The following is a 72,089-nucleotide window of genomic DNA, read 5'->3' on the forward strand; positions in this document are numbered from 1 at the left end:
TCTTGGCACACTTGATAATTCAGGTTATTCCTTTAAGTCTGAAGCAGGGGTCCTTAAAGTTACTAAAGGTTCACTCACTATTATGAAATGGGTAATTAAAAATGGCCTTTACACTCTAATTGGAAAAACCACTGTAGGGGAAGCATCCTCTATGCAGAATGCCATTGAAAATAAATATGTGCTTTGGCACAGGAGGTTAGGGCATGTTAGTCAAAGAGGACTTTCAGAATTACACAAACAAGGATTGTTGACTGATGCTGGTCTGGAAAATTTACCTTTCTGTGAAGACTGTGTTTTTGGAAAGGCTAAAAGAATTAGTTTTAAAAGGGCAACTCATATGACTACTCAGACCCTTGATTATGTACACTCTGACCTTTGGGGACCTTCTAGAGTAGTTTCTCATGGTGGAGGGAATTATTTCCTCTCCATCATTGATGACTACTCTAGGAAGGTATGGATTTACATTCTCAAACACAAGAGTGACACTTTTAAAACTTTCAAGGACTGGAAATCTTTAGTTGAGAATCAGGTTGACAGGAAACTTAAAGTCCTAAGAACTGATAATGGGCTAGAGTTTCTGTCAACTGAGTTTAATGTTTTCTGTCAAAAGGAGGGGATTTTAAGGCACAAAACTGTGAGGGAAACTCCCCAACAGAATGGTCTTGCAGAAAGAATGAATAGGACTATTCTAGAGAGAGTGAGATGCATGTTATCTAATGCTGGGTTACCTAAAACTTTCTGGGCAGAAGCTGCTGCCACTGCAGTACACTTAATTAATAAGTGTCCTTCCTCTGCCATAAATTTCAAAACACCTCAAGAAATGTGGACTGATAAACCACCTAGTTATGATTATCTTAGAATTTTTGGTTGTACAGCTTATGCACACTCAAAAACAGATAAGTTAGACCCTAGGGCTCTCAAGTGTATCTTTGTGGGATATCCTGAGGGTGTGAAGGGGTATAAATTGTGGCTTGATGAACCTGGTAGACATAAGTGCATCATCAGCAGAGATGTGGTTTTTAATGAATCCCAAATGGCTAGGATACCTAAGTCAGAGGTAGATCAAAGGCCTAGTATCACTAGGGAAAAGGTACAATTTGAGGTGGAGAGGGCAAACACCTCAATAGATCCTAAGACTGGGCAAAACAGTAACTCTGAGGACTCAAACTTAGAGGAATTAGATAAACCAGGTTCTGATTCTTACAATTTAGTAAGAGACAAAAGGAAAAGGATTATAAAACCACCTCTAAGGTATGGTCAAGCTGAACTTACAGCTTTTGCTTTGACTGTTGCATATGAGGTTGTTTATCAAGAACCAAGAACCTATAAAGAGGCTATATCCAGCAAGGATGCCACTAAGTGGATACTTGCTATGCATGATGAAATGGAGTTTTTAAATAAAAACAAAACTTGGGAACTAGTTACCAAACCTAATGGGGTTAGACTAGTGGGATCCAAGTGGATCTTTAAAAGAAAGGAAGGCATACCAGGGGTAGAAGGTACTAGGTTCAAGGCAAGGCTAGTGGCTAAAGGTTTCACTCAAAGAGAGGGAATATATTTTAATGAGATATTCTCTCCTGTGGTTAAGCATAGTTCCATTAGATTACTTTTGTCTTACATTGCATATCATGATTTGCACTTAGAACAGCTGGATGTAAAAACTGCTTTTTTACATGGAGAATTAGAAGAGGTTATTTACATGCAACCCCCTGAGGGGTTCATAAAAGACATTAACTCAAATCAAGTTTGTTTACTTAAAAAATCTTTATATGGTCTAAAACAATCTCCTAGACAGTGGTATAAAAGATTTGATAATTACATGCTTGAAAATGATTTTAAAAGAAGCTGTTATGACAGCTGTGCTTACTATAAAGATGTTAATGGAACATTACTATATCTTTTACTGTATGTGGATGATATGTTAGTGGCTTGTAAAGACCCTGCTTTAATCAAACAGGCTAAGTGTATGTTGAAATCTGAATTTGACATGAAGGAACTAGGACCTGCTAGTAGAATTTTAGGAATGGATATTATTAGAGATAGGTCAGAGGGATGTCTGTACCTATCTCAGAAAAATTATTTCTTAAAAATTCTAAAAAGGTTTGGTTTGGACCAAGTTAAACCTACAAGTACACCTCTGGATCAGCATTACAAGTTGTCCTCTAGCCAGGCACCAGAATTAGAATCTGAAATTGAATTCATGCAACAAATTCCCTATGATAGCATGGTGGGAAGTGTGATGTATGCTATGGTATGCACAAGACCTGATCTTACTTATGCTATCAGTGTTGTTAGTAGGTTTATGGGTAATCCTGGTAAGGCTCACTGGCAAGCTATTAAATGGCTCTTAAGGTATATTTCTGGAACTATAAATTTGGGCCTGAAATATGGTTCAAATGTTAAAGAGGGTTGTGAGTTGGAGGGTTTTGTAGATGCTGATTATGCTGGTAATATGGTTACCAGGAAATCCTTAACAGGATATGTTTTTACTGCCTATGGGGGGGCTATTAGTTGGAAGTCAAACTTACAATCTGTTGTGGCCTTGTCTACTACCGAGGCTGAATATATAGCTTTGACAGAAGCTATAAAGGAAGCCATATGGCTAAATGGTATATCACGAGAATTAGGGATTTTCAATGGAAATATTACTGTACATTGTGATAACCAAAGTTCCATATACTTGGCCAAAAATCAAGTATATCATGAAAGGACTAAGCATATAGATATTAGGCTTCATTTTGTAAGAGATGTAATAGAGTCTAAGGAAGTTGGAGTAGAAAAAATTCCAACTGAGGAAAATCCCTCAGACATGATGACTAAGTCCCTTCCGGTAGCTAAGTTCAGACACTGTCTGAACCTTATTAACATGCAGAATGTTAAGGATCCCTAATAGAGGGACATTGCAGGAACAGCCGATATGAGAGTAGGATAGGAGTGATGGTTTTAATATTGTCAAGGTGGAGAATTGTGATTACTGTGTCAACTATTACTCCCATCATTCTGTATATTTGTTACTCTAACACCGTGTGTATGCAGCATTTAAAAGAATGGGACTCTTGGTGATAAGCAGCGGCACTTATTGATATGCAGAGTTGAGGTCATGTGCTTCACACGTGAGCAACCTTTTTTGGCCTCCTGACTTGTGCTCTTCAGCCGCTGGATTAAAGACACGTGCGGCCATCTCTTTAGTGCATATATATATGCCTCTTAGCCGTGTTAGGGTTACGGGATTATTCTCTTGGTGAGCATTTTGTTTTCTGCTGGTTTTCGAAGAGAACAGAGAGAGAGTCTTGTACATATGTGAGGGATTTTAGGGTTTTACTGAGGGAAGAAATAAAGCTGTATTGAGGCTTGTATTTTGGCTCAGTATTAGCTTGATCTGTGTATATACATTGGCTTTTGAAGATTGCGCAATAAAGAATAATCTCTGAGGCTGTTCCTGCCGTGGATGTAGGCCATTAGGGCCGAACCACGTAATATCTGTTTGTATTTCTTATCCTTATACTTTTCTTGTTATTTTACTTGTTCTTGTTAATATTCTTGTTTGTTGATCTCCGATTCTTGAGATTTCTTGTTTGGGTCTTGTTTCGTGGTTACTGAGTACCTTCTCAAGTAAAAGGAACTCTGCTTGTGTTTATCACACCTTTTATGAATTTAGGCCCATCAATTATATCAAGGTTTTTTAATTTGTTAAAATTTTTATATTTCATTTATTAATTCAATTCTTGGGTTACTTTTTTCGGAAATGCTTTTGAGTTTTGAATTTGGGACTTAAAATGTGTCCTGAATTTTTTATTTTATTTTCTTTTTACCGAATGATTAAAAAAATATTTTTTAATGATGTTGTGATTTTTTTATTTTTTTAAAAAATATTTATGATGATAAAAAAAATACATAAAAAAAACTATTCGGGACATATTATGAATCCCAAATTCGAGACCCATAACAGTTATCTTGTTTTGTAGGTGTTATATTAATAATTTAATAGTATTTTGTTTTTTTATTTTTAAATTGAATAATTTAATGGTTTTTTTCTCACTTGTACGGTTTGTAGTTGGAAGCTTCTTCCTCTGTGAGACGTTCGTTGATCTTCTAAAATCTTCGAACTACTTCGTTGATTTTACGCCAAAAAGAATAGCAAAACGATATTGTTGTTTTTATTTTATTTTATAGTTTTGTTTGTACTAAACGTCTTCCCATGCGTTTAGAATATTTGATTGGTGTTCTAAAAGTGAGACATCCACATCCACTGGTTGATTGTAAATTCGTATTTATTATTATTTTATCTTTGAATTGTCACCAACTCAACCAGACCTGCACCTACACGGAGGCTTCGAGTTTTCTGGTTGTTCCTGACGAAAACCAGCTCCTCGTAGCTTTTGATTCTATTTACAGGTCCATATGAATAATATATTATTAAAGTACTTACTCAGTATAATTTTATTTAAAATAAAAAATTTATAATTTAAATCTTATAAATCAAATATTATAATTATATAATAATATATATATATATATATATGTTCTTCGTACCAATTTGATTTGGATTCAGAGATGAGTTGAGATGGTTTGTAAATAGTAAAATAAAAATTAAATTATTTATTATATTTTGTGTAGAAATTTAAAAAATTTGTTTTAAAATTTGAAAAAGTTGAATTGTTTATTATATTTTATGTGAGAATTTAGAAAAGTTGTTTTAAATTTTGAAAAAGTTAAATTATTTATTATATTTTGTGTGAGAATTTGAAAAAATTATAATGATGAAATGAGATAAGTTGAAGTGAATTGATACGAGCTACGAATACAAACGAGGCCTAATATGTTCCCTCAATTTGTTTTCTCTCTGTTTCCCTGCCAATAACCCCATTAGCAGTACATGTCTCCCTTCCACCCCCATATCATTTTCTAATGCTGAGAAGAAAACAAAATGAAAACTGAAAAGTAGGTACTCCTTGAGATTTTGCCTAAACATCTCATGCACCATGGCATGCCTCTCTAGATTTTATGTTGTCTGTAGTTCACCGTGTTGCTTACTTTTTCCTATGAAAATTATTAAAACAACAAACAAGGTTCTTGCGCTTTTAACACAATTTGATTTCTAGTTTTAAGGCATTGTGAAAGTTTTCCTAAGCCTTGAGATGATACGAGCTTACACTAAACTTGATATTCTTTTCTTTTTTTCCTTCACCATCACAGCAATCAAACAAGATTCCAGAGAGAGAGAGCTACAGATCAAAACAAACAATATACATAATACTGTGATCTTAACAAACAGCAATCATATTACACCGACAGCAAGAGACATGAGAGGGAGCAAACCTAAGAAACCTGGAACCATCTAGGGATGATATATCTTTGTCTCTACTACATTGTCTTTCCAATACAATCTTTCAATATTAAGAACCATAAGTAAAAGGGAAAGGGTGGGGCCTAATTTCAAGACCCGTTCATGGCTTTCTGCATCTCGATAGAAACCTCTTCCACATCATATGCTTAACTGGAACATAGTATGCATACTGCAGTAGTGTTGCACTAGTTGCGGTTTTTACACTTCTCCATTGCCCTTGGTGCTGCAAAAAGCAGAGGTTAGAACCATTAGTTCGTGAAGTCGGGTCCAAGGTCCAGTTGTATCTGTTAATGACTTTATCTAGTATAAACAAAAGCAAATGCTAGCTCGTCAAGTCGGATCCAAGGTCCAGTTGTAGCTGTTAATGATCTAGTATAAACAAAAGCAAATGCATAATGTGGATTGCTGGATACAGAAAAAGAGAAATCTGGATATCCTGAAACACAGGATACAAGAATTTGTTATCTCAGAACTCAGCAAAATGTACAATATGAAGCAGCACATACCTAGCCCAATAGCCTCGGAACTCTTCATGATCCTCATCCTCTTACAAGAGTCAGTGAACATCCTGAAAATATGGTAAAGTAATTGGCGTGAATATTCTTTCACCTGCCATATCTGGGTTAATTTAATGATGGAAATAAATCTTCACTGCAAAACAATAAAAATTTCTATATCCAGGTTAAGTTTATGATGGTATGGATTGAGGAGACTCGTCCCTTTACCAAGTAAGATCTATAAAGACCTTTTTGTAATTCTTTGATCTGTAATATTCTATTCTCTAAGAGGTAAGCGAAGATTCAAATTTTGGTTCACTATCGAGTTCATCAGATATGGACGTCCCTCTGGCAGTTTGATCAGATAATTTCACAAGATTTTTTGAGTCAAAGAATAATACTTACTCCCAGGGAACATCACCAACTAACATCCAATCAGAATCCTTGTCTTCATAGGTGAGTACATATTCAGAACCATGGAGGAGGTCCATTAACCGACTCTCGCTCAATCCGTCTCTGCTGGGAACTCCATGTGAGCCACACTGACCTGAACCAGAAATCCATAAACAAATTTTAACTCGCTTCAAAGAGAAAGTGCATGTGCACCTGCATGTCATCCTGATTTTGGTAACATATAATTTCAAGTGTGCAGCCACATGTATGTTTATTTACAATATCACTCTATTAGCACTGGTATAAAAAATCCCATTGCTACCTGATGCAACAGCCACTTCAATGAACTGATTTCTTAGAATGCATTTCTACTTCTGAGATATGCAAACAAACTAGACTGATTAATTATCCGCAACTAGGAAAAAGCTATTTGAATGATGTCATCAGTAGATTACAATAGATCATTTCAACATACAGGAAAGTTGGTTTGTTCTATTATGTTCCAAACACAATATTTAACAATTGTGAATCGTGATTTAGGTGGCTTCAACTAAGATCACCTCATTATTTCAAAAATCGCCTCATTAGTTATTTTGATAAGGGAAAAATCACTTCTTATTAAACTAGCTGAATTTACTATATTGCACCACTGGCTAGTTTGTTCAAATTCTTTCCAAGATGCAGTTCCCTCATTTGGATGACATTATAAGATACCCCGCTGCTTCTCACTCACTGCCCCATCCAAGATTTTCGTTAGCAGAAGTTGCTAGCATATGTTGGTTCTAAGGTAAAAGGTCCTTTACTTTTTTTTTTTTATCACAAAAAATAATAGGGAATGAACGGGGCATATGCTTGTGTAACAAGAAATCAAGAGAGAGTCTATAAAAAAAGGGAAATCAAGACACAGAGAGAGTAGCAAGAAAATAAACTGAAGCAGAAGCACAGGAAACTTTGCACAGAGAAATTACCGATTGTAAAGCAGCTGAACATCTTTTCCAGCGCAGAAGAGAGTTCCCTATAGCTACCGTAAGTTTTGAGATCAACTTTTCTTAGGTACGGAGCACCATCCATGCTGACCTTGACATAAAGACATCCAGATCCCAGCTTGCCCTCTGTGTCATCATCATTCTTTGGAGGATGAGATGCCATTGAATTCTTCCGGTAAGAACGAATTGGTGGCCATCCAACAACTTGTGCCCTGTTACAAGCAATACACACACCAACAGACAACAAAAGGCATTTATTCTGAAGTTCATACAAGTAGCCATAATTAATTTATTGGAGGAACGCAATAGAGATTTTATGATGAGCAGAGAGATTCAATTTCCATCACGAAGAGCCAGAGAGTAGAAATTCTAAAGCAATGAGATTTGGCTAGTAGATCAGAGACAGGTCTCCCCATAATCCAAAATTCTATGCACGGAAACTCTAAATCCATATATATCTATGAGAAACTGCGAAACACAAGTATGTCAGATAAGGGTCTTGAGCTTGAACTTATGCAACGCGCAAAAGCATCCCAAAAAACTGAACTGTCTAATAAACTCTAGGAATAACATCATGCATACAAAATTATCAAATTTCAGAGTAAATAAAAAATAAAAAGAGTTCCTCTCGTTTTCGCCAACTCCAAGTACAAACCCTCTGGGAATTTATCTTTTTCTTTCGTTTCCTTCCTTTTTTTTCAAGAGTAACTGAAAAACAAGCAATAGAACTTGATTACCACTTGCTTCCTAATATTTTTGTAGGAAGGAAATGGACAGCTACCGGAAAACCAAATTCTAAACGAAGAAAAACCGCGAAGAAGTATTCAGGACATAGCAAGTACAATCAATGGAAAATAAAATGAAAAATCAGCTACCGCGACTCCCTCCAAAGAAAAAAAAAGAAAAGTAGAGGGAAAGAAAACTAAGAGAAAGAGACTGACTTTGCCGCAGGAGCAGAGAGCTGGGGCTTCTTCTCCTGCGACGGCTTAGGTGACTGAGGAACAACACCATCTTTCAGAATCGGACCGCCCAAACCCGTATTCTGATTTGCACCCTCGGACCCACCCACAAGACCACCTTTCCCTGCGCCATTAACACCTCTGGGAGAGAACAAGTTGCCACCTTTACCCGACTCAGCCTCAGATCCGCCACTCCCAGAGAAAACCCACTTCCCAGAGCCTCCATCAATGGCGTCAGAGAAGCCCCTCTTGGCACCAGACACCACTAACAAGCTCTTCAGCACCCCAAGCGGGTACCCGGCCTTGTCCTCTGCCACCATGCCCTTATCTCTTTCGGGTGAGTCGGAGCCCGGCAGGCCAAGTCTTAACTCAGTCGCCTTGAGGTTCAAGCCACCACTGGTCCTCTCAGAGGGCCTCTCAGAGCCTTCCATTGAAGGAGGAGCCTCCGATAAGCCTATGTAATCATGCTCCAAAGGCACAGACATCAAAGCTTCACCAGAGCTTAAGTTTTCAGTTATAAACACTTACAAAAGCGCAAAATGCCTAAGAAGAGGAAGAAGAAGAAGCTGTTTAGAACAGAGTCTCAGGGATACAGAGTGTAAAAGTATATGGGGTTGGTGATGATCATGAAGACGAAGAAAAGTGAAGCTTCTTTGGGCTTTTGCCACCCTATCTCTCTCTCTCTCTCTCTCTGAACTGTAACTAAGAAATGGATATAAAAACGAATACATTTGCGAATGAGATTGTGTATAAAGAGAAAAAATGGAACTGTTTCGCTTTATTTATTTATTTAAATATGTTTGCTTCTTTTCAGGATTTTTTTCTGAGTTTTTAAAATTTTATGAACTTTTTGTGGGCAACCACTCCGACAAGTCACAGAAAGTCACCCAGAAGACTTTCCCAATACTACCCTTTCTTTAATCGGAAAGATGGTGATTATTTTTTCTAATATCTTTCTGGCATATTCTTAGGGAAAATAGTCAAAATACTAACGTGAACAGGAAAAATGCTAACGTGCACCGGAGAAACCGGTAAGACTGGAAACAGAGAGAACCCACGGATTGGGCATTGCACGGTATTGCAGAAAGATCAGGACGGACCGTGTCGCTGTGGAATTGCCAAAACTGTTCGGACTTTCAAGCCGTAAGGGGCAACGATCGCTGCGAAGCCAAAAAAATGGTCTAAGATTCTGTGGCGGATATGGTGTTTGGACGCTCGGAAAAGTTTGCAAGGGGCTGGAAAGCGAGGGAATTTTGAGAAAGCTGACAGGGGAGACAAAAATGCCTTGTAAACCTCGAATCCTAAACGCATCAGAGGGAAAGATATCCAAAACAGAAAACAAAAGGCAACACAAATGGTAGTTTGAGGAACTAAAAAGAGAGCTGTGCATGAAAGAGCTCTGACTGTCTGTGTGAGAACACCGGCTGTGTTGTTTGGGTCTCAGAATTGTTGGGATTTTCCTGGAAGATTTGCCATTTTTTATTGGTTACTTTGGAGACGGCAAAAATATTACCGGATTATATGTGAATTTTTTTTTTTTAGTAACATTGATATATGTCTCTTAATTTATATTATTCATTATGTCAAACGTCAGATCCGAAACACAAGAAAAAAAATTAAAATTTTAGATTTTTTTATCTTTTTATGTTTATACTTTTAATTTTTTTTTAATTTTTTAATAAATTATGTTTTATTGTGTCACAAAATGAGTTTTTTTTTTCTTCTAAATCATATCACATATTTTTATTTAATTATATAGTAATTTTTTTCTATCCATAAAACTGCATATTTATAATGTTTAAAAACCTACTAACTTAGTACAAATATGTCAGAGAAAAAAAAATCAGTACAATTATAGTAACTATAACTTCATGAAAAACTATATACCCATCCAGCCAGGAGAACCATTGAGAAATTGCGTCCTACGTGGCAAATTGAAACGACGTCGTTTTCATCTTTTATAAAATTTTCTCTATTTTATTTTCGTTTTCTCTCTTTCCATTGAAATATCCTTTCCCCTTCGTTTTCCAGAACTCCTTCGAAATCTTTATTTTCTCATTCATCTTCGTCTTCCACCTTCTCACGCAACAATTTCCCTTTCCTCAAAATATCTTAGATCTTTTTTATTTTAGACTTTGCTTTTGAAACCCCACTCCACTTTGACCATAAAATTCACTAAAGAAATGAGTAATCAACAAAAACCTAAGTAACCAGCAATTACCTATATAAGATAACTAAAAAGGAGAGAGATAAATGGAAAATGATTTTTGGTTATGCTAGATTAGAGAAGTGACAGAAGACCCGATGTTTCTCGGATCATTCAAACCACCAAAATATTGGTTACATTCCAATAATGGGAAGGATCTAATAGGCTGATTTGCTCCATTTGGTTCTAGCAAGAATCATTCCAATTTAACCTGTATTTTCTGTTTTTTACTTTCACTTCTTTCATGGCAATTTGATGAGCTTCACTATTACCCACTATTTGCAAGCTTTCAAATGGCGTTGAGCTTTGGAAATGATTGGGTGCGCAAGTTTCTTTGATACCACCATTGATGAAATTTTATTACTGAAAGCGAGAGGCAAACAATGAAGTGATGGTTGGAGAGTGATGGTTGGAGTAGTGGTAGTAGTAGAATCTGAGGAGTCGAAAATGGAATAGCTTGAGAGGAGCTGCATCAATGGAGTTGTACCAAAAAAATTCTGAAACTTTCTAAACTTATCCCATGGTATTATACACGTATCGAAGATAAAAATAGGGAAGTCGTGGTGGGTCTCCTCTCTTTTTGGTGGGTCCCCTCTTTTTCAAGAAATGAAATAAACAACACATGTTGTATTGCGGTTCCGTAGACCTGTTATACCTAACAGAGCTGTTATAATGTAGTGATAATTAGTAAGTCATATCGTAAATTAATATATATATATATTACGCTCTTACACTACTTTTATCTGATATTCTTTTTAATAAAATTATTTGTATGATTCTAAAATATGCAAATTTTGCATAGTTTTTATTTTTTTTCAGAAAAACAGTGGTGCGTATTCACATGAAAAAATTCTTTCTTTTAGCCCCACTTTTATTTAAAAAGACTATGTGAAGCTTTTCGTACTCTAAAATTGCATCAAACATTATTCTTCAATTTATCATTTTAACATAATATATTTTTAAATTATTGAAAAAATAGAATTTCCATCTATTGTTAAAAAAATGATTTTAATTTTGTCACATCACTTATTTTTATGACTTAAAGTAGAATTACGCCTTTTCTCGTGTAAGCATAGTATGTGTGATTGGATAATTTGTATTCAAAATAGATAAAATTAATAAAAAGAAATTCTATTTTTAAGTTGGTGTGAACAAACGTAATAAAGTGATTATATAGCATAATTTAATTTAAAAGAAATATTTTAAAATTTGAATCTTACAAATCAAATCTTATTATTTAAGTAATGAGAAAAACTTATAACCGGTCAGTCAAATAACCCCCAAATAACAGCCTTCCAATATGAGAGTGACACGTAGACATCATAGGATACATTTGGCTACACATCAAGGAATTTGAAATTCTCATTCATCCCCTCGCCTTCCTCTTGCACGAAGATAAGAATTTCCTCCCTTCCTCCAAAGCAAAGCACCCATCTTGTACGACATTCTCCATACCACAAACCCCCCTCTCGCGATGGTCTAAGAAGAATAACTGTGGTGACTCACCCTCTCACATGGCCTGGTATCCTGAGAAAAGCATCTCTCTTGTGACGATAGCACTTCACCCTCCCCTGTGAAATTTCTGGTCAATCGTCACCCTCCCCTGTCTTTCTCAAAGTTGTGATCGAATGTGGTCATTTTGGAGTTGGTAACTGGTAGGCTCCCAACTGATCCTAAGTTTGGAGAGAAAGAATTGGTAAAATGGGTATGTACCCCATTAGACTAGAAATGAGTCGACCATGTAATTGATAGTAATCTCGATTCCAAATACAAGAAAGAGATAGGCAAAGTTCTCGACCAGAAAGGAGTCGACCATGTATAGTTTAAATACCTCACTTGAAATGAAAAATGATTCCAATGAGTTCTAAAATTCTCATGGTCTTGTGTTTGGTTTCATAATAGGAAAAGAACAGATTGCAACTGATGATAAAGAGATGGAAATGGAGATTTCTACATGACCGAAAAATCTAAGACTGTGATCAGTATGGATTATTGTTCCGAGAAACCCATAGATATCTCATAACCTTTTTTTTGTATGGATATTTTAAAACTCTCTTATCATCTCCTACTTGAATATTTTGAATTTGTTCTATCACCTTTGGAACATATGTGAACACATCTCTTACCCGAGAAGTACCCATAGGAAAAAATCCAAATTGGAAATTACCATGTAAGTGGCTGAAGGGATGGCGGCAATGGACAGACGGTGACAAACGACGGTGATAAAGTTGCTGAAGTACACTCTTGCGATGGCTTGAACGATAGATGGTTGTTGAATGATTCATCTTCCATCAGGTGTGGTAAGGGGCTCTCTAATTGATCTGGTGTGATAAGCTTCTTATGGTTTTGATAGACTTGTTGATGTGGCAGATTCTCATTGAAGGCTGTTAAGGCCAAAAAAGCAGTCGTGCCACTCCAAAGTGGTTTTGTTAAGGATGAGTTTGGATGTTGAAGTGAGTTGAGTTGAGTTGAGTTGAGATGACAAAATATTATTAGAATATTATTTTTTAATATTATTATTATTTTGAGATTTGAAAAAGTTGAATTGTTTATTATATTTTATATTAGAATTTAAAAAAATTATAATAATGAATTGAGATGAGTTGAGAGTAGTTGATGATCCAAACGAAACCTAAGTAATAAGGATGGTGTGTTCTATACAATGACTTAAAAGTAAAATAACTTAAAACTAATTATTATATTGAGAATAATAGTCTAGGTAGACAAAATTTATAGATAAAATATATTTTTCATGAAATAAAAATAAGAAAATAAATAAAATAAAAATCAAGTAAAGAATTTGGCTTTAATACTAGAGAGGAAAAAAAAGGCACCTGAGAAATATGTGGAAAGACATTTATTACCCCCCACAATTTTTTTCTATTTATTTTTTATTTTTTTAAAGATACAAACATAATAATAAATAAAGTTTGCACGGTTTTAAAGAAGTCCACGCATAGAGATGGGTTGGTGGGAGACAAAACGGCGTTATGTTGTGAAGTGGACGGCATTACGGAACAACCGGTAACCTATACCCCAAGATGCTTGACTTAAGCATTAAATGTAGATTATTCCTCCATTTCTTTTGTAAAGTTGCCCCCACAAGATTATTATTCTGTGAATTACCCTTATAATTATATATATATATATATCAACTATAAATGATAGAGATAGAAAATACCTGTGGATTTTATAATTCTAAATGTAATTATAATTTTATTTATAAGATTTATTTTATTATTTTTTTAAATTTTATAATTTTTAATATATTTATAAGACTTATTTTATTATTTTTTTAAAATTTTAAAATTTTTAATGTATTTATAAGATTTATTTATTATTTTTTTAAATTTTATAATTTTTAATGTATCATAACTGACAAGTGAAAAGTTAAATTTTTTTATAATTTTTTTTAAATACATTTAGTATTTCTCTTTTATTAATTTATAATTTAGTATTATCCAAAAATTTTATTCAAACAACTATAAATACTATCTCTCTTATTTCGAATGGGTTGGATTTTCAAACTTAATTTTTGGGAGTCCAAATGTTATAAAATATCTGACTGTCAACATGCGTTAACTTTATTTTTGTTAAGATCCAATAATGTTTTTAACTTTCGAGGAAAATGAATTTGTCTGTTGTACATCCCTCTTGGACCGATGCTCTAGTCTATCAATAATTTTATTAAGTCGGATTTGGATAAAAGAAGTGTTTTATCTTATTATTATAATTTTTAAAAATTTTTATATAAAATAAAATAAAATAAATAATTCAAATTTTGTAAATTTTAAAATAATAATAATATTAAAAAATAATATTTTATTTAACTTTCATCTCAATTTACTATCTAAATGGCACTTAAGGCTTTCACATCATATATTATTCACGTTGTATAATTTAATTTGAAAGATAAATTTTAAAATTTAAATATTATAAATAAAATTATACAATGTGAATGATGTGTGGTGTAAAAATTTTAAATTAGTACATCTCTTAGTGTAATGTTCAGATTAATTGACGATAGCAAATCAATATTTGTACGTCGTTTTGCTCCAAAATCCATAGTAAGATTAAAACTTCTTTCTTTCTCTTTTATCATGTTCGCATATGTTATAAGATCATCTTAATTAAGTGACTGTTTTCACATTGTAGGATTTTTTTTGTATAGATGCTAATGATCTTACACAAAGTAATCTTATTTTTAACACTATGGAAGAAATATATTGGAGGTTATGATTTATTTTTAAATTTTAAATTTTTAAATGATTAATACAAGATTTGGATTTTCCTAGAGTTGTCGTTTGAGCTCTATGCCTTAAAATTTAAGATACATCTCACAATATTTATTGAACATTCACTTTATATTTCTATCTCTCTCATACTCTAGCATTGAAGTTTTTTGTTCGGAGAGGCTCCATTAAAAAGCCTACTATTCCACTTACAACCAAAACTTAATTTTGATTTGCTCTTAAAATCTATTGATCAAAACTTGAAAGGAATTGTCTTGAAGAGGTACAAAGATTATCGTAGAGACCTTCATGCAAAAATTTTGCGCGACCCAATAAGGTAGTTCAGCCCCAAGTAAGGGATAATTGTGTTTGAGATTGAGATTTTACTATATATTAGTCTACCTAGAAATGACAAATTTGCAATGAGTTAATCTTATAACCGGCCCATATGTTTTTCTCCAAATAGCAGCCCTCCAATGGATGAGTTCCACGTAGCTCCTCACTTTATCTATCATGCGCTCCCGCTGCATGAGATCACACATGCTGACCCTCTCCATTCTCTCCCACGGAACCCAGATGACAAACTCTTCCCTCTTCGCCATGACCGACGACGGCCCCCCTTTCTGCCACTCTCCCTTCCCTCTTTGCTGATTCTCGCATGGGAACCCCCTTTGTAGAAACCTCATCATTGAAATTTCTACAAAAGGCCATAAATAGAGGAAAAGTCTTCAATTTGGAATTTTTTCAAAGAGAAAAGGATCCAAATGCAATTTGATTGTCGCAGGGAGAGAGAGAGAGAGAGAGAAGTCATGAAAATGACCATTACCGGAGAATTATCAACTTTGATTAAGAAGATAAAAGCCCAAAATCAGAATTATTTTCCCAACTCTGTATGTAATAAAGATGATGCCATGAAATATGTCACACTTCATTCTTTTTCGTGATTCACTCGACTGGCATCTTTTTTCCTTTTTCTTTTACATAATCATATCTCTTCTTAGATCTTCTTTAGCTGTGAGCGATTTCAAGGGTGTTCTAGAAATGTAAGTAGCTAGCTAGTTAGGTCCCTCGTCAATGTCATGAATTATGACCCTCCACAGCTCCACTATTTGCAGTTCTCAGTTACATTACCTTTTAATTGTTACTATTTTTCACAACATATATATTTGAGGCAGTTTCACGTGAAAGCCAGAGATATAGGCGGATGAGATTTTGACAAGGCTTGGAACTGGGTGGGATTAGGCAAGCCAGAAATATATCTAAAATGTATCTGCAAAACAGAAACTGAACACAAAAAAAGAACATCTCAGATGATAAATCCCATGAAAACAAGAAGAAATCAAAGTCTATTTCAAAGTGGAGACCTCTAAACTCGAAACTCTCAATTGTCTCTCTGTAATCTTCAATGAAATGAACTCGATCTTTGCAATCAGCAACGCAAATAAGAACCAAATCCACTTAGAATTCCTTATAAGGAACCCCATCCAAAAGCTCTTCAAATTTTATCTGGTAAAACAAATTAACCTAGCAAATGACGGCAGGAAGGCAACGGAGATGGAGATGGGCAACAACAGGGATGGTGGGCGACAGAAATGGGTGACAATGATAGAAGAAGAGGTGATTCAGAACTTTTCGAACGTGAGGGGTCTAGGGCTTAGTAGTCATGCAGATCAATAATCCGGTGTAATGTACCTCTTTTAGCTTAATATGGAATATGTGATATGTCAAAATGTCATTAGTGTCTATTATTGGCTCAATACCAGACGGATTGCTCCAAATCGATTATGATTTGCAATTCTCTTATAATCAATTAATGTAATAATTCGTTTGATAAAAAAGGGTTAAGTTTTCTTGATTTAAATATCTCGATTTTAAATTATAGGATTCAAATTAGTAAAAGAAGAATAAATAAAAGTTTCATTGATATATTATTATTCGTAGTCTATATTCACCTCGGTTAAAAACATTGCCGGGAGAATTAAGGTCAAAACAAAAGGTTAGGTACTCTTAAAAACAGTAAAATATGTAAAGAAAAATAATTTAGTTACAAATAAATTATATAAAAATAATCTTATAAATTAATATAATTTAATATAATTTGCCAGATTGTAAAGTAACTTTTATATAAAATAAATATAATGGATAGTAAGAAATGCGTCAGTTTGTAAAATTATTTTTATATAATTCCGTTATAGTTGTAACACAGACAAGTAAACTAAAATAAAATTGTAAAAAAATAAAAGTTTTACTGTCACAAATAAATATCATAAAAATAAATCAATTAACATGTGACATTATTTACCATAAAAATAATTTTATAATATATGGTAACAAATTATTTTCCACTTAGAACCCCCTCTCTCCAAATCTTATAGGTAATCTTGTCATGCCAGCTCGCACGTTGGTTCCATCTCTCTGCCTATATAACCTCATGTCACTCGCCATCCCTTTGTCTTGTCACAACCACTCCCATCTCATTGCCACGGGTTTTGATTTCTACTTCAATTCAATTCTCTTCCTCTCTGCCTTCCTTCTCATCTTGACAATATCTAATCCCCTTCATGTTTGATGTTCAAAACCTTGTCGGCACTCCACCACCATCCATGACTCAAATCCTTGCTCTCAAATGACCCTTTGATTGTTTTATTTTTATTTTTTTCAAAAAAATAAAAAGCCAGCTAAAGATATTAAGTTGAGTTTAATATGAAAATATCAAACTCTTAAATCACTAAACTCATATCAACTCAAAATCTCTTTACACGTGAGAGTCATAATCTTTTTCAACTTAACACTTTTTATACGTGACACCCACAACCTTTTTCAACTTCTAATAAATATATTTAAATTTATCTTAACATCCAAACACATCTAAACTCATTTTAGGTGGACTCTACAAAACTCACTCCACCATCTCAACTCACTACTATTCATAAAGAATTCAACTCAACTCAACATCCAAACATAATCTCTTTTACTTTTTGAGACTATTAGCTTTAATATTAATAAATTTTGTAAAAGTTTAATTGGACATCTCTCTAATGATTCCGTCTATTAATGATTCCTTATCATGGTGAGAGCATACCTTATAGATTAATTAAGGTCCTCATAACTAATTATTACAAATCATAGTATAATTAATGGTTATTATTTTGAAATTAAAAACAAAATGCATTTTATAAAGATATCTCACGAACTGTAAAGTTGGTTCATTTTATTATAAAGTTGAATAATTTATAAAATTTATTTATAAGTCCTACTATTTATGTGTTTTTTTTTTTTAAAAAAACTAAATACATGAGTGCAAATTTGTAAGTTGACATATATAGCTAAACCAAACAAACGCTCGAGAATGCAGTAGTTATCAAGCTTTTGCAAGTCTGCAACTACTCCAAGTTCCATAAGTAGCAGGGCTCATCAAAATGATGAACTTGGAGAAAGAGGAATCTCCCAAGGAGAGAGGACCCCACAAGAGAGAAAGTGAGGGCCATAGTACCAAATTCTTGCCTCTTGTTGGTGGGACCCCAAAGGCAGTAGCTTATAGCTAGTACCCATGCAAGCAGCAGTGTTTTATGGATCAGTGCTTCAAAAAAGAGTGTTTTGGTGGCAACCATACTTTCTTCCTCCTTCTTCACTAGTTTCTATACCAATACCAATAAATATATATATATATATATATATATATAAATATATATATATCCTCCTCTGCCTTCCTCAGTCTCTCTTTTAATTTGATGTTTGGCCAAGCTCAACTCATCCTAATCCTATGTTTTGGGTGGTGGCTTTTGGTGGGTCCTTTGTGCTCTGCACTTTTTTTAAAATTTTTTATCACACTCATCCCACGTGGTTAACAGGATAATAAGATAAGCTGAGCTTTTAAACCCCACTAGCATTGTGGATTCTAATCTTTTTTCCCTCTGCACTCAAGCATGGCATCCATTTTCAGGATAGTGGACTGTAACTACTGGTCATAATCACAGGGAATTTTGATTTGACACTGCCATGCCCCCCTCACTTGCGAATATCATGCATAGGTTTGGTTTTCTACCATTTGTTCATTTTTCTGTCAAAAGTTTTCTCATTCTACTTTCAAAGTTTTCGATTTGAAGGATTAATTTTCACGACGACTTGAGAGTAGAATAACTCTTTTTCTTAACGTTAAGCTGAAATCCGAGTTCTGTTTGATTGTAGTCATTTGTGCAAATTGCTAATGTGTATTGGACACTTTATTCAATTATTTCCTGCATGATCATATTTCCATGCATTGCAACCCATGTTGAAACAAACTTCTGTTCCACACCAAACAGACCAGCTGATTTGAATACAGTGTTGGAATAGTATAGCCAGGAATTCTACAACCAAAATACAGATCCCCTAGGTTGGTTTATCTTCTCTACCAAAACCTCTAGTGTTGCAGATGCATAAACCCAAAAATTGCCAAACTCCTAGAATTTTTTTCTGCAGTTTTCGCTAGGAAGGAGGAAAAGAAAATGACATGAAAAAAAGAAAACCACATCCCATGAAAAGGAGCACCAAACAGGACAAAGATATATAAAAGAAAAATGAGAAGTTACTGAAACCAAACGGAGGACTAAACAAGTGTCCAACTCCAAACATGTGAAATGGTTGTCATAATCGGACCAAAGACTTTCAGGTAAGGAGTAGGAGACAGCATGAATCTTGACAACAGCTCGAGCTGACCCCATGAAGGATTTGATTAAACACCAAGAGGAATCATAGCCTTTTTTTTTTGTAATTTTTTTTTTATACTCACAAACTGACCATCATGGCCCTGTATGAATAATACCTCATCTGCACATCAGACACACTTGATCAGGCTGCCATGGACCCCGCCATCCACCACATATTTTCATTTTATTTTTGGCCATACACCACCATTTAGAAATTATATTACTTCTTAAGATCATAGTACTTTGTCACAAATTCATATACACATACGTACCATTTATATTCATTACAAGAAAATTATTTGTATATGGCAAATTATTTCTTGTAAAGATGAATATTTCTTGTTAAAATGAGTTTTCTTTCATTGCAAATATTCATTCTCGTCGTAAATAATCGTCACAAATACTTATTTTTCTTGTAATGATTATGAAAAAAGAAGAAAATCCTTAGTCTCAACACAAATCCAACAAATTTAATTTTGTGTTGTACCCTTCGATAAATCCTTATACCAAGGCGTTCATACATTAACCCTGCACAAAAAGAGTTATAAATAAATCTACTTGTGAATTCGCAAATAAATTATGCTTTTTCTTATAACTAGACAGTCAGAAAGTTATTTATGTATGTTTCATTTATTTTAAATTTTCTATCGAGTTGAGTCAGAAGCCATATTGTTAGTTGAGTAACATCTTGAATCTAAACACTTAATTGAAAGCACACTGGTGGTTACAAATGCAAGGAAGATGCATGGGATATATATAAATCTGTCAAAGCCTTTTAGCAAATCAAACTAAAAGCAACCTACCTAGGTGCATGCATGGATCTAGCTAGCAAAGAGCATCATTTTGCTGAGTACGTCTCACTGTATATGTCATATAGGCTACGTCATACAGATACGTGAAGTGTGAGTTACTACATTATTTAATAATGATTGAAATATTTATAACAATATATGTTCCATGGTTCATATATCTGTCTCTCTCATTTATGTCAGAACTTTGTGAGTTACCGATTATTATTTTAAAATTGTTAGTTGTTATTTTTATTAAAAAAAAAAAACAAAAAAAAAAAGAGATGAAAACACGATAGAATCATCAGAAAGAACTAAAACGAAGAGAGTGGATGATAGAAACATCAGTAAAACACGATAGAAACATAAAAAAGAACACGATAGCAACGGTCTTCTTCCCTATTAGACGACTATTTTTCTCAATTGTCCTTGATTTTCTTTGTCGACTGTCTCAAGTACTCCATCTTTCTTTGGCTCTATTTTACAAATTTGAAATAGGTTTTTAGAGTTAGTGAAGAATCGAAAATGGGAAGAAGATCGGTAAACTGGGTTAAAAATAGGAAAATGAATTTTTCGGGAAAAATGACAAATGAATTTTTCGGGAAAAATGACAAATGAATTTTTTGGGAAAAAATTGAAAATGAGTTTTTAGAGTTAGTGAAGAATGTGAGTTTTGGTGAGTGGATAAAACCGGTGAACAAGCCATGAAGTGTTTGCTCTTTTGTGGTTTATTCGAAATTAAGACTCTAAATCCATGGTTAGTAAAAATTCATGGACTTGAAAACAGAGCTAAAAACAAGATACTAGATTCAGAGGTTTTCGATTTCTGTAGACCTGATGAGGTGGGACAATGAGTATGCATTGTATTTCTTGAGACGTTGGTACATGCAACTTGTGAATTTGCTTAGTTTATGGCTTTGGAAAAAAGATGTTGGGTGGTTTCACTTTTTTGAATATATGCAAAAGAAAATATATATACTTGCAAACATATCTTTCCAGTGTTGATATAGTCAGAGGGAAATGATGGAAGGCTTAAAATTTTCTTGTAATACTCTGTTCCTTTAGGTAGTTGTTATAGATTCTAATGGGCTGAGTTTTAATTATTTCTGTGTTTATTTTTCTATTGTTTATTGTTCTAAAATATTGGTAAATATTATGTAGATGGAGAAAGGGAAAGAACACACATCTCATATCACACCACACATCTCATATCACACCTCATACCATAGACCCATCAACAAATCTATCAAATCATGTGATACCAAGACCATTTTATACATATTTGTCAACACCTCCTAACACAAATCCATCTATCAATCTAACAACCCAGATATTTTGAATATTAATTCGACACGATAGTTATATTAATGTCTATATTTATTATTACAACTTTGTTTAATTGTCATTATTGGTCTATATGCATAAGGGCCATGTACCAATGCCACATGCTTGGTTACGACCATTCTTAGCTCGTCTTGATGCCAACCCATCTTCGTGGACTTGTCAGGTGATGAGTTCGTTTTTTAAGTAGCGTGTGTATTTTTTAAAATGCTTCTATTAATTTAAATATTAGTTGTTATTGTTGTAAACTACATGTAAATCTTATTTCGGGATTTCAGTCATGAGCCTCCTCTCCGATTAGTTTAAACTCTGCAAGCTCAAGCTATGTGGAAGAAATTCAGGAGTCTACACCTGACTCGATCGAGGGAGGTTGAAACTTTGTCTACGCCCTCTGAATCCAAAGATGGCAATGAGTTCAGTACATAAATTACAATGCATACTGAGGGGGTCGATATAATTGAGAAGCCAAAGTTGGAGATGATGTTTAAATATGAAAAATAGTTTGTTTTTTACTATAAAAGATATGGGGAACAATGCAGTTTTGGAATAATGACACAAATGAGTCATAGGTTTGAGGATGGGAGGCTTAGATATGTCATGCTGAGTTGTGCTCCTGGTGGGAAGGCACAGAACTAGACAAAAAATGTCGCGAGGCCACGTCTGACATCAAAGACAGATTGTAATGCAAAGATAAATGCTACGTTCATTGAAGGATTGTTCAAGTTGTTGACTATTTACAATCCTCACAGTCATGAACTAAGTCCACAAAAGTCAAGGTTCTTTTGCTACAATAGAGAAGTGAGTGAATCTGTTAAGAGAATATTAGATACAAATGATCAGCCTAGCATCAGAATGAACAAGAGTTTAGAAATATCCAAATGGAAAACATCACCGAAAAGGACATTTGTACAAATATCTACTGAAGGGGCAACAACATTTGGCGAATACGCCAACCAACCTGCCAACAACATTTTTTTTCCATATATTTTTCTCCCAAATTTTATTACCTGAGAACTCAGAATTAATCAATCAACTTCTACTGAGAGAGAGAGAGAGAGAGAGAGAGAGAGACGAATAGACGTTTGCCTCGACGACAAATTACGGAGAAGAAAACAACGGCTTAGGATTAGGGCTCGGACCAAGAAATGGGAGTTAAACGAAAAAGAGAAGAGAAAGCGTCATGGGAGCTTTTAGGTGGAAGAGAGAATGAGAATCTACGACCTGAGAAGGCATGTGGAGAGAAGAGAATGGAACCGGTAGTGACGGAAGAGAGAAGATAATGGAGGAGTCTTCGGTACAAAGAAGGTATGAAGAGATGTAGATACTTTGTTTCACAAAACGAAGTGTTTGAGCCAATTTTCATTTAATTTGAGATTCCGCCCAAAACTCATCAGAAAGAACTAAAAATAATACGAGCCATTTTATTAAACATGTCAGTAGTCGGTGCACTTTGATGCGCAAACTCGCATGAAACAAGAGTTTTCCATAGTTATATACTGCAAAGCAATTTCAGTAGGTATAAATATAGACCAAGATCATATTGAATAGGAAAGAAATTTCACATGAAGGCAAACTAGTTCCATAAGTTTTGAAGTTCATTTTACCGTGAAAAACTGCATGGACTAAAAGAGGGAATTAAATCTAGCCTCACTTATTGATGAGGTATAATTTATATGAGAATTAAGGAATTTCTTAACTAGTTTTACTGTCATCATGACTTATAAAGCGATCCAACAACATTTTTAGCTGTTCCTTTCTCGGTGTTTTGAGTGCGCGTGCTTTTTCGATCGTTTATTTATACAGATAAAATGAAATGTAATAAAAATAAAATAAAATATTATTAAAATATAATTTTTATTTTAAAATTTAAAAAAATTAAATTATTTATTATATTTTATATAAAAATTTAAAAAAATTATAATGATGAGATGATACGAAATGATTTATATAAACAAATGAGCCCTAGTTATTAATAAGCAGCTTAAATCATGTACTGTGAGACTTTGAAAAACTAAATATTTCAAGACCAAAACCCTTAATTAATTTTAATTAAGGAGTAGAAATTCCCATTCCACGACGTGCATGCATATGCAAGGAAATTTGTTAGTGAAATTACCTCACTGATCAGTGAGCCACTTTGAGCATTTGCATTGCCTTTCTTATAAGAAAATAACAATTTCAGTCAAATTTTAAATTAATTAATGAATAAGAACGTCATCCACATTAATCTCCATAAAATAAAGAACTTTTAACTTTGTTAATTAGTCAATTAAATTTCTTAATTAATTTTGATTTTTTTGTCATCAATTTTGTTATATTTCTATAATTATAAGTTGGTATATTAACGGCCACTACAATCTGTGACCTATTATAATTATAAAAAAAGGACGAAATATAAATAATTTTTTTTTTTAGTGACTGACGTAGCTAGCAGACACGCATTAATGATCTGTTTAGCGTGTCAAATTAGCATATCATTTTATGTTGGTACATAGATTTTTTATTTATTTTATTTTTAAAAATTTATCCACCACTAGTTATATATCCGTGATATAAATCGTACGTGTCATGCTGAATCCATTAATTAATGCTTCTACTACAGCTAGAAGTAGGTCTCAAAAGGTTTGAAGAGGACAAGATTCAAAGATGAAAGATCGATGATCTTCACACAGCTATAAGCTAGTAAATGAGACTCATTAACATATGTGAAAGTGCATGCATGCAGCAGGTTCATTGTACTGCAAACTTGCATCCACCAACTAATGGGTCCATGAAATTAATTATTGATGAAGCTTTCAGTACTACGTACGTACATCATCGTGACATGTACTATATAGCAATCCATCTGTTCACTACTTGATCATAAATATTTTGAAGGCCAATTATATATATATATATATATATGCTTTAATATGGTTTCCAGCATATATATATATATATATATATATATATATTATATGCATGCTACAGCTTGCCATGCATGAGTCCTAGTATTTCCATGATGCATGGAAGTTAAAAATCAGAGTATTCTAGGCATGCATAGTTGAACAGAACTCGTCCTAATTAATTTTCTAACGAATTCTAAACTTATAGTAAGAAGAGAATATAATTATTTTGATTGGCATGTATACGGCCGACAAGAGTGAAATTTCATGGACTAATTTCCACAAATTACTCAAAGAAACCGAGAAAATATTCTTTTGAAATTAAAGAACTGTCTGACCTAGTATTACTGCTGCTGCAAAAGTGGAAATATTAGACCCATATAGTAATTAATAGGAGTAATATTCTTCCCAATTATTGCATGCCCTGCATACATATATATATATATATATAGAAATTAAAGATGAGGGAAAATGCTATATATATATATATATATATATATATATATGAGCTATAAATTAAAGCCATTCACAGTGGTTTCTGATATCTGTCCATATATATGATCTCTAAGGCCATAATGAAAACGTACAAAGTCTTTTTGACAATGGAAGAACCTCTGCTCTCCGCCCCGTGGACATACTGCATGGGTAGTTGGAATCTATTAATTATGGCTTGCAGGAATTTTGAAGAACATGGTAGGCTGGCGTTCCACTTTCAGGAAGATCGCCCAATCAATATTTATTCAGCCTGCTGTCATATTCCAGATCGATTAACAGAAAACAACAATATGAGTTATATTATTTAAGCTAATTTATTATATCCAGCAGCCAAGCTTTTGGATTTCTATTTTGAATTCTACAGCAAAATAGATATTTTTTTTTTATTATCTTATCGAATTGGATGATCCAATTTTATATAAAGATAAATAAATTATTTGAATCATATGAGCACTACTACACGGATGATAGATCAATGAATCTGCATTGTATGATCTATATGATCTCGATCGGTGTTCACTCGTACTTTATTTTTTGGATGGAACACTTCCAAATGCCTAGTCATGAGTCACTTTTCAAAACAGTAGTGGAACTCACAATTAAACTCGATGGCAGTGCTAGTTACTACTGGGAGATCTCTAGGGAATTAGTTGTGTATGAAAGTAGTACTACATGTCATGATTTACAACGAACACCAACAAATTATTAAGGTCATACTATATTCCCAGAAGGTTTAACTTTAGACCGGATTTTGAGGGACTTTTGCAGAGAAATTTCAGGTAATTAATTCAGACTTGAACAAGTCCAGTATTCCTCAAGAGGAAAGCCATTTCCAGAAAACCAGCTAAATTGGGCAATCTATATGTAGTGGAGGCCATATATTTAGTTGGATCCTTCTTGATCAGGTGCAACAAATGTCACGCCGATGTGACACTCATGCAGAGCCTAAAGAAAGAGCTTCGGAAATTTCAATCCTCCCATGATGAAATACACCATAAAGTCTACGCATTTTCGAAGGAGAAATAAGACTTGGAGCAGCTGCTGCTGCTGCTGCTGCTGATGATGATGATCACTATCACGAAGATGACAGCTTTTGCAAAGTGCTTGGCATTGAAAAAAACTTGCGTGGGGTTTGACTTTTTTACACAAAAATATTTACCTAAAACCGGTTGTAAACCTGACTTTGTGCTCGAGAAAACTGACTAAATTTGAGCAGCTTATGACATTAATGGAATCAAATAATTAAAGATTCTTTCCGGTTCTGAAAAGAATATGAAAAGATGCATGCAGGCCTTACATGCCATAGTAATTATAATACATGCAGAGTGAAAGAAAGGCTAAAGATGATGAAATCATGGAAGCAAAAACATTGAATTCAAAACCAAATATTGAAGAGTTGACAATTTGAATGTAAGACACTCGTGCAAACATCAACAACATTGGCAGCCAAGAATGTCAACTAAGATATATATTTTATATATATATATATATATATTTATATATATAGCCCTTGATATTGATATATTAATCTAATTTGTTTGGTTCTTTAACTGCACCAAGCTCAATTGAATTCGGTTCAGATTTAAACTTCTTTTAATATTTAAATACTCAACTCTCAAATCTCTAAACTCATATCAAGTCAACACCTCTTTACACGTGGAATCCATAACATTTTTCAATTTTTCATAAATACATTTAAACTCATCTTAATATCTAAACACATCTAAACTCATTGTAGGTGAGCCCCACAAAACTTATTCAACCATTTCAACTCACTACTATTCATAAATAATTCAACCCAGATCAACTCAGATCAACATCTAAACGTAACCTAAATCTACTGAATTAATTACTTTGACCACCTCCATGAATATGTACGGTACATGAATTGTATTTGAGAAAGTGCACGTAGGTACGTGTAAAGTTGTGAAGCAAGTCCACTACAACAAACATAGTTTTTTGTTGTGATTTTTATTTCTGATGACTATTTTTGGTCGCAACAAGGCAACAATTACAGTTCATGCATATATTTGCTGTCGAGTTATTGCTACACTGCAAATTATTAGTTTTATCAGTGGAATCTAAGCGCCGCAAATAGTATTGTAACAAATAGAGGAGATATATGCGACTAGGGGTGAAAATCGACCCATTCGGCGCGATTTTTGGACAAAACAGACACCGACTGATGCTTCATTTTTGGGGGAGAAAGTTGGCCGAAATCGGTCGATGGGGAGGAGAAACACCGGCCGTCTCGACACCGGCAGTTCTTTGGGGGCTCAAGGTCGGTTCATCGGTGAGTTTTGTCTAAGAGAGTGTTGTAGAGGGGGAGAGAGAGAGAGGATGAGAACTGAGATCGGGGAAAAAGAAGTGAGGAAGAAGACGACCTAATTTCGAAACGATGCCGTTTGGTTTAATACCAAATGACATCGTTTCAATTGTGTTTAAAACAAAACTACATGCTTAAAACGACGCCGTTCCACTGAAACTTAAGTAGAACGACATTTTTTTGAGTACATAATATATAAAAAAATATAATTTCTTTAATTAGCCAGTTTAGCAGTTTGAACTAGGTTTGAACCGACACCAAATCGGTCGATATCGATTTTCTCTATTTTCTACCGCACGCCGACCAGTTCTCCACCAATTTCGACCAGTTTTGAGCTCCGACGACCAATCTTAGTCGGTTTAGGTTGGTTTCTCGGTTTCTTGTACAGCCCTATATGTGACGCTTTGGGAACCGTCACCTAATGACATATTTGGGGCAAAAAATTATTGTCGCAAATATACTTTATTTTTTTAGACGTGCATAAAATCATGGCAAAAAATAGTGGCGGCGAAAATATGTATGGCAAACAAGTCATCTCAAAAGAGGCTTCTATTGCGGCGAGAATATTAATCACCAGGGTTTTATAGGGCTTTTGTGTCGATTTATACTTGAAGCAAAAAATGCCTAGCGGGGAGATCCACGACGAAACAGAATGCTGTTAAATTGCTTATTGCGATGAGATGAAATCGCCGCAATAAGTTTGTATATAACGGAAATAAATCGACGACTCCAATGTACGTGCGTAATTTTTTACCTAATTTTATCCATCGCTTTTGTGATTTTTTTGGTATGAGTTTATGAAATTGGTTCTGCCGCTCTTGCCACCTTGAGCCTGCTACTGTGCCGTGGCCTTCCGGTAAAAATCCTTCAGTCTTTCTCTCCTCCATCTGATCTGATCTTGATCTTCTCTCTCTCTCTCTCTCTCTCGCTCTTTATCTATAACTCTCACTCTGACCCTTTCTCCCCCTAGGCTTCCCCACTGTGATTCGGCAGCCCCACCATGTCGCCATACCAGCCCGTGCTTTCAGAGTGGCACCTCCTGCTAATAGCTCTCCCCTTTTTCATAGTATATAAGCTCTATCCTTCAATGTAAATGGGTATGTACATAGATCTATATACAAACCCATTTCTTCTAGTATTTTTTTCCAATATGTACCCATACGCTTCAAAGAGGCCAATTTCTTTGAAGCAATTTGTTTAGCTATTGACTCACTATTTGAGATAATTTAGACCATGTTGATACTAATTTCTGTTGAGGCATATTGATTGTATCCTAGATCTATACTCTTGCAATGACATCTTATCAATGTGAAGTACCATAGATGAATTGTCATTAAACGCATGTAAAGACTTGTGTTCTGTGAATGCCACCGATGAATTGACAGTTTCCAATGTGATCAAAAGAATTTCATTCACATTGAAATAGAGGAAGGGGTTAACTAACTAATGTGGTCACAAGTTTTTGCATGTGTGTCTTGATGATAGACTGAAATACAACCCAAATATGCAGCTGGCATGTCAGTTTGCCTTTGGGGGCACAAACAACTCAAGTTTTTTAATTATATATGATGAAATAATTAAAGTATTCCTTTTTCTTTGGCTAATAGCTTTTTATACTCTGTTTCCCTACTTTAACAATACATAAACTTGAGTGGTTCGCTAATACGTAGTGTCAACACAGTTTAAATGAACACCCTTCATACATATATTTGTGGATAAATATATATATATATATATATTTATATATATTTGATGACACTTTCAAATCTATTGATTATAATGGCCAACTGTTCTTATTGCATTCCCCAAATACAAAATGTTTGTTTATATGGAATGAATATGATACTAAACTTATTCCATTTAGCTGGAGCGTTGTTGCGTCAAAGACAACCAAATTATCAGTGATGTGTATGTAGTTTTCTTAGGGTGTTTGAAACCATTAATTTCCTTATTATGATATTGGTTAATTAATCGTTTTTAGCAAACTAGCTTAATTATTTCATTGTTTTGCTTAAGGTTTCATTCATTTCCCTTAATACATTGAGGTTCAGATGGACAAGACTTGGATGCACGTGTCAAACATGTTTACCTCACGCAAATACGGTGAAGGGATTAAAGTCTCCTCACAATGGCAAAAGCCCATGCTCCTGGAAGAACTAACTTCAGGTGTCCATGTCGGAGATGCCGTAATAACCTATTCCTACCAATCAATGAAGTCGAAGATCATCTATTCACGATAGGTATTGATCCAAATTATACACATTGGATATTTCATGAGAGGGTGAAAGTTGGAGTGTGAATTCGTTAGACGGTGATGAAGATACATTTAATGAATGTCATAATTTTGTTGATGATGTGGATGAGATGATAGATGACACTCAGGCTGCATCATTCACTTACTATGCATTTGGCGAACATGGGTACTACTTCACAGCCCACCATGAATGATTGGCAATCCAAAACATTTAACCAATTGTTCGAGGATGCGGGACACCCACTTTATCCAAGTTATGAGAAGTTTTCTAAGCTCTCATTTAATGTCAAGCTGCTTCATATCAAAGCAATTGGTGGATGGACTATCAAGTCATTTCACATGATTTTACATTTTTTAAAGACAACTTTTCCATATATTGGGATACCTAACTCATACCACGAGGCCCGACACTTAGAGCATGGTTTGAGTTTTAATTTTTGAAGATAGACGCTTGCCCAAATGACTGCATGCTATTTCGGAAGCATGATGCAGACAAATAAGCTTGTTCTAAATGTGAGGAGCCAAGGTGGGTGTCAACGAGAGGGAAAAAAGGAAAGATTCCCCAAAAAGTATTGCGATACTCTCCTCTAAGGCTAAGGTTATAAAGACTATTTATGTCGAAGAATATAACAAAATCCATGAAATGACATAGAGAACATCAAGTTGATGACCATAATACTTTAAGGCATCCTGTTGATTCTAAGATGTGGAGACAATTTGATAAAGACCACAGTTGGTTTGCCTAAGATGCTCGCAATGTCAAACTGGGACTAGCAAGTGATGGATTCAACCCATTCAATAATATGAGCAAACCTTATAACATATGGCCAGTGATACTCGTGCCATACAACTTGCCCCTTCGGTTATGCATGAAAGAACCGTACTTAATGCTATCCTTGCTCATTCTTGGCCCAAAAGTACCAGGAAATGATATCGATGTTTATTTGCAATCTTTAGTCAATAAACTAAAAGAGTTATGGGAGGACGGTGTAGATATCTATGATGCATCAAAGTCTAAACACTTTCGCTTACATGTTGCACTACTGTGGACTATTAATGATTTTCTTGCATATGTCAATCTTTCTAGGTGAAGCACAAAGGGAAAGATAGTTTGTCTGTTATGCAACAAGGATACCAATTCAATGTGGTTGAAACATGGGAGAAAACACTGTTACATGTGCCATCTTCGCTTCTTGCCATCTGCTCACCCTTGGAGAAAGCAAAAAGGCTCGATTCAATGGAAATGAGGATCATCGGTTGGCTCCTCCAGAGCTCATGGCTTCTTCTGTCCTCCAGCAACTACTGCAGGTAGGTAATGTAGAATTTGGCAAAAGTTCTCGAAAGAAAAAATGCAGACCAAATGAATTGAATTGGACTAAACAAATATATTCTTCAAATTACCTTACTGGTCAACATTGCCACTACGACACAATCTCGATGTCATGCACATTGGAAAAAATTATGCGACAATATATTAGGAACGTTGATGGATATTGAAGGAAAAACTAAAGACACTGTTAATGCAAGTAAGGATTTTGAAGAGATTGGGTTAAGAAAGGAATTACATCTACAACCTTCATCTAGTGGGTACTTGATGTTGCTTGGCACCTACACGTCGGATTTAGATCAGAAGAGACGTTTCTATGAATGGCTTGCAGCTGTAAAATTTTCAGATGGTTTTGCCTTGAACATTTCTGGATGTGTTTCAGTTGGTGATGGAAAGATATCAAGAATGAAAAGTCATGAATGTCACGTGTTCATGCAAAGATTACTTCTAGTTGCAGTTGGTGGGTTTTTCCAACCTGGTATACAGCTTGTATTGATCGAGTTAAGTTAATTCTCCAAGGCTTTGTGCGCATGAACGTTGACGTTGGAAGTATTGAAACAACTACAATACGACATTGTAGTCATCCTCTGCAAGCTTGAGATGATTTTCCCACCTGGCTTCTTTAATATAATGGTACACCTTGCTATTCATTTACCCTGCGAGGCTTCCTTGCGAGGACAGTTCTATATAAGTGAATGTATCATTTTGAGTGATATTTGGAAAAATTCAAGCGTTATGTTAGAAATAAGACTCATCTGGAAGGCTCAATTGCTGAAACCTATGTTCATCTTGAATGCTTGACCTTCTGCTTCTTGTATATCCATGATGTTGAGACTATTTTCTCACTGTCTGATCCAATTGATTGGATCAGACTGTACTTGCAAAGACAATATGGTATGTGCTCAATAATTGTGCAAAGATTAGTCAGTACCTAGAGTAAGTACTTGGATTTTCCCATTACATCTACCTTATAAATATAGTTGAAATTGAGTATGTATGGACCAACCTAATATTTGTTTTTCTAGATTTCCAGTGAGTACTATACGAAGATGAAAGAAATTTTCTCAGATAATGTAGAATGTAGACATCAAAAGGAATTCCCAACTTGGTTTCACACACGAGTAGGTTTCTTTCACTCATTAAGATTCACCTCTAATTTCCAACTTGGTTTTGAAATGGAATTTCTTACCTTTTGCAGACAGATTCAAGAATTGCGTTCAAAAAGTCCTAATGACGTATCTGATGACATATATGCATTTTCTTATGGACCAGACCCATGGGTTGCATCATTTTCTGCTTGCATCATGAATGGCACTAGATTCTGCACACTGTCTCGTGGAGAACATGGCCAAACTCAGAATAGTGGGGTGATTGTTAAACGAGAACACAAATCAAAGCGTATTGATTTCTATGGTGTTTTGATTGATATATTGCAATTATGCTAGATGGGTTGGCATCATGTATATTTGTTTAGATGTGACCGGTTTGATGTCGGTGATATAAAGAGAGGAATACATGTTGGGGATCACATAACTAGTGTCAACACTTCCCGCAAATGGTATAGAGATGAGCCATTCGCCCTTGCCTGTCAAGTATGCCAAGTGTTTTACCTTAAAGACAATAGTAAACGTGGTAATTGGTTCGTCGTGCAAAGGGTGACTAATAGGAACATGTATGATGTTCCAACTATACCATTGGCCAATGATGAGCATAATCTGAACGATGCTACTTTCCAAGATAATGAACCCTCGTATGTAGAAGTAGAACCTGAATATGATTATAATGGCATCAAGAACCCCTTGCATAGGTCCGACGTAAAACCAATCTATGTTTGCTGCTGATACAACATTGGAAGACGCAATATCCCTTCCTGATAATGAAGACTTCATTGATGACGATTTAGATGAAAACGACGATGCCCAGACTGGCAGCAGTGAAGATCTTGAATCTAATTGTGGGACTTCGTCTAATGAAGGTGTGCATTGACCCCCCCCCCCCCCCATTACTATTTAATACATTTGTTTAAGATAGTACTGTGAATTATATCTTGACCCTATTAATTTCATGCTCTTACTTAATATTTCAAGTTTTTGTAATTTATAGGTGACTAAGGGTAGCTGTGATGTTGGAATAGCTACATGATGCCAACTGGTATCTCTCTTCACTACTCCATGCCATTAAGTCTTGCATATGTTGTCCTGTTGAAGATTGTTGATTATTTATTAGTGCACATATACTTTTTTATGACGTTGGAAGGTGCTTAACTGCTTCTATAGTATTTCCTAGATGTAAGCAAGATTATCGTAAGATACTGTTGTTTGGAATTTGTCTAACTTGGTGATATCAGCAATGAACTTATGAAATTTTCTATTTATAAGTAACAGTAGGAGAACTATTTGTTTTATCTCGCAAATATATGCAATGCCTCCTCTTCCTTATTTTATAAACCAATATTTACTTGCTGACTTTGGGGGTGTTGATTTTCTTTGAAGGATATCGGTGGGATGCTTTTAGATGTGGTGCCTCATTCTGTATGACAGCATGCATTGGTCTGATTTCCATAACTAGTTGATTTTCTATTTTTTACGTGAAGGCCTTTAACTGTCTGATGAATTTAGGTGCCTCTTGGTGGTTGACATGATGCTATATATATATTGTAAGAATTTGGGAGAATATTTAATAATAAGAGAATCGTTAGAACACTAACCTCTGGCCATCGTTGATCAAGTATTCGTTGGAACCAATTGTTTATGGATTGTGAACTCTAAAAAATTTCTATATGGAGAGTATTGGGTAGGGGTTTTCAGTCTATCTTTCTTTATGATAATGAATTGTAGGAGAAACACAGGCCTTTATATATAGATAGGCCAAGACCCTTATCCAGAGTTTTCTAAGTGTTGCTTACTTCCATGAATGAATGTAACTGTTGGTTTTATTAAATGAGTAGTATCTTTATTTTTTAATTACCCAAAGTTTTTAATATAAATATAAAAATAATAAAATAAATATATATAATATATTTGAAAGGGTGTGGCATGTAAGGCACCTTTAAGTCTCCCACGAGGAGACATGTTCTTTCATTCTCCCACTTGGCTTATGTGACAGTCATTTAAAATCATTTGGGTAACCAAAACTGCATATGGCCATAAATAAAACTACTCAAACCATAACCTTTAGAAGAAAGATATAATACATGAATCATGGCGGTTATGTTATTATATTAACAATTCCTTCCATGTATTACACTGTATTAGTCTTTCTAAATAAATTTCCATATGTGATATATCTCTTTATGAATGGCTTCCTATAAGTCATTCTGGGTCTATGCATCATAGATTAGGAGCAAATACTTTATGTGCACAAATAAAAATATTATTCTTGACAACAACAAGTACTGTATGCAATAATTAAATCAAACATAAAATGAGCTCATTAATCCCATGCTCTCTACATGTTTCAAAAACATTTTTATTGAGAGCCATTTTGTCATGGGATCTGCAATCATAAAAGATGTACTTGTATGCTTTATTGAGACTTATTGTTCCTTGACTCTCTCTCTGACAGCAAGATACTTTATGTCACTATGTTTACTTTTGCTCCCACTCTTGTTATTCTTAGAAAAGAAAATTGTTGCCAAATTATCAAAGTAGATTCTTAAAGGCTTAGATATTGAATCCACAACTTGAAGCCCTGTGATAAAACTCATCAACCATTTCGCTTATGAAGTTGCTTCAAAGCATGCTATAAACTCTGCCTCCATAGTAGATGATCCAACGATTGTCTGTTTAGTGCTCTTCCATGATATGACACCTTCTGCTAACATGAAGACATACCCTGAAGTGGACTTTCTAGAATTTCAACAACCCGCAAAATCTGAGTCTGAATATCCAACTACTTCTAGACAATCAACATGCTTATAAGTAAGCATATGATTCTTGGTTCCTTGTAAATATCTCATAACCTTTTTAGCAGCCTTCCAATGTTCTATTCCAAGATTGCTTTGGAATCTTCCCAACATTCCCACAACATATGTAATATCAGGTCTTATACAAACTTGTGCATGCATTAAACTACCAACAACATATGCATATAGAAAGTTCACTACTTCTTTATTTTCCAAAGCATTTTTCGGACACTGGTTTAAATTGAATTTATCACCCTTTAATATGGGTGCTGCATTGAGTATACATTCGTTCATTCTAAATTTTTCCAACAACTTTTCAATGTAGGCTTTATGAGAAAGTCATAAAATTCTTTTAAACCTATCTCGATGAATCTCTATGCCCAAAACATAAGAGGATTCACCTAAATTCTTCATTTCAAAGCTTTGGAATAGAAATTTTTTGGTGTCATGTAGTAGACCCAAATCATTAGTTGCAAGCAAAATATCATAACATATAGGACTAAGAAAATAAACTTACTTCCACTAAATTTATGGTATATGCAGTTATCCACGATGTTCTCTGTAAAACCAAATGAAGTAATAACATCGTGAAATTTTGAATACCATTGATGAGATGCTTGCTTTAGTTCATAAATTGATTTCTTTAACTTGCAAACTAAATGACTACCTTTATCAGAATGAAACCCTTCAGGTTGCTTCATGTATACCTCTTCTTCTAGAGTCACATTTCAAAAAGTTGTTTTCACATCCATTTGATGTAGCTCTAAATCAAAGTGAGCAACTAATGCCATGATCACTCTAAAGGAATCCTTTTTAGAAACTGGAGAGAAAGTATCGTGATAGTCAATACCTTCTCTTTGTGTAAATCTTTTATCTACAAGTTTGGCTTTATATCTATCGATATTACCATTTGAGTCTCTCTTGGTTTTATAAACCCATTTACAACCAATGACTTTAACTCCTTTAGATAACTCGAAAATTTTCCAAACTTGATTTTTATCCATGGATTCTATTTCTTCTATCATAGTATCATGCCAGAATTTTGAATTTTCTCCACTCATGGCACGTGAAAATGAGATGGATCATCTTTAGGTCCCACATCAAAGTTGGACTCTAGTAGTTACACATAGTAATCATCAGAAATAGCAGCTTCCTTATTCTAGAGGATCTTCTTTATTCTACAGTTTCATCCATATTATGTGGATGTTGAACTATAGATTCAAAGTTGGTATGTTCCTCATGAGGTGGTAGTGGTTCTTGAATTGATTGAGTTTCAAAGGTATTAGATTGATTTCCTTGAATGATAATGATTTCATTTTCATTCACGGATGTAATATCTGAATTTCGTGTTTCTTCCTACTCTATCTTTCGAGGAACATTACTCCCACTTATTCAAAAACCCTCAATATATTTTGCATTTCTGGCTTTCACAATTCTAGGTGTATGTGAGGAACAATAAAATCTGTAGCCCTTAGAATTTTCTGCATAGCTAATGAAATAACAGCTGACTGTCCTCGGATCCAATTTCTTTAGTTGTGGATTATAGACCCTAACTTCAACTTGACAACCCCATATGCGCATATTCCTTAAACTAGGTTTCCATCCTTTCCATAATTCAAATGGTGTTTTGGAAACAACCTTAGATGGAACCCTATTTAAGATATACACTGCAGTTTTTAAAGCCTCACTTCACAAAGATAAAGGAAGATTGCAATTACTGAGCATAGTTTTTGTTATATCCATATGGGTACGGTTTCTTTGCCTTTTAGCAACACCATTTTGGTGAGGTGAACCTGACATTGTATACTGAGAAATAATGCATTCTTCTTTGAGAAAATTTGCAAATGGACCCGGTTGTTGCCCTGATTTTGTATATCTACCATAATATTCTCTACCCCTGTCAGATCTTACGATCTTTATTTTCTTTTCCAATTGTCTTTCTTCTTCCTTTTTATATATTTTGCAAGCATTTAGTGCTTCAGATTTATAAAAAATGAGGTAAAGATACATAAATCGTGAATAGTCATCAATAAATGAGATAAAATATCTCTGACCATTCATACAAGGGGTACTAAATGGTCCACAGATGTCAGTGTGTATGATTTCAAGAATTTCCTCACTCCTCTTGGCACCTTTACTGGTTTTGTTGGCTTGCTTACCCTTTATGCAATCCACACAAATACCAAAATCAGAAAAGTCTGAAGTTTTTAAGACTATCATTAACTAATCTTTTAATTCTCTCTATGGAGATATGTCCTAATCTCCTATGCCATAATATAGAGGAGGACTCATCAATAATATTACGTTTAGTGCCAACTTCATCATGCATAGTTAATAGACTATTTTCAAAAACATAATCTAAAGTTAATTTATACAAACCATCAATCAAGGTCCCAGAGCCTACAAATGTGGAGTTTTTAAATACAGAAACATTTGAATTCACAAAATTAAATTCAAATCCCAAATGTACTGATCTAGATATAGAGACCAAGTTTCTAGAAAATGAAGGTACATTAAATGTGTTTTCAAGATCCAAAATATAACCATTATTTAAAATAAGTCTAAAAGTTCCTACAGCCTCGACATGCAAACGCATCCCATTTCCTGAGTAGATGCCTTGTTCACTTTCCATCGGTTTCCTTAGGCTGAGAAACCCCTGCATGATATTGACAACATGAATTGAGGTACCCGAATCAATCCATCATCTATTATGATGAGAGTCTACAAAATTAGACTCATAGCACACAAGAGAATTGAGATTACCTTTCCTTTCAAGCCATAATTTATATTTTATGCAATCTTTCTTTTTGTACCATTTTTTCTTACAAAAGAAGCATGTATCATTGTCTCCATAGCGTTTAAATGGCACTTTTGTCTCCATAGCGTTTAAATGGCGCTTTAACATCCTTCTTCCACTTATTAACACCGACACTTTTGCCTTTCTTCCATTGTCCATTCCTTTGAGTAACAAAATGAGCACTCTCAATATTTTCATGTTTCAATCTCTCTTCTTCTTGTACACACATGGTTAAAATTTCATTAATGGACCATTTTTCCTTATGTGTTGTAGGAATCTTAAATGGTTCATATTCTGTAGGAAGAGAGTTGAGTATGAAATGGACAAGGAATGAATCTGAGATCTGAATCTCTAAAGACTTTAGTTGGGCTGCAATATCCCTCATTTTCATTATGTGCTCACACACGCTTTTGGATTTTCCATGTTTCATAACTGATAATTTGTTCATTAGGGTGCTAGCCAATGCCTTATCAGAACTAACAAATTGCTCTTCAATAGCCTTTTTGTAGTCCTTTACTTTATCACACTCTGGGATTGAACCTCTAATGTTCTTACACACATGTGACTTGATGAGCATTAAACTTAATCGGTTAGACCGCTCCCACCTTTCATAGGTATTATTATCTACCAATGAACTTGATTCAGTGGGTATTAGAGGTTCATCAACACGAAGTGCCAAGTCCAAGTCCATATACCCTAATGTTAAAAGATTAGAAGTCATAGTAGCTGTAATAACATAACCAAGAACATACATCAATGCTTTGAATCAAACAATAACCATAGTTTGAATCGACCAATGTCTAAGTTAAAAAACAAATCTAAATCTTCCTGTGGGTAAAGATTGCAATATGCATAAGATTTGCTTGTATTTTTCTTTATAATAAGACTAGTGTTTTACAAATATTTAAGAAAAAAGAGATCCTGCACCTATGGGTATATGAAATCTCCTTTACCTAATATTAATTTCACTATCTTATTCCAATTAAATCAACATTTGTTCTTAATAATTACCTCCATGCAAGGCCAAGTAATTACTATAATGATTTAATTGCAATATAAAATGCCATTATAACAACATAAAATCAAATATATTAAAATATTATTGTATCTTAAGATGCCTTGGCGATTCTTAATATACAATAATATTTATACTCTAATATGGCATTTTTATTTAATTAATAAATTCCCTATAACGTATTCATTTATGATGATATTACATCAACTAATAATCAAACATCAAGATAATTCAAAATATATATTACTAATTTCTGTACACAAATCTAATTATAAGTCTTTGATTTGTGTAAAGTAACCAAACAAATTAATAACCATAATTTTGCTGACCTAATGGTTAGACAAACATATATATTAATTAATACAATTAAATAGGACGTTTTATATATGCATTGTCCTTTTCACCAAATTAATGTTTTATTATTTTATACAAACAAAAAATCAAATCACCTTCTCACTAACTGAGACTCAATCATCCAATGGTCAAGCATCCATACGTACGTGTCATTTGGTTTAAGGGATTCAATTGAATCAAGTCGCTACCCCACAGCCACAGGACCAAAAGATACAAGCCAGAAAAATCGTAATCTTTTCAAATAAAAACCACTGCAAATGCCTCAAGGGGCGTGATTTGAAAAGGCACTAAAATGGTTTAGAAAAACACTTGGTTCATGCCTAACGGATAGGACTATCCGTTGCAAGCGCCGTGAGTCGGCACGCAAGCAGATGAAAAATTCATCCCTAACCTTTATCCAGAAATGAAAAAAAAAAAAAATCTCGTTTTCTTGCAGAAAAAAAAATTTCATGAAAATCATACAAAATAACAGATAAGATGTTGAACGTAAATCTCGTTTCATCAACAAATTCACTAGGATTTTTGATTTACAAAGTCAAAAACATTTCAGATCTCTCTGAAAATAAAAACAAATTAAAATAAACAATGATGAATAAAACATGTCTGGGTAAAAAAACGAAAATGATAAACTCTAACAAATAACAACAACCCACATATTGATATCAACACAGATCATATCCAAATCACATGTGTTTTAACGAACAATCCACGTAACAATCGAAATTTATACTAAACAACGTAGCACAAGAGTTGGCTTTGATACCACTATTGTAAGAATTTAGGAGAATATCTAATAATAAAAGAATTGTTAGATTAATACTAACTTCTGGCCATCGTTGATCAAGTATTCGTTGGAATCAATTGTTTTTGGATTGTGAACTCTCACAAATTTCTATATGGAGAGTATTGGATATGGATTTTCAGCCTATCTTTCTTTATGATAATGAATTGTAGTGACTGATGGAAAATCACAGACCTTTATATATAAATTGGCCAAGACGCTTATCCACAATTTTCTAAGTGTTGCTTCATTCCATCAAGAAATGTAACTGTTGGTTTTATTAAATGAGTAATATTTTTATTTTTTAATTATCTAGAGTTTTTAATATAAATATAAAACTAATAATATATATATATATATATAATATTTGAAAGGGTGTCACGTAAACTACCTTTAAGTCTCCCATAAGGAGACGTGTTCTTTCAATATATATATAAAGAGCTTTGCTACACAACCTCCACCACACTCTACACTCCACATTTTTTTAAATTTTTTAAATTTTTAATATTTTTTTTAAATTCTTTTTTGAGTTTATTTTTTTTAAATTATTTCAAATTTTTTATTCATTATTCATATAATAAATATTTAATAAAAGAAAAAAATAATAAAAATTAAAAATAATGTGGAGTGTGGAGGTTGTGTGAATAGTAGGAGGTTGAGTAGATTTTTTGATATATAAAACGTACGTGCTTCTTTTATGTTTTTTGACTCGTGTAAATAATTTGGGGACAAATTTGTACATGATTTTTCATGGTTCACAGTCTGCATCTATCGGCAATTGAAAGCACATGCGAAATAAAATAGATAAATACAGTTTGCAACGAGAGGCAATTTTTCTTCGAGTGTTGTCGATGATCGAGACTAGTCTTTATCTCTAGCTATTTAATTTTTTTAATTGAATAGAGAAGTTGTGGATGTTACCAACTGACCCAACTCCTATATTAATGTTGATTATACATTATGCATTCTACTTTTTAAATTATGCACCCTAAGCCTCGTTTTAAATCAAGAAGATGATTTTAAATGAGTCAATTTTATTAAAATTATTTTAGAATTTTTAAAGTTTATAAATATAATATTTTAAACTAAACTTGTTCAATTTCGAAGCCATACAAATAAAATGATTTTCAATACTCTATTTTGAGAAACTGATTCAAATTCACTTGAGGACTTATATAGAACCTAATATTTTGTCAAAACATTATCCCAATAATGTAAATTATAAAGTTTTAATTTAGTTTTGATCTATCTCCACCATCCATTAAAAATTGAGGACCCAACTGAATGATTAGAATAATTATTCTTTGTTTTTCTCCTCAATCATATAACATAGTCTGGTATAGCCTCTTGGCAATTGTCATTAACACTTGTCTTTCAATACATGACATGTATTCCCCACAATTGGCACATGTTGATAAGTGTGATTCTTATTACTCTTTTATTTATGAAAAATGTCAGTTTTCCTTCAATACTATTGATTTTATTTATACATATTTTTCTTTATTTTCTTGGATTTGAAGGAATGTGAAGATTTAGTACAAAATGAGAGCATTTTGGTACAAAAGAAGAGATTACGGTTCCAGACCGACGAGAGGCAATGAGATCTTAAGAGAGTCGGGAAGATTTAGGCGAGGAGACTCAATTGCGACCAAAATTGACGACAATAGTTAGGAGATGAGCGAGATATTTTACCTCCTAGGAGAGAAGACTTTGCGACAAAGCTCTGAGTAATTAGATTGGGCGAATAGTCTAACCGATTAACTTAAAAGACCAACCTAAACGATATCATGGACAACAATTAGCAAAGAGTTTGAAAGCTGTAATTTTGATCAAGAACAAGCAAAAGAAATCAAAGAAGGAATCCCCAAGAAGTCTACCCACAAGAAGTCTAATCACAGTTAGGAATACACTAGGAGACAGCCTGGACATGCTTGAGTGTTTCGATTATAACTTTCTACTCACATATTCGATTAATGTGGTTCTGGATGTGTTGGAAAGTTCTCTTAAAGAGATACAACTTTATCTATTATAAGGATTTCTAAATTCTGACTCCTGGAGTGCGTAAAAGGCTGTCAATATAAGTCATAAAAGTTAGGCATTTTTTAGGTAGAAATCATGAAAATATTAGGGTTTATTTTCTACCCTATATAAGCATATCATTAGCACGAAATTAAGGGAGGAGGGTTTGAGTTTTAGAGTCCAATATTCCAGAGTTTATTTTTTAAGTTTCTTTCAAGGAGACGAATATGGGAAGAAGAGGCAAGAGCCGCATGCTTCATCAACCGACTCTACAAAGAACATTAGTTTTATTCTTCTTCTTTTCAATTTCATTATTAACTAATTTTATTTTCTAGAGTTTTGATGTAGTCTAGTATTGAACACACAATTTACATTCTAAGTTATTTTATTTTCAATATGTCCATGATTGAGTGTTTATTTTTTGTTCATAATGATTGTAATTTTCTATCTAATTATTGTTTGATCTATTGAATCACAATGAGACCGAGAGATGATTTGTGATTAAAGCTCTAAGATTAAGCACTATTAGTTGAGCGAAACTAGATATACTTTACCGCGATTAGTGTGATTTTCAAGAAAAATCTAAAAAACTTAATGAGTCTCCAATTAGTTAAATTTACATAGAGATATAGAGTTATTAATTGAAGATATTTTTAGTATTGTTCGAGAGAAAATATTGAATAGTTAAGGGATTTTTATCATCAACTTGAGATAGTTGCAATTTTATAATAAAGAAAAATAAATTGTGTGGGATTTGTTAGGTGAAATCAAACGCTTTAGATCTAGTTTTATGATCTTTAAAAATCTAAATTTTAATATTCTTTTCTTCAGTTTAATTTAGATAACCTATTCTTTCAGTTTCAGTTTTTCAAATAGTAATTAATTTAGTAAATTTCAGTACTCAATAACATAATTAATATCTGTGGGTTTGACATCTGTTTTCTTTAAAACAATTTACTACTTGTTACGATTCTGTGCACTTGTAGATATTTTTAGCATAACACGTGAAAATAGTTGTTCATAAAAAAGTAATATATGAAAGATATGATGGCTCCTGTTGTTGATACCTGTCAATTGGAGTCAAAGATTGTATACAAAATCCCACCTTAACCCATTGAGCATACTTTTCTGTATAGAAGGTGCGGGAGAAGTGGCCAATTTAAGCCGGATTATGGTTTTTCATTACAAAGGCATGAAATCTCTATCAGGCCCTCTCATCAGTGTTCATCAAACCAATTTAAAAGCTAACCAATCTTGCTCCTCCATTTCTACTGGCCAATACTTCTAGAAATTATCCATCAGCTTGTTATACCTAGCACCTAAGCTGTATATTTGAAAAGGTAACCCCATTTGTGCAGCCTCCCAACTTGGTTTTTGCATTTCTTGCAACACCCATTTTGCCTATCATGGAGTACATACTGCAGAAAACAGTCTAAACTAGTGTTCAACCTTCATATTCTTCATTTAACTTGCTTCCTAACTTGGTTTGCGTTATTTTGGTTTGACCATAGTGCAGTAGAAATGATTCAGTCAAATAGAGAGAGAGAGGCCGATGAGCTATTGGACCAGGGCAATGGGTGTTGCCTCCTACTGAACGAAACCCATAGCTAGAACTAGCAAGTTGGACTTTGAGAGATAAAGCTACCGTGGACTCTAATGACTCCACTCAACCCCAGATGATGTACATTCATCGTTTTTGCCTCTCAATACTCTTGTAGACGTGAATACAACAGGCAAGGGTAAGTATAATGTTTTCATCTGCTCGTTATGGTATTTCATAAACAATACCTTATGAGAGGGTTTATACATGGTTTTGCACCAAAATCTGAAATAAAGTGTTGCTGGTATAGTACCAAACATTAGTAAATGTGGTAGGGGTGTAGCCAAAGGGACATAGTTTGAGATGATGTGAAAGTATGGCAAGATACCACTTGAGATCTAAGATGGGAAGATAGGTCCATCATGCAACAATAGAACAGTCTACACAACGAGAGTGACGTGGATTGTGAAGCACTATGTAGAAATAGCGCATGTTAGCTAAAGTGTTGTCGACGAAAAGGAGAACGGGGAGCTTATTCATTGTGTTCAAGTATGGCTTTCATCTTGAATGATTGATATGTATGCAGTGTTGAGTAATAACTTTAGATAAGTTCAATATAGATTTTTGCTGGTAAAGGAATTACATCTGTATATTGTATGTGTGAATCTTAATTTTAAACACAATTGAATGCTTTATTATAACTTGCTTGCTTAGTTGTAATGGTACATGGGATTTTAGGAAATATAATATAGCTTACATTATGAGTTTTCGACGGAATCTCATTGGATATATACTTAAATAAAATACATGAGTTGTTAACACAATTGTGCTAAAAAATCTACAATATGGTACATGGGTTTTAATGCAATGGCATTGATGGGCTGATTTTGTTTTGGATTGGACTAAGAAAAATCATCGTTGGAGAGTCAAAAGTCAACTATCTCGTGCATATAATGCTTTTCATTATAAGTTACACATTAAATACTTGAGTTATGCAACACATGAGGAGGCACTGGCTAATGAAGGTGCGTTCGTAGAGCAATCAGTTTGGGAGTGGTTATGCACTCAGTAGGGGAGTGATTCATTCAAGGTAAGCCTATCATTTTCGTGTAGGTTTCATATGTCATAAGGTAAAATGATTAATTGTAAGCATATCATTCATGGTAAGCATATCATTCAAGGTAAGCATATCATGTTTAAGTTAATTGTCAAAAATAGTAAAATGATTAGTTGTAGCTAAAACAGATACATAATTTCAATTAAATGGATAGTTCTACAGGACTAGTAACATGGAAAAACCATTTTGTAAATATCAATTTGGAGAAGTTACTTTATAATTCCCCAAAATAACATAACCATTTTAATACAAACCCTTTTCCTACTGGCAATTGATGACAAATGAAAAAGTTGAAGAATTTTTTGTTTTATTGTAGAAAATGTCCACCCAAAACAAAGAAAATAGACATAAACAAAGGGTCAATTACACAAGTGAGAGGACATCTTTTGTTGTACTAATGGAAAGAAAGGTATGTGACATTAAATCAGTTAACCTGGATGTTGTGGCCAAAACTAATTGCTCAATATTTGGAATACTATGAAAAAGGCTGATTGGTATGGCTATGTTCATGTAGAAGGATAAGAATCTGATTGATTTCTACAAAGATGTGCATTGGTCAAACAAAAAGGGGAGATTTATCACACCAACTACAAAAGAAAATTATGTGATCATATATTTGTTTAAACAACTGTACTGCATGCTAGTACTATTTTTACTTGAGTTTTTCATGCCACAAAATCAGATGGTTCAAAAGATGAATGACAAAGAGCCAGAGGCTCGCACAGATGAAGCAACAACAATCATATTTAGAGAGGTTTTAGGACATAGACCAGGGTATTCCAGAGGGCTGGGCCACTATGTTATGCCCGAATTGACTAAAGTACCTGGAGTACCCAATGAGGAGTACGAACGACTTGCTGAGGAAAATGAACAAAATTGAAAAAATGCAGAGTATTATCAAAATCGGTTTGAAGAGATTGAAAGTGGTTTCATGGCTATGAGGGAGCATATGCGAGATTATGAGATACTTGTAAACATGAGAATGTTAGAAGTTGAGACATGATTAGAGTCTACAAGAGAGACTCAAACTGCAGTTCCTTAGGCATCAGGTGTTTGCTAGTAGTAACTACTTTTGTATTTTGACCTACACTTTTACTTACCTTTAGATGAAGTTGTCGTGGGGAGGATGAAGTACTAGCAGTAATACTTTTGTCCATTTTACAGTGTTGTATTCTACTCTTGTTAGAAAGGGTGAAGGATACATGAAAGGTATTGTGGTTTCTTGCTCTATTATAAATTTAGTAAAATAAATTTAGTTCTGGTCACAACACAGTTTCCATGTGTGTTCATCTCAAAAGTAGTACATGATATTTTATAAAGTGTAAAAGGGAGGGAGGGATACTACTATTTTAATCTCCTAATCGTGGTTATCTAGCTTTGATAGGTCATATCTGACTTATTCATATATGATTATTTTATTAGAAACAAAGTGATTTTCTGAAAATTTTCCTATTTTTCGTTGTTTGTTCAAGATACCCTTGCAATACCTAACATGTTGTAGACTGTGTTAAATCAATGTTGTTGGGAGTTTCATAATATAACATGGTTGACCTACTGCATGAATTTAAATTATGACCTTAATATTGAATGCATGCTATTTAAAAATATAGGTTTAAACTAAATTGGCCAGCTTCCAATTTAAATTATAATCTACTGCATTGTGAAAAGGTTTTTCTGCATTAATACTTTCATTTGTAGACAAGTGTTTCCTTATAGAACAATTGTTATAGTGCTTTAGTGACTGAGTTAAAGAAAATATCCTTTCGCAAATTGGGTAAAACCAAAGTTTAAAAGAACTTAGCTTTTTCATACACAGAGTTCTCGAGCTACAGGGGGCACATATGCAACTGATTGGAATTCTAGGCAAGATGGGAATTGAAGAGGTTGTTCATGGCCCTGTCAATGTAATGTACACAAAAACCATCAGCTTCAAATGTCATCATAATATGGATTAGGGAAATGCCTATCTTTTTAAGCTTGTATATAAACCATTAGCTTCAACATTGACATATGAACCACAAATATATCCCATCTAAACTACAAAGTTTAAATGAAGGAAAAATGAGATAGGTGATGGAGGGATTTTTGTAGCCTATTTTAAGCTGAAGGATAAATGACACATTTTTGTACGAGTTTGGCCATTGCAAGTACTGCATGATGCATGATTTAACATTCAGTATTGCTAATGGTATAAGAATTTTAATAACTTATTCTAGGTTGGTGGTTATGCAGGAATGCATGCTATGGTTTGATTTTATGTCATTGTTGTGTATTGCAACATGTCAATTCACCTTCCAAGGGCCAAGACGTTTTTTGGATGTGCTAGCCAATACCCCAAATAACAACTTTTCATTGTAAAATTTCCTATGTGGAGTATGTACATGTACATGTAGAGATAGTAGGATTGCTGGCATGTTGAAATAGCAATTATGGATGCATTGTGGGACGTCTGCTAAACTAAGTTATAACCTATGCAATTTTAAAGAGTAATTTCTAGTTGAGCTGAATGACAGACTGCAAACAATTTATATATAGCATCATTTCTAGTCTTATATAGCATTTTTTCTATCATTGGTTGTCTAATGGTTTTATATGCAGTTTAATGGAATAATGTTATACACACACTTTCATATATACGATGTGAAAGCTCTATCATGTGCAAAAAACCAGATGCAGGCATACAAAACCAAATGACAACCAAATTGATCAGGATATATATGTGTGTGTCTCTGTGTGTGTGTGAAAACCCCATCATAATGTGCAAACCCATTGGATTTTCAAAATTCAGAAAAACAGAGAAATTGGTTCCTCATGAAAGTGCCAAATTAACCTTGAATGTTTATGATGCCAATTAATTGATTTGTAATCCATCCAGCGCAAATCATGATCAAACACCAATATGCATTCACAATCTCATCAGTTGGGAGATCCAATTTCCACATATGAACGAAGGAACTCTTAGGTCTGTTTGAGAATGCACACTCTCAAATATTGGGCCTAAAGTTGCATGCCTAAATTATCAGCTGCCCTAGATAAATTTACAAGATCCAAATTTTATGTAAGCATGTAAAAACAATTTTGATGGTGGAAAACAAAAAGGCCGGTAAATTCATCCCCATTGCCACAAAAAACCTTAATAATTCATACCTGGGAAATTTTCATCTACAATTTGGGGAAACGCCATAATGGCCTTTTGCATCGCAGACTTCATTTTCTCCGGCAATCGATTACATTGCAGGAAACTTGACTAGCGGATCTCGAATCGCAGAGATGAAGATACAGCTTTGTTTCGACAAACAAATAATTGTAGAGAATACCCATGGATTTTGCGGTGCACAAATGGATTTGGTGGAAGGCAATAGAGGCAGCAACGACCCTTGACTTTCTCGGCGTGTAAATCAATGGAAATAGCATCCTTTGTGCGGCGGCGAGAAACAGAGCATATGTCAAGCATATTTTGTGACGTTTAGGCTGCGATGGAAAAATCGTGGCTTAAGTTATTTTCCCAGAGTTTTTGCCCTTTTTACGGCGAGAATAAGGCGCTACAAAAAGCATGCCCTCTTGTAGTGAGGGACAAACTCAGTTTTTATTAAATGTATATTTCAACTTGGCGTTAAATCACATACGTGGATGGTGACTCACTAAAAAATGAGTAGCAAAAAAGCTATCTCAAGCGCAGGAGGGTGTCGCGTAATAATTAGGAATGAATTCATAGATCGTCTCCTCAGAAAAAGTTACTTAAAATCAAACTCGTTTAAAATGGTGAAAATATTCACAAAGAGAAAATAAAAGTTGTGGTATATGAAATGAATAGAAGAGTGCAACGAGAATAAAAAAAAAGACACTAATCATGGACTAGATTCATATTTTTAGATTTTTTAGTATCGAAATGAAATGTAAAAGACTAAGAAATTAAAATTAACAATCAATGAATCAACTAAGCTAAACAATCTTAATTAATCTAAAAATTAAATAATAAAACTGAAATTATTTAAGTCTTAACTAAGTTTTAATTAATCTAATATGCAATGGAACTAAGAGATTAATAGAACTAAGCTACAAATTAAATTAGATTAGAAAATAATTGACAAAATACGAGCTGAAAATTGAAAAGCCCTAAAATTAAAATTCTAGGGTTCTTCCTTATATTCAAATCACAAATTCTCAAAATCAATCTATAGAAATTGTAAACAGTTAAATGAAAGCTTAAAAGAGTAAGGAAAATAACGACAATAGGTAAAATAAATAGCAAATAAAATGCCCAAAAGTCTAAGCCAAATATCTCAAAAATACATAATAAACTTTAAACTAAAATTAAATAAATAGTAGAGAGTGGAAAGAGCAAACTAAATGGATGGAGATGGAGGTGGTAGCAATGGAGGAGGCTGGGCAGTAGTAGTGGACCCTTCAAGGTTCTTCAAAGACGCTGCTGTGCTGTGTGCGTCCGAATGAAAATAAACCTCAATTCCCTTTTTTCGTCACCGAACAAACGTGAAAGAAAAAAAATATAAAACCCTACTGCCCTTAGTCTCCCAAAAAAGCCCTTTTTTTTTTTCCTTTTTCGTGCGTGTTGCAGGTTTTGAGAGATAAAGTTTTTTTTTTTTTTTTTCTTGTTGCTTCCGTCCAATATCCAAACACCATGAGATTGGTGCATTTTTTACTTTTCTTATGCTTTTGCATTTCTTGACTCGGAAAGATAAATAAATAAATAAAAATAGGAATCAGAAAAAAATAAAATAAAATAAAATAAAATAAAAAGAAAGAATAGAATATAAAAAATGTGTTGTGCATGTGAAGAAATATTGTCCAATTAAATCACAAGTTATAAAATTAAGCATTAACTATGCTATAAATCAATTTAAATCACAACTCGGATTTTTCTGTCTAAAACCAATAATAATGAAATGAAATAATTCAAATATATAGGTTCTAGATGTATAAAATATACAATAATTTACCTTAATCAGATGGACAGTTCATTGTGATCAACCATGAAGAGAATTTGATCTTTTGATTAAGAGTGATATATTTGAATGCAATACATTTTCTGCATTAAAGAAAGTTATCGTCAGTGATATATATAAAATTAACCTCATCAATTTTCATGGATTAACCTCATCCATGAACAACCAAGCCAAGAAAAAGCCCACAGCAAAAAGTCAGACATAAAGAAGATAAATTAATTGGACAAGGGATCACTAGGTTAGAACAAAAGCCATATGTAAGACTGTTCATCCGGGCCAGATTTTTTCCCGGCCCGATCCGGAACCAGGATAACCGGGTTTCAGTTACGGGTTCCAGCAGGGATTTTATCTGGGCCGGTACTCGGATGACTAAACCCAGATATATCCAGGATGAGTACCAGATTTAAAACTCGGTACCCGGGTTTATTTTTTAATTTATCAACCTACCGTAAAATCAACCCCGGACTGTCTTCTTCCCATTCCTTGTAACCCCCATCTCTCTCTCACTCAATCTGAAGAAACACTAGCCTCCCTCCCTCAATGCTGACGAAGAAGTGCTAGCCTACCACCCTCAGTGCCGACAAAGAAACCCTAGCCTTTCCCCTCAGTGCCCATCGAAGAAACCTTGTCATCCTTGTGACCCCATCATTGTCGTTGCTGACTCGCCTCATCCTTGTGACCCAAGGTTTGTTCTCTGTAATTTGGGTTCGTTTTATTTTGATTTGGGTCTGTTTTATTACGATAAGAAAATGCTATATGCTGATGTTTATTCTCACCTCGATCTCTCTCGCTTCTCACCCTCTCTATCTCGCGTCGTCGGATACCTTGGAATGATGATGATGAAATACTATGGCTTGTGTAGCTTTTGTTCAGGTAAGGTCTATGCTACGACATTCTACGCTAGCTTCCTTCTTCTTCTACTACGGCTACGACATTATGTGCAAGATTTGGATTTTTTTTGTTATTTTGTTAAACATGGGTATAAAGTATATGCTGTTAGTTTGATAGATCTTTTTTTTTTTTTTTGTTATTTTGCTAGTAAAATGGCCTAGAGATTAGAACGTATTTTCGTTAGGTGGAAGTGCTGCTCTATCTCATTTGCGATGCCAAACGATGGAAGTGCTTAAGCTTGGGATCCAAGAGATTAGAACATATTTTCATTTGGGTATGTTTCCTTTCCTTCTGTTTTGTTCTCTCTTTGTTGATTTTGGATTTTTTTTTTTACAAGAATGTTTGAAAGTTTCAGTAGTATTTTTATGGGTTAGATCTGTTTGAATGTTTGAGGAGTATCTGTTTAGATCTGGTTAGCTGCAAAATGCTAGAGCTGTGGGTTCTTATTATTTGGAAGATTCGTTTATATCTGTTTAGATTTGTTTAGATCTGTTATATCCGAAAACATATATATATATATATATATATATATATATATTGAAGATTTGTTATGATTTAGAAGAAATTGTTTTTAGGATGTTGTATCTTTGATTTTTCTAGATTTCTTTTTTAAAAAATTAGTTGTGTTTCTTGATGGAGTTTGGAAAAAAAATTGGGGCCTTTGGGTTCCAAATTATTTTTAGGAAAAACAAAGACTTTAGAGAGTTAAACCAGGTTCAACCTAGTTTCAGACTTTAGAAGTTGTAGCCTTCCGCTTGTGGTCCATTCCCATTGCATGTTTTGGTTCATTGACCTGGTAGTTCTGTTTAGGAGGGAAGATCTACATTGGCTTACATTTTTTAAAGCTTAATGTTTCCATTAAGCTGATTCATTATCTTTGGTGAAGGAGCTAGTCCTCTAATCATGTTTCTATATTTAATTGTGAATATCTGTTACAAGTTTCAACCTCATGCATATATTTTTCTTGTTAAATATCCACTTTGAGGCCAACTCTGGGGATTAGCAACAATTTCTTAGGGTCATGGTACCGCACCAACTATTTGAACTATAGTTTGTATAAAAATACTTGCAAAAAAAAGATTTGAAATTGTATGCTTCAATGAAACAAAGAGGATGTGCATCAGTCAGGTTTTGTTGCATGCTTCAATGAAACAAAGTTGAGTACGTACTAGCACAAGTACTACTGTATTAAGCATTTTGATATTCATATTTTAAGCGAGTGAGGACAGAGAATGTGTAGCTTTTTGATAGTTGAGTACTACTTTGTTTTATGTTCTTGTTTATTTATTTTGTTAAGAGAAGTGGCTATCTAAGGATATCTAATTGAATGAAAACTCTACAAAATATTTGTTAATGTGGGTGTATTTGGAAAAAATAAAAATTAAGAATCCATTCTCATCTTAATCTTTAATTTATTAAGTGGAATTTGTCTTAGTCCTTGTATATAATCATTGTTCAAAACTTTGTGTGTTTTGCAGGATCTCAGTCAAATTACTTGAAGTTGCTATTTGGTATGGAGATTATATCATTGATGGACATGATACTGATTTTGCAATTCATATATATTGTAATTTTATATATTGTAATGTAATGTATAAATATTAAATAATGTAATAGGTAATGGATTGCATTGTGATGCATGCATGGATGAATTTATGTATTTAGTAAATAGAACACATTATGTGTTCCAACTTGACTTCTTTAAGAAAATTTTTAAAAAAATAAAGGCTTTTGTATAAAAAATAATTCAGGTTTGAAATTTTTTGTGTTTTGCTAATTGAGCTTTTAGAACACAAATATTATGCCTTTTATGAACTTGACTTCTTAGAAAAAAAAAAAAAAATCAGGGTAAAACTCGGAACCCATATTTTCGAGTTTCAAAAATCCGAATCCACTCGGGTTTCGGCTGGGGTCTGACCCAGACCACCAATCCGGTCCAGATTTCGATCCGGGTATAACCGAATTCCTAAGTCAGAACCCGGATGAACACCACTAGCCATGCATGGCCTTAATTTGGAAAACCAGGCCTACCAATCAATGGATCAGTACATTGTATTTGATGCTAACTACCACGTACGGTTCATGACAATAATGGTGAGGAAGAACCTCGAAACAACTAAAAATCTATATTTATTAATAAAATCAGGAAGATGATATTCTATCTGATCGAGCTGGAGTGGCTTAATGAGATATCATGCAAACAACATCTACCATACACTCGGGGTGTGTTTACAACATCGCTTTCTGCGATCGTTAATCTTAAAAAATAAATTTGCAAAGTGCTATATATATTAATTAATGCTATACGAAAAAGTTTGACATTAATTTCATGAAAGAAATATATATATATATATATATTTATATATATAAGAAAACACTATTATGCCCATTTTGTTTGACACCTCTATTTGACTGCTGGTCAATTTTTTTTTTTTTTTTAACTTAATAATTAAGGAAGTGATTTTAAATGTATTGATATATATTTTTTTATTTTTTAAATATATTTAAATATGTAAAAAAAAAAAAAAAACTTATACCCAACAGTCAAGTTGGGCGGCAGAGTAGCCGCACATATATATATATATATATATAGTTAGCATGACCTCATGATTTCAGTGACCTGGATTGAAGAGATGCATGCATGGTAGACGTACATGCAGCTTAAATATTTGTTCACTAAATTTATAGGGAATAATATTGGAATTCCTCCATATTGTAGATCGAGATATATGTTAGATGATTTTCTTTTTGTGGCACAGCATCTCCTCTGAATTCGATTGACTTTCCTTTGATTCTTCCTTTGCCAAATGACAGCAATTAATCAAATTAGAAGAGAGAAAATTAATTCGAAGCTGGACCAAGTATAATATATATATATTAAAAGTAAAATAAAAATTAAGAAAAATCCTTAACACCGATCGGTTTAATATTTCCTAACTAATAGCCCACTACTAATTAAGTGACACCTAACCTTTCCACCACAACCTTCTTTTATATCCACTACATCTGATTAATAACTCAACTTTTGGTAGATTAATGTAATCCGAAAAGCACCATCTCTCTCTCTCTCTCTCTCTCTCTCTCTCTCTCTCTCTCTCTCTCTCTCTCTCTCTCTCTCTCTCTCTCTCTCCCTTCTCTAGGGCTGTACAGGAACCGCCGGAACCGACCGTGAACCGATCAGACCGACCGCCGGAGTACGGAACCGGCCGGAACCGGCAAAGAACCGGTCGGCGGTCGAGAGAAATGGAAGGAAAACCGATATCGGCGGTTCGGCGTCGGTTTGAACCCCTGGAAAACCGCTGAACCGGCCGATCCGGTCTATTTATATATTTTTTTAAATATATGTATATAAAACGGCGCCGTTTCACTTATTATAAGTGAAACGGCGCCGTTTTAAAGCTTGAAAGTTAAAAAAATAAAATAGAACGGCACCGTTTGGCTTAAAAGCCAAACGGCGCCGTTTTAAGATGATATGATCGGTTTTTTATCCCCAAACCATCGGTTTCGGCCGGTTCAACCGACCCATAGCAGACGTCGGTGGTGTCTCGGTTTTGCACCGAAACCGACACCGAACCCATCGGTGTACAGCCCTACCCCTACCCCTCTCCCTCTGTCTCCTTCATCGGTCTTCTTCCCCCCGCTTCTTACTTTCCTTTTTTCAATTTTCTGGTCTTCCTTCTAGTCTCTCTCCCATCTCCTTCCAAGCAACGTCTCCTTGCCAGCTTGTATTTATCCTCACTACTACACTTTCCCACCCACTTCACTACAGACGAAGCGAAGAAGACTTGTAATTTTTGGTTTTTCGGTTGACTCCCTCAACCATGGTTGTTGGTGATCCCAGTCCACATTTGAGACCGATTGGGATCCGGGAGGTCTGGGTGGCTAACTTGGACTCTAATATTGGTTAGAAAATTTTTCTAAGTTCAACTTAGGAAATTTGATGTTTGTTGTTGAGGGCTTTTATACGGTCAAATCAGATTTGAATGCCTTTAACGAAGTATTGATTTTTTTGGTTCTTTGTATTCAGCATGTCCAATTCTAGATTTTTTTTTTTTTTTTTTGGGAAATAATTCAGATTTTGGACTTCTATCTTTTGAATCAGAGTTGATAATTCTCTGATAATGGTCATTTCTATGGCTTTCCTATCTCTCTTTCTCAACTCTTATGTCTCTCTCTGTCTCTGTCTCTCTCTATGACTATCGGATTGCATTTGGGTCCTTCTCTCTCTGAAAAGGACTTTTCCTCCATCTATGACCTTTTGCATAAGACTCTTGAACTAGTTGTCAAATGGGTTAAAGTTAATGGAAGCCATTTGGGTAGAGAATGGAGGAGGGTTTAGCAAAAGGTTGAGAAATGGACAAAGAATTGAGTGAGAAGAGAGTTTTTCCTAAAAGCTAGATCATTGAAAGCCTCAATTCGTGTGGTTGCTTAGAATGGTTTCTGTACAGTGAAACCAATTTATCTTATTGTGTTTTTTCTTACGTGGTAACTACTGAATAGAGGGTTGCTCTTGGGCATTTATTAGCCCGACCGTTGCAAAGCGGACCTCAAAAATTAAGTGTTGCAAACAATGTTTGTGGCATGCATGCATTTTTATGTTATCGATATTAATGATGTTCTATCTTGTCCTAGCTTGTTCCTTTGGTAGCATACATAGTCTAATCAATTTTAATTTGTACGTGAAAAGTGTTAGTGAAATACATAATAATATAATAAAAATTACAATTAAATTAAAATGAAAACGAAATCAGTTTGGACTGAGGCACGGAAATATCGCTCTCTTTAAAGAAGTTCAAGTCATCTGCGGTATACAAAGTCTCAAATTAACAGGTGTAGCAGAACTCATCTTGACTTGACTCATCCGGGATACAACAGCCTAACTGATCGTCGTATGACTCAAGCCTACTCTGTACAAGTGATTGAATCCAAAGCTCCATTCAAAATAACACATTTCTTTTATCTAGAAACACTCTGATCAAAAGTATCTATGTACACTTCTACTAATTTTTTCTATAATATTGTATGTAGGAAAACAACACCATACTGGAATGAAAAGACCGGACGCCAACCTCCATCAATATTTAAAAAAAATCAAATACACTCGTAATTGTGCAATGAAATGACGAATAAAGTAACGTATTTCCAAGAAACGGCACAATGAACAATCAGCCACTACCAAATTAAAAAGAAAAAACCAACGGCTGAAATTAAAGTTCACTGATAAAATTAAAGTTCAAACGGCTTGGTTGTAAAACGGACGATAATGAACATTTAAAAAAACAATTGAGCAACTGAAACATGAAAATCAACCAATTTAAAGAGATAAACCTTATTGATAAATAATATTTATTAAAAAATACCAACAAAAAGCACACAGAAATAACCGATCGAGAGCAGAGATATACATGCAAGTGCAATTTGAAGGGGATGCAAAGGTTGTGATCGATTCTTTAAATGCAAGTTGAGATATTATTTGGTCTTGATCAGATCAGATTTGTGATGATATCAAGTTGATTATGTCTTTGCATCCGAGATCGATGGTCTTTATCATTTTCTGGAATAGAAAGAAACAAATTAAGCTGCTCATGCAGCTGCTAAGTTTGCTTATGAGAAAATATATATAGACTAGTGTTACATGCAGTATGAATAACTTCATGCACAGCATTATATGTATTAAGTGCTAAACCTCATTTTTTCAGTTTTTTTTTTTTTTTTAATTCGAAATTCGAATTTTAGATTTTAAAATATTCACAATTTCAATAGGTCACATATCAGCACTTATGATTTTGTAAGTAAAATTGTAAGTATAATAGCATTTTTCATATATATATTAAATGGTGTGATTATAAAACAGAAGATTGTTTTGTACTGTTGGAAACATGGGCTCAGAGGCTCATTGTATTTGTGTGTGGGCGGATATTAGGCCCATTTTAGGATGTCTCTCACCTTGGGAGTACCGAGCCTACACTAGTTCAGCAGTATTTAGGATCTAAGAATTGACTAGGAAGGAAGAATGAGATTAGTTATAAATGACTTTTTAGATTTTGGGGGATCAAATAAACTATATGGTAAAAGTTTGTTTTTTCTTTTTTTAATTTGGAGGAATACTCTGACAAGGAAAATTCCTCCAAATCAATCTATTCAATTAACATGTGTCATTTGAGAATGTGAAATACAATTTTTTTTTTTTTTTAAAATATGCGGCTCCGTTTGGTTTCACAGATGGTCTTAACCCATCTCATCGCATCTCATCTCAACATCCAAACAACATTCAAACATAAAAACTTTAGTTTTTAATTTTTAACTTTTTTATCTAATCATTACCTAATCATTACAACTTTTCAAAACTTCCAAACAAAACATAAATAATAATTTAACTTTTTCAAATCCTAAAATAAAAAGATAATATTAAAAAGATAATATTATAACAATATTTTAAATTTATAATATTTTATTTTTTCTATCTGATCATTTCTCAAAATCTCATAAAACATCTTAGCTTAAATAATTTTACTACTATTCACAAACTATCCCACTACTATGCACAAAATTTTCATCTCATATCATCTGTGTAACCAAACGAAGCCTTAATTAATGTTAGATTTAATAGAGAGAATAATTACTAGATTTTAAAGGAAAGAAAAATGTTAATGGTGGACTAACACCCTTAATCCTATTAAAAAAATGGAAGTCAAGAAATTGCATCTTATTTCACCAAATAGTACATTTAAAAATATGGGAGTTGCACTTAAATACATACCATTAATGTCAAGAATAAATGAAGACAAATATATATGTATATATATATTAAGAGTTCTTCTACATATAAGCATTTTTGCGGATGAATCCGAGCACCAAGATGACATGGCGTGCTGCCATGTCAGGACTTTAAAGAACAAAAAAGAAGAAGAAAGAAAAATACGAAGAGAAGAAGAAGAAACACTCTCCTTCGTCTCCCTTGTTCTAAATAGCTTATCATCCATATCGTTTGGAGTTGTTTTACTTCGTCTTTTGATTACAGAATAATATTATTCCGATGCCTTAACTTTATATCTATTCTGCATTAAATTAAATATTTGGCAAACCTCATCAACAAGTCTAGCTTGATCACAAATAGACAAAACTACTTTGAAAGTGAAATTGTTTGTGTTAATGTAAAAATGAGTGTGTTGACATATTCTTCTGAAAACTTTTGTAAAATTGTGTTGTAACAAGTGTGAAGTGTATCAAAGTGAAAAAGGGAGGGTCAACTAAATTCAAAGAGTTCGCTCGACATCTCGATTGAGCGAACTTCTAGTTAGAGAGTTCTTTCGACATGGTTCGACACTTTGCTCGAGCTACATTCAAGTCAGAGAGTTCGCTTGACTCGGCTTGACACTTCGCTCGAGCGAAATTCAAGTTTGCTCGACTATGCTCGACACTTCGCTCGAGTCAATGTTCTGAAACCCTAATTTTCTTAGGTTTGAGCGCCTATTTCTTAGTATGTATAAAATGGAGCTTTTTATACTTCCCTTTGGGTGGAAAATTAGAGCAAAAACACAACCCCTTTCAGAGAGCATTTGAGAGAAACTTTTCCCACATTCAAAGTTGAATCTCTTGGAAAATATACCTCAACCAAATCACACTCAAGATAAAAACAACGTTGAGTCCACTGGAGTGGACGTGTTCATTGGCTGGAAGATTTTCGGAGCTGCTGTTACTGTAGAGATTGAAAGGTTCTCGTGGGATGCTATAGAAAGGTCAGAGTTCTGGCAATACATGCGTGTAGAGACCGAGTGGGTCGCTCGTGGAGTTGCAAGCCAAGTTTTAGCTACTAAAAAAGTTTTGTGAGTGTTTCTAAATTGGTTGTAACAAACTCATATTTCTATAGTGGATTTGTGGTGGTGACATACACCCGGAGTGGTTTTTTATTTTGAATAAGTTCTTCAAATGAGTTTCTACTTCGTGAACAAATCTCTGCTTTGATTATTTGTGTGATGTGTATGTTTGGTTAATTGTATGGTTATCAATATTTTTATTAGACTAGAGAAAAATTGAACTACACCTATTCACCCTCCCTCTAGGTGTTGTGTTGGGTAGAACCACTGCATTTTCAGTTGGTATCAGAGTGGGTTCACTCCGCTAGGATTTAGTTCTTGAGTGTGATCCTGTTGTAATGGTTTAAATGGATTGGTCCCAATCTCTCACATCGCCACTATATTTTAATAGTAGCAACTATGCTTATTGGAAAGTTTGAATGAGAGCTTTCCTGAAATCTATAGATGAATGAGTGTGGGTTTCCCCAACAAGAGAATGGAAACAACCGGTTACAATCGTTGATGGAGTTGAAATTCCCAGAGATGTGGAAGAATACTCTAAGGATGAAGTCAACGAGTGTAGTTGGAATAGTAAAGACCTGAATGCGATTTTCATGACCGTGTCCCAGGAAGAGTTCAAGCGAATCTCCATGTGTGAAATCTGCAAAGAGGCATGAGACATTCTTGAAAGTACACACGAAGGTACGAATGTTGTTAAGAATTCTAAACTTCAAATGTTGACCACTAACTTTGAAGAACTTAGAATGAAATACGATGAAACATTTGATTTATTCTATGCTAAACTAAATGATGTTGTCAATTCTCAATTTAATTTAGGGGACAAACTCCCGTAAAACAGGATTGTGAGAAAAGTCCTCAGATATCTTCCTGAGAGATTTCGGCCCAAAGTTACTGCTATTGAAGAAATCAAAGATTTAGACACTATGAGGATTGAAGAGCTGGTGGGTTCTCTACAAACCTATGAACATACTCTTCCTGTGGATAAGAAAAACAAGTCCATAGCCCTCAATACCATTAGAGAGGACTCAGATGAGTCTTCAGATGAGTTGGCTATGAGTGACAAAGAAATAGTTTTTTATGCTAAGAAATTCAGGAAAATTTTTGTGACTAGAAATAACAAGAATCAGAGATAAGAGAAGAAAAAGTTTGAAAGATACAATGGAGACTCGAGTTCAGGGAACAAGAAGAGGAGCTCTAAAAAATACACTAATGCTAACAAAGACTATGCAATCAAAGGTACAATGTCATGAATGTTATGGATTTGGACACATTCGCTTAGAATGTGAGAATTACAAAAAGGCCAAAGAAAGAGCTAAAATTGCGTCCCTGAGTGAGAGTGAGTCAGAGTCAAGTGACTCATCAGAGAACTCTTCTCCGAAAAGAAGCCTCAACTACATGACATTCACTTCTGCTGTTGGTGACAAAAGTCAATGTAGTGAACAAGTGTTTAATGATGAGAGTATATCTGGAAATAAATCCGGGTATGAAGATCAGTTGCAAGAAATATACGAGAAGTTGTACAAGGAGTGTGTTAAATTAAGAAAACTCAACAAAGCAAACATTGAGAAGATAGATTTCTGCAAATGTGAAAATGAAAGGCTTCAAGACAAATTAAATGAAGCCATTAGTCTATCAGATCAATTACAAATGAAGAATGCAACTCTGGAAGATAAGTTGAGAACTCAGGAAAGTGAGATGATTTTGTTAAATGATAGATTGAAAACCTTTTCTACTGGGAAACAGAATCTTAAAAAAATCCTAATCTTAGGAAAGTCCTTGGGTGACAAGAGTGGTCTGGGATATGTCAAAGGGGAATCTGATGTGGCTACAACCTCCTATAAAAATGTGGGAAGGACTGTGTTTGTTCGTGAATCAACTGCCAATAGGAATGCCGACATATCTGAAAGGGGTAAGAAATAATTACATGTGCAACAATTTGCTCCACCTCCTGAAAGACAAAGAGCTCGCAATACAAGCCCTATATGTCATTACTGTGGAAAGATGGGTCATGTTAGAACATATTGTTCTAAATTGAAAAGATATACTATGCATGATCCTACATCCTCTAAGAGTAGAAATTTGGATTTTTCAAAAAGGAGTGAGAATCTCATGAATGCCCCTAAGTATGCCTCACCCTTCATGGGACAGAGAGATCACAAAGAAAACTATATGTGCCATAATTGTGGTAAGATTGGTCACATCCGACCAAACTGTTATCAGCTTAGGAGGCATCGCAGGAGAGATGAGAAGAACCATTTAAGAAGAGGGCATCTAAATCTGTAGAGTCAAGTCATGGCCTTAACTAGACAAAAATAATATACTCAATGTCAAGTTAGACCAACTGACTACTAGCCAAAAGGCTAGGAAGGCTAACTCTCCAAAAATCAGAAACGTATGGGTCAAAAAGGGAGAAAGAAACACATGTCATGTTGCACATATTGCTCTAAAACCAGGGATACTTCTTTGTGGTACCTTGATGGCGGGTATTCTCGTCATATATATGGTGATAGAACCCTATTTAAAACTGTTGAAGAGTACAAATGAGAAACGGTTACATTTGGAGATGGGGGAAAAACCAATATAATTGGAAGGGGTGAAATTGAAATACTTGGACTACCTGTCTTAAAGGAAGTCTTGTTTGTTGATGAATTAAGAGCAAATCTACTCAGTATAAGACAGATGTGTGATAACGGTGCTGAAGTCCGTTTTTCAAAAGAAATGTTTACTGTTTCAGATAATGATGAAAATTGTGTGGTGCAGCGAATCAAGACATCTGATAATTGTTATGGCATCGCTCCTAGCTCACAGTACAATTGCAATAGCGCTAAGAGTGAGACTACTGATCTTTGCCATCAAAGACTTAGACATGTGAATCACAGAAATCTATCTAAGATTGCCAAGAAAGAGATGGTGGTAGGATTGCCTGAGCTGGGTAAAGTGAAAACTTCTGTTTGTGGGTCATGCCAATTGGGAAAAAAATTCAGAACAGCTCACAAGAATACTACCGCTATCCTAATCAAATGACCATTAGAGTTGTTGTACATTGATCTCATGGGACCCTCTAGAACTGAGAGCCTGAGAGAAAATAAATACATACTGGTGATGGTAGATGATTTCACCAGATGCTATTGGATAGAGTTTTTGAGAGAAAAGGGTGAAGCTCCTGACGTGATTAGAATATTGTGTAAGAAACTTCAAAATGAACAAGGGAAATCAATAGTCAAAATTAGGAGCGACCATGGAAAATAGTTTGAAAATTCCAGTCTTGAGAGATTTTGTGATGAAGAGGATATAAGTCAATAATCTTCTGCTCCTATCACTCCATAACAAAATGGAGTGGTTGAAAGAAAGAATATAGTCATTCAAGAAATGGCTCGAGTTATGATGCATAGTAAAAGTGTACCTACCCATTGTTGGGGGGAAGCTGTGAACACATCTTGTCACATTATGAATAGAGTTTATCCAAGACCAAGTACTTCTAAAACACCATATGAATTGTGGAAAGGGAAGAAACCAAATGTGAAGTATTTCAGGGTGTTTGGAAGCAAATGCTATATTTTGAGAGATAAGGAAAACTTGGCTAAGTTTGACCCTAAGAATGATGAGGGAATCTTTCTCGGTTATTATAGAAACAGTCGTACTTATATGAGTTACAATCTACGCACCCAAACTGTTATGGAATCAATAAATGTGGTGGTGGATGATACTCCTAGAGAGGAATTGAACAGCGAAGAACAAGTTCACACATCAAGTGAAACTGAAAAATTGGGTGTTGATGAGCACAATGAAAACTTAGAGACATTTCCTAGTGAAAAGGTAATTGTTCACAATGAGCCTTTGTCAAGAGTAAAGTTAACTCATCACCGGGATAACATTATATGGAAGATAGAGGAATGAATGAGACCGAGGAGGAAAGTAATAAATCAATTGGCTCGCTCGAGCTACATCTCACAGATTGAACAAAAAAAAGTTGAAGAAGACTTAAATGATGAGAGTTGGTTAAATGCTATGCATGAAGAAATAAATCAGTTTGTGAGGAATGATGTATGGCACTTGGTGCCAAAACCTGAAAATTATAATGTAGTTGGTACTAAGTAGATTTTCAAGAATAAGTCGGACGAGAATGATACGATTGTGCGAAATAAGGCAAAACTAGTTGCTCAAGGGTATGCCCAGATGGAAGGATTAGATTTTGATGAGACATTTACACCAGTTGCCAGACTTGAATCAATCTGGATATTGTTGAGCATTGCTTGCCAGACTTCCTCCTTACCAAGCTTCAACGTTTTTGCTTCCCTACAAACACTCAAGGTCCTTGCCATTATAATTGAAGCTGGCCTGTGCTTTGACAAGTACTGCATTGACTAAAACACACCAAGTGCTTCATTTAGATACCCATGTTCTCTATATGTATCAATCGTGGTTGTCCACAAGATCACGTTCCTCCGTTCCATGCCATCGAACAATTTTGTAGAATATTCCAAGATACCACACTTCGAGTATGGTATTCATAATATTAAAGAGGTCCAACAAATAGTATTCCTCTTTGTTGAGCCATAAAAGACCCTCCCTGATCCCGCGTACCCCCAAAACTCAATTTTGGGGAGACAAAGGAGAGTGTTTTTTTTCCTCCCAAAACTCAATTCACTACCCCAAAATAAAAACGTACAGTTTCATTAAACGGTATAGGTGGGATTGGTGTGCAATCCATCCCGCAACTTGCCTTCATTCAAACTTTTCCATATATTAATATATGTGGTGAAGAGAGTAATAATAATGTTTGATCAAGTTGGGATAGACTAATAAAAATGGATTAGACACTGACTTATATAGGTCAACGTAGTCTTCAAGTGCAAAATACTCCAACTAAGTTATGTTTGCTGTTTTACCAAACGCATGTTCTACCAAGTCAAAGCAGACCATCATATTTATCAGTAAGTAATTTGAAATCAAGTTTATCCCAAGAATATTACAGCCTAAGACTTTCATATCTTTCTTTGGGTTAAAGCAAGTGACATGTTTGGTCTTTTTCTTGTTGGTTTTGAGTTTATGATTCCGTTTGTATCTATATACATTGTCTCTACTTATATATATAAATATATATATATATATATATATATAGATATAATGGGGATGGCTATTGGGAAAGAAGCACCCATGATTGTTATTACTAAGTTTTATTATTAAAATATAATTTTTTAATATAATTTTAAATTTAAATTTAAAAAAATTATAATAATTAGATAAAATGAGATAAGATAATTCGTAAAAATAAACCAAACTTAAAAGGTGACAATTATGACGATTGCTGTGTATATAGAGTAACAAAGTTAAAAGGTCACAGCTTATTAGAGGAAAAGAAAAGAAAAAAGAAAGGTCGACAAACTTGACTAATGGGTTTTGAAAGTTTGATGCGTGTCTTTTTTACACTCAACTACTAAACCCAGAGGTCAACTGCAGTTTGAATTTGCATGCGCATTTCTTTTAAGAGTAATTCTACATACAATCGTGAAGTGCGTAACCGCCACGTAATCGTTTTGAAAAAGAGTGAGGTCTACTATTAAAAAATTAATTTTTTTCATGCGGATCCCATGTTTTATTTATTTTTTTCAAAGCGATTACGCGGCGGTTACGCAATTCACGGTTGTAAGTATCTTTTCTATTCTTTTAAAAATATATAGAAATACATATAAAAAAAAATTTATTTCACTATTTTTAAAGGTAATGCGCGAATATTATATATTCTATAATTATATTTAACATTATTTTAAAATTAAATCTCTCACTAAAAAACATAAAAAAATAAAAAATAAAAGTAATGAATATCTCTTTAAATTAAACCCACGCCAAGGCAACTTTTTAAATAAAAAGCCTTTTCACGAGAGTTCTAAAATCCTAAGCTACTGAAAGAATCACTTTATAATCGATCTCTCTCCATATATCTCTGTCTAGCCAATATGCATCGATCGAAGAGGGAGGCTTTGGGCGTTTGGTTAAATAGGCGTTATATATATATATATATATATATATATATATATATATATTGCAAGATTTTTACATAACTATTTAAAAAGATTTGTAAAATCAAACGGGACATTTTAAAATATATAAAAAACTATACTATTATAGCTTTTCAACTTTTTATCTAATCTTTACCAAAAATATAAAAATTAAAACAACTTTTAAAAAATTCTAAACAAAAACTACTATACTCATAAAAAGAAATGATTTATACAAGTCTCAAATAGGCAAGTCTGATACAAACTCTTGTAAAAAAGTGTAAAAAAACCTATTCTTTATTAGTGGGACCTATTGTTTTACAAGAGACTTGTATGTGACTTGTCTATTTGAGACTTGTCTCTAGCATTAATCATTCACAAAATCCATTAAACAATACATCTAAGAATTTTCTTATAAATTTTCTCAAAAAATAGGAAAACCAAACATGTCCATAAGCTTGTCCTTGACTTGACTTCACCATTCAAGCATATTTGCTTGTCATTCTTTAATAAACGATCACTATGAGTTAAACTCGATGGAATTTGATCAAATTAATCTTTTTGTTTTCTTATTGTTAAAGTGGAGAATTGAGCCAATAGTTTTTTGTTTTTTCCTATCATTAATATTCAAGTCATTGTTAAAGACCCAATTTTATATTTGATCTCCAATTCAATCACCATTCACTTCAAATGTGACATGTGTCACAACAAACAAAATAAACGAGTTTTGAATATGAGTAATGATACATACACAACTTTTTTTTATGACCTTTTATATAACTATATTTTATAATAAAAATATTTATCTAAAGTAATATTATTTTTTAAAATTATTTTGTAAAATTATCCTTCACTTAAAATTAGCATAGTTTTATAATGAGTTGTAAAAATGATCGTGTGTATATCATTTTCCATGATTACCTTTTCTATTGAATCCCAGAAATTGGACTAAAAAACAAATCTTATTATTTATGTACTTGTATTTTAATTTATTTTTCTTAAAAAAAGATAATTTATAAGTCTTATTTTTTACACAACAAACACATTGCTGAAAAGCTAAAAAGGTATCTATATTGGCTAATAAATATATATTTTTTATTTAATATTTAAAAATGTAACGGCAGTTCTATTTATGATGATAAAGACATTAACTAGCAAACTAAAAACACTTGTTTAGTTTATCACGTTGTCCATTCAGTTATGTCCAACACGAATTCCTTTCATGTTTGTCATGAATTTCCTTAATTGGAAATTAATCTATTAAAAATGATTTTTTTTCTTTTTTTAAGCTGAGTAATACTACATATAGTCGTACACTACGTAAAAGTCGTACGGTAATTTTAAAAAAGAGTAAAATCTATTATTAAAAAATTAATTTTTTTTATATAAATTTTATATTTATTTATTTTTTTTAAAACGATTATACGATACTTATACACTTACTATTATAAACATCAATTCGTTTTCAAGAGTAGAATCGAGATTTAATGCCAATGTGACCGAAGACCATTGGCAAGTGGCAAATTTTGTGAGCATGAGCCCAGCCCAATCCTTATTATTATTTATTTATTTATTATAAATGTGCAAGCATGAGAGGTCATAATTGACGTGTACATGACGTTGCAAAATGATATTTAGAGGGGAAAAAATAAAATAAAAAGGAAAAAATAAAGTGGAGGGGGGGGAGAAAAATAATGTGATGGGTGGGCCCTAGGGTTGGGTAGAGGTGGGCGTGGGTGGGGACAGTCGCTTTGCATATGGGGGAAGGCAAAAAGGCTGAAAGTGGACCCCACAAGTTTGGGCCCACCACACAGTCCAAAACAACTTTAGGTCCCTTTCAAATAAAAAGCCCCCAAAGGGAAAGAAAAATAGTTCCGTTCGTATTGAGAACTCCTACGGACTGGACCATCACGGGGGCGACCTGCCCAGGCCCCACAAACCGTCTCTCTCTCTTCTTAACTTCGTAACACGTGGTATTCTTTTATTGGTGTAATCCGACCTCTGTTCACCACCTTTTTAAGGTCGGAAAAATTATATTTATAATTTAAATTACGTAAATCTCGTATATTATTTTTTAAAAAAATTATTTAAAATTAAAAGTTATATAAAAAAATATTTTTTTAATGATAGATTTCATTTTTTTTAAAAAAAATATTTAAAATTTATACATTATAAGATTGTATTTAATATTACTCTTAAGATTGTCTATCCTAAATTTCTAATTTGCAACTTGCTTAATGAATAATGGGTTATTCAAAAAATTTGAAAAATTTATTCCAATAATTATTTTTGTATGTCTAACATTCCTTCGAAAATAATTAACTACATAAAATTATTTATGTTTTATTTAAATAATACAGAAAAATTAAACTGAAAGTCATAATTCTTTATTCAAAATTATGTACCGAATAATAAATTCCTAATTGTCTCTTGGGATCATAACGATTGATGCATGGGTGTTTTTTGTTTTGGATTGTCAATCAAGATTTGATCGTTTTGGATGTGTAGAAATTACGTACCTACCTATGGTACAAACTATAATTGGTTCAGTTTACGTTAAATTAACATCTTGTCAGGTAAAAGCGTCTCATCATACTTATGTATTGATTAGGCTTATTTGTTTTTATTCCATTTTGAAAAAAATTATTTATATAGTCCGTGTAAATTTTGGTATTTTTTTTTTGATAAAAATTAATAAATTTAAAATCCATATAAAAATTCTATGAGATTTGATATTTATCTTTCAGATTCTACACACCACATTTTTATTTTTATTTTTTTGAATTTTTTTAAAATTAATTGAATTCTTCTACTCATTAACTATACATCATATATTTAAAAGTTTTGCTACAGAACCTCCACCACACTCTACATTTTACATTTTTTAAAATTTTTAAACTTTTTAATATTTTTTTTAAAATTTTTGTTGAGTTTATTATTCTATTCTTTTTCCCTCTAACCAAACACATTTTCCTACTTTTTCTTTCTTTGATCATTTTTCTGAATCAAATATAACAATGCATTAGGGTACGTAGAAACGTAAGTTTCACTCCAATTTGGTAGTTGGGACATATAGTTCTTCCCTTCTCTTCTCAGCCATCACTAGGGTTTCATTTTTAATTGGGCAGGAGATGGGTGGAGAAAAGGAATTAAACACATCATGACCTATTAACATTTCAAATTTAAACATATATATATATATATAGTATATTTTTGTAAAAGAAAATCGTAAGAATATCATTATTATTTCATTTTATAACAATATTATCCTCCTCTATTTAAAAAAATTGTAAAAAAATTATAAAAATAACGCGTTTCAATCATTATAGATCTTTCCTCAAATATTTGAAAAAATTCTTCATCTCAAATAACGTGTTTGACGAAACTAAAGTCAAGTAAATTGAAGTATTGGTAAAGACTCCGTCCATTAATTGGTTACGGATGTCAAAACCATAGTCTTTAAATCTGACTTCACAAAATTTTGGTTCAAAGGAATATGAATAAAAATATATATAATCGAGTTGACTCCAAATTACATAATTAAGCTAGAATGTTATATATTAGTTATTATTTATTTTCACATTTTATATTTATAATTTTTATTTTTATTTTTTCATAAAATGTGAGAATATTTTTCATATATAAAATATGGAGTGTAGAGTAATGAATAATGACTGATGAGAAGAATTTTCATCTAACTAATCCTCATTAATTTTTTTTTTTTGAAAATATAATCCTCATTAATTTTAAGACATCGAATTCCTTTTTATTCAAAACTTTTAAAGTTTTGAGTGCACATATTATAGGAAATAATTTTATTTGAATAATTTTATATCATATATTATAAATTTGATATAATTTAATTTAAACAATAAGTTTTAAATTTTAAATTTTATAAATTAAATTATGTAATGTCAGATATAAAAAATCTTTAAACAACACTTCATAAGGATGAGATTCTTAAAATTTAATTTTAGGATTTAGTTTTTTTTTTCTTTCTTTCTTTCTTTTGGGGTCAAATCAATTGGCCTTTCTATCAACGTCAGTGACTCATTTGGGGTGTTCCAGCACAATAAATATTGAGTCCAAACTAATTATCTTTGGTAGAAATTTTACAAACAATAATTTAAATGGGAGATGAAACAGAGTCATTGTATTGGTGATGAATGATGAATTAATTAATGAATATGTATAAATATTATTTAATTGTATAACATCGTCTCTGTATATAATCATGGAAATTGTGAAATTAAATTGACTTTTCCCAAATGTAATTATGCTAATTAAGCAAATGGAGACCTTCATTTGTATTTGCTTAATCATCGTTTTCCAAGAATAATTATATTAATTACTATCAAATGGTCAAAATTAGCAAAAATTAGGAGATGACCGCCGAAGTTGTTGTTATTATTATTATTAATTTCTTTTTGCTGATCTTATTCAAAGCTTACTTTACCTGTGTACAGGAATCTGGTAGGGGTGCTCAAAGCAAACATAAAGTTCTTCTTGGTTGCCATTTGAGTGGGTGGTTGATTTTTTTCCTTTTCTTTTAAAAAAGAGTTAATTACGTGTCCAATATAAATTTCTGTTTGTTTAATAAATATCTTTTTTTTTTTTTTTAAATTAAGATTTTAGGCATTCAATTTTTTTTCGTAATTTAGAATTTGTATATTGGGAATAAAATGTTTCTTTCACGATATTTAAGAATTAATTCATGTGACACATTTTAAATAACTTCATCCACCGTCTTAATTTTTTATTATTATGCAATATTAGGAATTAGCTTTTTTCTTTTTTAATTTTTGTAATTTTATAATTAAAGAAATGATAGTTGCAATCGTGAGGGCACAAGCGCGGCGCATGAGATCTATGTGAAAAAAAATATTTTTTTAATAATGAATCTCACTTTTTTTAAAATGATTATATAGTACTTGTACACTCTACAATTATACATAGCATTACACAATTCTTATATTTATCTGACTTTGATTTGGTTCATATTCTCAATATTAATGAAAGAGTAATTGTTAACTAACTTTTATTTTTTTTGCAAGTAATTAGCGTGGAGAATATACCTTCTCCACTATTGACATGCATGATTTGATTGCACTGTAAATTAAATTAAATTAGATTGTTTTGCAAATTAAATAATGACGTGTTAACAAAATGTGCTAAACGAGTCATTTTAGTACTCATCATTCGTAATCTAACGGTAGACAATATCATACATAAATTTTTATTTATTTTTGCTAAACTAAAGAATTAATTCTTTTAATCATCATCCATATAGTACTACCACACATTTGATAAGGAAAAAAATAAAAAATGAAAAAATCATGTGTGACGTAAGGATATATGATGAGTAGGATTTTTACACCTATTACACTTTTTTTTTTTAAGAAAAAAATATATTACATTCATTAATAACGGACATTACAAACTGAACCTGAAATATACATTATAAGCCAACTATAACATTAATAGCTCTCCAGCACACATTCGTGACTGACATGGTATAGTTCAAACTGTAAATCTCTACATATCTAAAGTCTGAGAGACAGCACAATTCTACTCAAGACAGAGCTAACTAAATCCCATACTCCGTCTAAGAAGGAGTACAGTTAACCAAACCCCGCACTCCGTCTAAGACGGAGTTAATGACACACTCTACGAACAAAAGTTTAAGAGACTGTGTTTTTTTTTATTTTTATTTTTCTAAAAACAAAAGACATTACAGAAACCAAAAAAATGAGAAAATAACAGATTACATCTTGGAATGATATACATATGTATTTTCAACCTTGGAGGAGAAAAAAAATTTAAACATCAGCCACTGTGATGGCACGTGAGAGCCACGCGCCACCCTAGGGGTATGGTGGACGATTAGGTCTGAAGTAGCCGGTGGTCCTAGACCCAGAAAGGCCGCGGCAGAAGGGCACCCTGAGTCCTTCTTTGGGCTGCCCATGTGGCATCGCTCGCTCCGTTCAGCGAAGTTCTTCGCCCATCTGAAAGATTGGCGTCTCAGGAAGTCTGTGGTGGGGCACGTGGTGGTCGCCAGACACCGGAGAGTAACAGATCGACCTTCGTCCATACTTAATCCTAAAAAACACCCAAAAATAAAAAAGAAAAGAAAAAAACTAGAGATGAGAGTAAGGAGAGATGAGGGAGGGAGGGAGGAGCCTTGCGCCGTTTCTGATCTGGTGGGGTTTCTAGAGTGAAGGAGGAGTCTCTCTGTCTAAGAAACTAGGGCCGGCTCCCTCCCCCGCTAGCCTACACCTATTACACCTACTACAAATAGAACTATTAGTTCAACTTTTACCGAATGATCTATTGGACAAGCTGATTTTTGGTCCGTCTTAGAATGCCACATTGTTAGCTATTAAAAGTCAATTTTAACGATTATTGTGTATTAAGACCAACGATTAATATTGTCGTGACACACGACAATCAGCTATCAAGAGGGTGGCTGGTCTTGCTCAGCTCCTAATTTGGATGATATATTTCTCTTTCTTTAAAATATTATCTTTTTAGTTATTAATTTTTAATTATTTATTTGTTTGTAGGCTGATGTCACACTTAAGAATATTATGTGCACTGATTATGTCTGTTTAAATAATATGATAAGATGTTTTGGATCAGATGGTATAAGGTCTGATTTTCAAATGAAAGAATCAGGTTCGAAATTAATGTCATACACAACGATTTGATAAATAAATTTAGTAATAATTAGTCTTTCATAAGTTTAACGTTTTCCGAATTGAAAATATTTTGTTTATTCTTCGATCGTAATGAGCAGATACAATCAACATTTGAGAATAGACATGAATATTGATTTGAAAGTGATAGTCGACCCAGCTAGCTAGCTGTAACGATATGTAGTACTTGTATTAATTTCAACCTAAAAAGAGTATAAACAATTGTATGGATTAACTCCGAAAGAATCAAACAGCTCGATCGTCAAGTCCTAATTAATATTTTATCAATTACTTAATCAACAATAATGTTTTTGACATAAGTGTATTTTATATAAATACTATTCATGATCATTCTATGTTATCTTATATATGTTGATGTGATATTAATTAAATAGAATAAATATAGATAGAAGTCACTATTGAAAGCATTCATTTTACACATATGATGTAGCATCATGTAGACCACACATCTCCCCAAGTGAGTGTTAGGAATAATTAACTAGAAGCAGTCACGTAGTGAGTGCAAAGTGTGCACTGCTATAATAGCTTTTCTCTAATATTAATCTATTAAATAATTAAAATTTATTTGATACCACGTAATAAGATCGACCGACGATGATACAAGAAAAATTAAAAACAAGATAGATAACAGTTTTCTTTTCTACAAATACTGATCATTAATCATAATTATTTAGAAAAAAAAAAACAAAGTTTTCATCCAAGCGAATTTAAGTTAAATCCATTAATAAAACACACAAAAAAGGTATAAATATATAATCAGGTAGAATTCAGGCCTACTTATAATAATTCCTGTATATAATTTTTTTTTGGGCCTTTTTTTTTTGCCGGTATTAATAATAAGATTAAGGGCTGGTTTGGTTATACAAAAACAAACTCTCTCATCTCATTTTATATAATCAATATTATAATTTTTTCAAACTTTCGTATAAAATATAATAAATAATTAAATTTTTTTAAATTTAAAAATAAAAATAATATTAAAAAATTATACTATAATAATATTTTATTTAACTTTCAATAAAATATCTCATCTCCTCTCGTATCATCTAAACTGTGACATCAAACGGACTAAAACTTAAGGTACCACAGAATCTAGCATATACACATGAGGATAATATTGTAGATGCTATTTTGTGCAACATTAAATAATTGTAATGATTTGGACTGGACTAGCTATTAAATAATGGATTAGCTCAAAATGATTTAATTTTTAATTCTCTGTCATTTGACTTCTTTACTTTTGAAATAAAGGGGCACGAAGGCAACAAAAGTTAGCGTAGAAATAATCACCCTTTAATTACTAATTAAAAGCATAAAATACAATATAGGTGTATGAGTGGGGGGGAAAAACTGGAAAGTGGGAATTATTATTATTAGTTTTTGTGTGTGTGTATGATACATAAGAAGACAAAAGAATAAGAGAGTCATTTTAGAGAAAGCATGATGTGAGG

General features: G+C 33.4%; 3 protein-coding genes across 3 annotated transcripts; 1 reads left to right on the forward strand and 2 right to left on the reverse strand.

Moving 5' to 3' along the window:
• Positions 1–5,226: 5,226 nt before the first annotated feature.
• Positions 5,227–8,941, reverse strand: LOC108986756 (auxin-responsive protein IAA27-like). The gene is made up of 5 exons (XM_018959499.2): positions 8,165–8,941; positions 7,206–7,435; positions 6,250–6,391; positions 5,854–5,915; positions 5,227–5,570 (listed from the first exon to the last, which is right to left on the reverse strand). Exons 1-5 carry the CDS (start codon positions 8,665–8,667, stop codon positions 5,533–5,535), a joined length of 975 nt encoding a protein of 324 aa, XP_018815044.1. The 5' UTR covers positions 8,668–8,941; the 3' UTR covers positions 5,227–5,532.
• A 28,545-nt stretch (positions 8,942–37,486) lies between these two features.
• LOC108986437 lies at positions 37,487–38,146 on the reverse strand. Its single transcript, XM_018959051.2, has one exon. The coding sequence runs from the start codon at positions 38,144–38,146 to the stop codon at positions 37,487–37,489; it is 660 nt and encodes a 219-aa protein (XP_018814596.2).
• Positions 38,147–59,081: 20,935 nt separating this feature from the next.
• Positions 59,082–62,291, forward strand: LOC108986445. Its single transcript, XM_018959066.2, has 4 exons — positions 59,082–59,832; positions 60,658–60,855; positions 61,429–61,739; positions 62,022–62,291. Exons 1-4 carry the CDS (start codon positions 59,082–59,084, stop codon positions 62,289–62,291), a joined length of 1,530 nt encoding a protein of 509 aa, XP_018814611.2.
• Positions 62,292–72,089: the final 9,798 nt, after the last annotated feature.

The sequence above is a fragment of the Juglans regia genome, chromosome 1 (assembly GCF_001411555.2).
Source record: "Juglans regia cultivar Chandler chromosome 1, Walnut 2.0, whole genome shotgun sequence".
Classification (NCBI taxonomy): domain Eukaryota; kingdom Viridiplantae; phylum Streptophyta; class Magnoliopsida; order Fagales; family Juglandaceae; genus Juglans; species Juglans regia.

What these genes read in the sequence shown, in the direction of transcription:
- LOC108986756 (XM_018959499.2), bottom strand. Translation starts at nt 8,667, where the DNA reads ATGTCTGTGCCTTTGGAGCATGATTACATAGGCTTATCGGAGGCTCCT. An exon ending in GTTGGTGATGTTCCCTGGGA is followed by an intron (nt 5,916 to 6,249) that starts GTAAGTATTATT and finishes CCATATTTTCAG; the next exon opens with GATGTTCACTGACTCTTGTA. An exon ending in TTCCGAGGCTATTGGGCTAG is followed by an intron (nt 5,571 to 5,853) that starts GTATGTGCTGCT and finishes TGCTTTTTGCAG; the next exon opens with CACCAAGGGCAATGGAGAAG.
- LOC108986445 (XM_018959066.2), top strand. Translation starts at nt 59,082, where the DNA reads ATGGAGACTCGAGTTCAGGGAACAAGAAGAGGAGCTCTAAAAAATACA. An exon ending in GGTAGGATTGCCTGAGCTGG is followed by an intron (nt 60,856 to 61,428) that starts GTAAAGTGAAAA and finishes AATTGTGGAAAG; the next exon opens with GGAAGAAACCAAATGTGAAG. An exon ending in AGACATTTCCTAGTGAAAAG is followed by an intron (nt 61,740 to 62,021) that starts GTAATTGTTCAC and finishes GGTACTAAGTAG; the next exon opens with ATTTTCAAGAATAAGTCGGA.
- LOC108986437 (XM_018959051.2), bottom strand. Translation starts at nt 38,146, where the DNA reads ATGACTTCTAATCTTTTAACATTAGGGTATATGGACTTGGACTTGGCA.